The sequence below is a fragment of the Rattus norvegicus genome, chromosome 1 (genome assembly GCF_036323735.1).
Source record: "Rattus norvegicus strain BN/NHsdMcwi chromosome 1, GRCr8, whole genome shotgun sequence".
Classification (NCBI taxonomy): Eukaryota; Metazoa; Chordata; class Mammalia; order Rodentia; family Muridae; genus Rattus; species Rattus norvegicus.
The window spans coordinates 63,254,403-63,326,491 of record NC_086019.1 but is presented as its reverse complement, the minus strand read 5'-3'; the positions used below and the strand labels follow the sequence as shown (position 1 = coordinate 63,326,491).

At 43.6% G+C, this 72,089-nt stretch overlaps 2 protein-coding genes across 2 annotated transcripts; both read left to right on the top strand.

The window, feature by feature from the left end:
* Positions 1-23,187: 23,187 nt before the first annotated feature.
* On the top strand, positions 23,188-27,329 carry LOC134484877 (sperm motility kinase Y-like). Its single transcript, XM_063280757.1, has 3 exons — positions 23,188-23,763; positions 24,821-26,413; positions 27,125-27,329. The coding sequence occupies exon 2, from the start codon at positions 24,841-24,843 to the stop codon at positions 26,368-26,370; it is 1,530 nt and encodes a 509-aa protein (XP_063136827.1). The 5' UTR covers positions 23,188-23,763; positions 24,821-24,840; the 3' UTR covers positions 26,371-26,413; positions 27,125-27,329.
* Positions 27,330-37,073: 9,744 nt separating this feature from the next.
* LOC134485090 (sperm motility kinase Y-like) lies at positions 37,074-42,152 on the top strand. Its single transcript, XM_063280889.1, has 2 exons — positions 37,074-40,291; positions 41,024-42,152. The coding sequence occupies exon 1, from the start codon at positions 38,719-38,721 to the stop codon at positions 40,246-40,248; it is 1,530 nt and encodes a 509-aa protein (XP_063136959.1). The 5' UTR covers positions 37,074-38,718; the 3' UTR covers positions 40,249-40,291; positions 41,024-42,152.
* The last annotated feature ends 29,937 nt before the right edge of the window (positions 42,153-72,089 follow it).

Genomic DNA, 72,089 nt, shown 5'->3' with positions numbered 1-72,089 from the left:
CTAGCAGTGGCTCAGTCCCACAAGGCAGGTAGACAGGCAGGTGAAAAAGAGAGACTCTTCCTTCTTCCAATGTCCTCATGTAAATCCCCAGCAGAAGGTGTGTCCCAGGTTAAAGGTGCATACAACCACAGCTGGATCTGGGACTTGCTTTGTCCCAGGTGACCTTGAACTCAGAGACCTCCTTGCCTTAAGCTCCTGAGATTCCTAGCCACTTTGCCTCATGATCTCCATGCCAAGATGCAGTTCAGAAACTTGTATCTCCCAGCCTCAACATCAGGATCAAAGGTGAGCTTTACAATTCTGGGTTGTAGTTCATTCCACTTATAGTCAAGTTCACAACCAGGAATAGCCACTACGAGTATATACGATGTGTCATTATACATGCACAGTATATATACATACATATATATATATATATATATATATATATATATATATACATATAAATTTGAAAACACCACAACATTTTATTAGTATATATTAACCGAGTAAAGTGACAGATGTGGCATTTGTCTGCACATCATGCATGGGTGGGAGAAGTAATTATAAGCCCTTGCATCAAATGAGGAGCTGCAGTTAACAGCAGCTGATAGAAATTCATTCTTCCTTGGGGGAAGGCCATTGGTACGACTCCCAGTCAACAGCTGTACACACAGTTTGCAAGCCTGACCAGGTCTAACAGGGCTTAATGAGATACAAAAAAATGTGTTTATGTGTATTTCTGTACACACACACACACACACACACACACACACACACACACACACACACACACAGAGGGGTGGTTTAGTGGTGCTGACTTTTAACCCAGGATCTGATTCAGGCGGACCTCTGTGAGTTCTAGACTAATCTGATTTACACAGCCAGTCCCAGACTAACCAGGGCTATAGAGTCAAAAGGGGGATTCTGAGAGGAATCTTTTAGAATTTGGAGGAGAGAAGTTAGGGTTGATAAGACCATATTTTACTGTATAGATGTATGGAAATTTAAATAAGTGAGAAAATACATGAAGTAACTGAGAGGAAAAAAGTACACTCAATAATGGCAACTTTTTGAACTGACTTTTGTCCAGTTACTTGGCAAAGCAGAAATAAATATGCCTTTAACTGATTTCATCTATGGCAATGCCACTTTCCTTGAGTCAAAACACTTAACATAGATGATTGGAAATGACCTTGAAATCACAGTTACCCTCAGCATCCATGGGCTACATTGAAAATTTATAGTTCTGATTAAGAAGCTGGAAGATATTTCATAACTTTGTATTATCCACTGCGGATTATTTTATAGATCTATAGAATTCCACAACTCAGCTGTTAATTCATTCAATTCTCCCAGTAAACATCCATGATACAGTAATGATGCCCTAATCTCTTTGAACAGGTGCTCTGGTGCAGAGTTTGCCTGAGATAGCCCAACAGCTGCATCCTCTCTTGTCTCCTTCTAGAGAGCTTCATGACTCTGCTGAACAGAATATAAAGTTGGTTATTTGTTTGGATTTTACTTGAATTTTTGTTTTTAGCCTTTTCCCTGATATCTTTCCATGATATATATTCTATTTTTCTAACTTTGATTTTAGTTCATTTCAAGCACATTATGCTACATGCAATTTTAAAATAACCCAGCACTAAGTCTGGCTAAACACAGGCATCAGAGTTTCACGCAGCCTCCATGGCTACTTCTATGCACTTGTTACTCTGCATCCTAAGGCTCGATTGCTAAGCCGATTGTGAACCAGTTTAACATAAAATACCTTGACTACTCAAGATGAAATTGCTCTTTGTTTGAGCATGTGAAAAGATAGTCTTTTTATGAGCCAAATTTAATAATAACCAATCATAAGTCTTTGCTCATGCCTTGTGAAGGATGGCATAAGGAATCTTTACCTTTCTTGTTTGGTCTCTAGAATTTTCTAGTTCTTCAGGGTGGCTCCCTCTGCCATTTCTGATCCAGAGAACTCTGGAAGGAGTCCAGGGCCTAATTACTTTTCCTATAAGCAGAAACATAAGGTCTTTCTCCCAAACTAGCATGTCCTTTAGCCAGTAACCAGAAAGATTTTTAGCTTGACATCTTTCCCAGAAAAATAGTAAAATAACCAGAAAATTCAAAATCACACACATTTTGAAAATTAAATTCTCAACAAAGTAACTAAACCAAACAAGCACAGTAGAAACCTTTCTTTCCGGCCTTTTCTAATCTGCCAGGCCAGGATATTGAACCCACTTTTGAGAGAACAGGAGCATCCTGTGAGACACTGAGACTTTCCTAGAGGATTTTATCCTCATCCAATCTCTGTTGTCTGCTTTGCAGGTTGTAGTTTTTCTGTTAGCTCAGCTTCTCCCTGCACAGCAGGAGCTCCCAGATAATCTGGGCCCATTTTCCCTGAGTTAGCTCTGAACCTCAGGAGGAATTCCCCAGGTGACTGAGGCCAAAATTGTGTCCTCTTCTATCCTATTAAACCAAATTAGCAACAACTAAACCAAACTTTATTAAAAGCAGGCACCCTTTACTTTCCCTCTCTGCCTGGAGCCATTCATTATACTGATTCTTTTTACAGGAGGAGAACTCAGAGCCTGATTTGGGTCTGTCTATCCCTGTGTTTAGATTCCCATGTGCTGGAGTCCCTTGACTCATCTCTGCTCATTCAGGAATCTAATTCTCTCATCCCTAGGACAAGAATCCTAACTCCCTAGTGGATTGTTGACTACCACACTCGACGTCATCTATTGCATGTAGTTTTAAATTAAACCCATGCTAATTCATTCTATGCTCTGGTATCAGTGGTTAGGTTCACCCTACATGGCTAGTTCTATGCAGCCATCTTGTCTTGGTTCCTGCTGTTAGTCTGCTACTTTAACCAAACAAATTTTAACTGAAGTGCCTGGAGTGCTGTTGCATTTCTCATCCCACCCACACCCTCTGGCTGGCCTGCAGAAGGCTGGGTAAAGTTCCTCTCACAGGACTTGCCTTAGTCATTTGAAATGAAAATACCAGAGGTTTATACTAACCAGATTTACATGGGTAAATCTCCAAACCAAAAACGCCCATGCAAGGAACAGAAAACTCAATAATATAACGACAAAATGTGCGATTAGATTGGACAAATACACCTCTACACCACTCTATTGCCCATTATGAAATCTCTAGCTACTTGTGGCTCCTCCAGGCCACAGGGGTCTGCTCCTTTTTCAACCTCTTCCTCCTCCATCTACTTCTTGCCCACATCCTCCATCTCTATTTTTCTTTCTCTCCCTTTTCCAATGCATTCTGCTCTACCTTTTCCTTCCATTGTCCAATCAGAGGAAGTAACCTTTATTTGGCTAATTACTATTTCACCTGACATCATCTGAATATGTGATCTATTGCACTACAGGTCCACCCTGTTGGGAAAGCAAAAATACAAAGAGCAATCCACAAGACATTTTGCTCATTTTGAGTTAACACATATAGTAATTTCACTACATCTTTTTCATCATTTTTATTCTATTCTTATTAAGTTATTTCTAAGGAATATTTGTAGTTTTTAACTACAATGCTTACACATAGTAAGGAGGAGTTACAACACCCTAGACCTGAGCAGAATCTCTGAGGAGGTATACTTCCACTGTCAATACAAAGACTTAAGGACCATGGGACACAGGAGCAACACCAAGGTCCCAATACCACACCATCAGCTCCCTGGCAGCCCCATGACCATCAAACTGCTTCTAAAGATGCAATGGTGCCAGCCACTCATGACCAAGGCAGAGACAATGATGATGGTCGACCACCTGAACAGCATCTTATTTCCCCAAGTAAGAGCTCATTGAAGGACAACAGTTTTATGAAAACACCAGAAAATGGGGGTAAGGTAGAGGAGGATAAAGTCAGGCAAATATTTAGGCAAATTAGAGCAACTGTGAGCTAATGCCATGAGCATGGTATAGTACACAGGGAACTCAAACCATATAAGATTATGTTGGACATAAATGGATAAGTTAAAATCGTAGACTTTCTTTCGCATTAGAACACAAGTTGAACCAGGGCAATGCTGAACTGGCACTGTGGTGCTTTGTCTTTTGGAACTCCTCAACTCTTGCCCAGCAAACTTTATGATAGTCCACAAAATGACATTTGGACCTTAGTTTTACATGGTACTTATTAAGTTAAGATCTTTACTCTGTATTCATACTAGATTTGAAAAGACTTGTTGTGGCAATTGTATTCTGCCACCTGTTGGGTGTTAGAAGAGATGGATAACCTGCTTAGCCTCTTAATGATACTCAACATGAAATATAGGATGACAGTCACTGATGTGATGATGTACCGCTGGTTAAAGGAAGACCGGAAGGCTTTCTCAAATCCCTATGCGGACTGAGCTCCATCACACAGGACCCTGTAATTGTGGACGACATGGAACACATTGAGTCCAGAGCCTAAGATATTACAATGTATAATCAACCCATGGGATCATGTTGCTTACTGTCCTGGCAAGTTCTCCAGGTGCAAGGCTGAACAACAGAGGCTCACACATTGAGTTCAGTTATTCCCTACCCTTGATGATAATGATTCATTCCCTTTGGGCTCAAGGAAAAGTGGAAGCTACCCCACCCTAAGCACACTGGTCTCATCATCCTCCAATGGCTTTCTGTTTCCCTGCGGCCATAAACTGGTCCATGATTAGGCATAAGAGCCCCTGGTGCTGCCCTTCTCTCTTCAGGCCACTCCAGATGACACCCACACTGGAGAAACATGCATCCATGCCTCCAGTGTCGCCTGAATACACTAAATAATCAGCCTAACTGAGAAGAACAATGGCAATAAGAACACAGAAGCCAATCTACTCTCCTGGTATGCCTCAGTAGGGAGAAAGTCTGTCCTCAGCTAGTACCAGCCCAGAGGTTATAGGGACAGACCAAGCAAAAGTGGTGTTCCTGACACAATGAGGTCCATTGTCAATGGAGGTCCTGGGACAGTGGATGTGCTTCAACAGTTGAGGTCCTCAGAATATAGAGTAGAAGCTATGGAGGTCCCAGGACAGGGGAAGTGCCATATCAATGGTGCTTCGACAACTGTGGAGGTGCTGCAACAGTCGAGTTCCTTCAAATTGGAAGACTTGTGACAGTGGAGTGGCTGAGTTTTTGGAGGTACTGCAAGAGTGGAGGTACTGTGACAGTTGAGGTGCTTCATCAGTTGAGGTCCTGTAACAGTGGAGTTCTTAAGACATTTCAGGTCCTTTGACAGTGGAGTAGCAGCTGGGACAGTGGATATGCTGCTACAGTGGAGGTCTTGAAAAACTTCAATTGATGCACGAGTCAGGATCTTTGACCTAGGAGGTGATGGGACAGTACAGGTGTAGGAGAGCCAGTAGAGGTGTGGCGACAATAGAAATGCTATAATAGTGAAAGCCTTGCAGCACTAGAGGTCCTGTGATAGTGGAAGTGCTTCGACAGTAGACGTACTGTGACAGAGGAGGTCCTGCCAATTCTAGTTTCAGAGGAAATAGATGTCCTGAAAAGTGGAGGTCGTTCAATAGTGGGCTTCATGTGACAGTTGAGGTGTTACCACAGTGAAAGTCCAACATCAGTGGGTGGACACGCTGTGCCAGTTGAGGTAATGGAACTTGGATTTCCTGAGTTATTGGAGGTCCTGTGACTGTGGGTTCCTGGGAGAGTAGAGGTGCTGAGACACTGCTCTGTGACATTGGATGACCTTGTGACAGTTTAGGTGCTGTGACAATGAAAGTCCAGCAACAGTACACATACTGTGACGGTAGATGTCCTGAAAATTGAGGGTCTTCACAATGCAGCCGCTGTTAGTGAGAAGGTCCTATGACACTGGAGGTCCAGTGATAGTGGAGGTACTGGGACAGAAGCCACACTGGAACAGTGGATGTCCTGCTACAGTGCACATCAAAGTGCTTGTAACGATGATGATTTTTGACCACTCTAACTTCATTTCACTACGCAAGTAATTGAGTCTGAGACAAGATAATACCTTGTCATGGTGCTACTTGAATGCCATTTGTTTTACAGATAAGTCTGAAGGGCTAGGCTGTGAGAGGAGGTCCTTTGACAGTGATGGTCCTGCAACATTTGACGTCCTACAACACTGGAGATCCTGCAACAATGGAGGTCCTGAGACTCTAGATTTACATTGACATTGCAGGTCCTGCAGCAGTGGAATTTCTCTGCTAGCTGAGGTCCTGCAACATACTAGTTGCTGACAGAATCAATTTTCTGCAACAGTGAAGGTCCTACAATAGTTCAGGTCCTGAAAAGTTGAGACTCTGTGAGAGTAGAAGTACAGGGAAAGTGTATGTCCTGTGCCAGGAGAGGCCCTGCAATTTGGAGGCCCTGAGAATGTGGAGTTGATTTGACAACAGAGTTTCTACCACACTGGTGTTCCTACAGTGGGGTTCTTGTATTAGAGAAGAAATAATGCCAGCCAGCAATGACCATGGCAGTGATGATGATGGTTGATCACCCCAACATCATCTCGATTCTTCAAGTAATTTAGACCAAAACAATACATCTCTTCATTTAGCTCGTTGAAGGGCAATAGCTTTACAAATACACCCAAAAGTATGGCTATATAGAGCAAGGCAAGGCCAGGGAAATATTGTATAAATAATAGCTGTGATGAGCTACTGCTATGGGCACACAATATTTCACAGGGACCTGAAGCCAAAGAATATTGTATTGTATATCAATGGGAAAGTCAAAATTATCAACTTTGGCCTTAGTATCCCATTCCAACCAGGGTAAATGCTGAACCAGCACTGCAGTACTTATACTTTTGGTGTCCCTGAACTCTTCTTTGGCAAATTTTATGACCTTCCAAAGAACTAAATTTGAAGCTAGGTGGAGTTTTATATTTCATGGCAGTCAGAAAGTTTCTGTTTGGCTCTCTCTTGATTCTAGAACTAAGAAGACAGGTTGTAGCAGGAGTGTGTGGTACCTCTGGTGTGGTGTCAGAAGGACCTACTTAGCCTCCTAATGACAGTCAACCCTAGATACAGGCCAAACGTCACTGTGGTCATGATGCAACCCTAGTTCAACTAAGGCTAGAAGCGGTTCCCAAATCCCTATGAGCAACTGATCCCCCTCAGGCCAGACCCTGTAAGTATAAGAGCAATGGAATATATAGGATTCCAAGTGCTGGACACTAAGGACACTTCAACTGAACAAAATTATAACCAGACCATGGCATCCTACTTCCTTCTGCAAAGGCAGGAAGTTCACAGGCAAGACAGCACAAAATAGGCTTGGACAGTCAGTACAGTGGAGGTGTGGGGAAAAAGCAGGTGCTAAGACAGTGGATGTCCTGCTACAGTGGCCTCCAAGTCCTTGTGAGGAAGAAGCACTTATGCCATCCAATAATGACCATGGCAATGATGACAATTGTGGTTAACCAGTCCAAAATCATCTTCAATAACTGAGATGAAAACAAGTAGATACCTTGTCATGGAGCTGTGTGAGGTTCAATGTCTTCATAAATGTATCTGAAAGTATGGCTACATAGTGAAAGACAAGGCATGGGAAATACTCATGCAGATATTAGCAGCATGGATCTACTGTCAGGGGCACAGAGTAAATACTGGACTTCAAAACAAATAAAATGTTATATAAGAACAATAAAGTCAAAATCATCGATATTGGCCTTAGTACCCAAGACAAATCAGAGCAAATGCTGAACCAGTACTACGGTGCTAACACTTTTGATGCCCCTGAACTCTTCCTGGGTTATACTTATAATGTTCCAAAGAAGCACATATGAATGTTAGAGTCTTACATTTTATGGTAGCTAAAAAAGTTACCTCTGTTTTCATATAAGCGCTGAAAAGACAGGTTGTGGCACGTATGCATCTTGACCACTGTGGGGTGTCAAGAGAGCTAGATGACCTGCTTAGCATTTAATAACAGTCAAACCTAGAAATATCAGTCATAGACATGATAATGCACCCCTGCTTCAAAGAAGATTGGGAGCGTTTCCCAAATCCCTATGAAGAAATGATACCTCTCAGGCCACACCCTGGAATTTTGGAAGTAGTGCCACATGTTCCATTCAAAACACAAGACATAAAGATTCTTTACATCAAAGAAAGTCTAAGTGGGTCATGGCATCCAACTGCTTACTGGAAGGACAGGCTATTCTGATGCCTGGCTTCATACCCAGGCTCAGACAGTGAGTCTAGTAATGGCTCCATTCCCTACCCTTAATGATTATGCTGCTGCCCCTCTAGGACTGGACTGCAGAGGAGTGGAAACCACCCCACCATTGACACATTGGACTTGTCAACCCCATGGCCTCATTTATGCCTTTGTCCCTATTCTAGTCATAGAGCTTTCAGAAGAACCAGTGGGACTGGCTTTCTTCTCAGGCCACTACAGATGACCTGGACAAAACATACATGCCAGAGTGTCTTCTTCCTTCATTCAACAAGCAGCCTCAGGCCGAACAGAAGCATCAATGAGAACACAGAAGACAACCTATTATCTCTCTGTGCATGAGGAGAGGGCGAGTCTGTTTCCATCAGTTGCTGGCTAAGAGGATTCAAGGGATGGTCCAAGAAATTAGGAATATCCAAATGAAGCAGTGTTCCTGTGCTCTATAAAGCAAGAAAACTCTCCTGACAGTATCTCTCCTGAGAAATGAAGGCTGGAGACAGCATCCAAAGAATAAGCAGCAGGCAGGCATAGACAGGTACCTTTGTGCTTTGTTCTACCCAGTTTGCTCTGTGTTGGTTAGCTCTGTCTCTGGTATCCATTTCTGCAAAATCATTTCTGTCTTAATTTTTAAGTACTGTATGATTCTTCCTCCACCATAATTCTTCGCCATCTTCTAGATTTCTCCTCTTCCGAACAAGGACTCAATATGACTGATGTGTACCCCAGACTTCAGAGTTGTCCTGTTGACCCCATGCCTTTATCGGGACGATATCACCACCGAAAGGAAACGGTTCTCACAAGGTGAGGTCTACAGGGCTATGGATTCATGCAATCTTCTAGGGGCAACTGATCCTTGCACATATGGCAATTAATCACAAGAGGTTTGGAACAAATTCTTATTTTGTCAAAAGTAACATCATTCTCCATTAAGCTTCAAAATAAATAACCAGCAAAGCCTTGTAATAAGTGATAGTGGTGTTGATAAAACAGTACAGCACCCGTGACATTGTAGGTCCTGCAAGATTGGAGGCACTGAGAGACATTGTTGTTCGTGCAACAGTGGAGGCACTGAGATAGCAAACGTCCTTTTACATTCAAGATCATGCAACAGTGGAGGTCCTGAAGGAGTGGGCGTCCTGAGACATTGGAGATCGGATTGGTACAGTGGACGTCCTGAGACAATGCAGGTGCTGCAAGAATGGATGTCCTGCAACAGTGGAGTTCCTAGTACAGTAAAGGTCCTGCAATAGGGGTTGTCTTTGGACAGAGGAGGTCCTGCTACAGTGGAATTCCTGTGATAGTTTATGCACCATTGTAGGTCATGTGAGAGTGGAGGTGCTGGGACAGTAAAGGTGATGGGACAATGGAGGTCCTGTGACTGTTTTGGTGCTGCGATATTGGAGATCCTTCATCAGTTGAGGTCGTGGCACATTTGAGGTCCTGAAATATTGGATGTCCTGCATTATTGGAGGTCCTCAGTCAGTGGAGATGGGCCTGGGACAGCTGAGATCTGGTAAAAATGGGGGTGTTTCCACACTACAGGTCGTGCAACAGTAAATGTCCTGATACAATGCAGTTGTTCCAACACTGTAGGTTCTGCAATAGTTGGTTTGCTAGAACAGTGAAAGTGGAGATCCTGCATCAACAGAGGTCCTTTGACAGGGAATGCCCTGCAACAGTGAACATCCTTCAACATTGGAGGTCCTGCAACAGTGGATGTCATGAGTCAGTGCCATTGAACTGACGGTGGAGGTCCAACAACAGAGGAATTATTGTGCCAGTAGAGGTCCTGCAAAAGTCTGGCTGCTAAAAGAGGGCATGTTCTAAATTGGAGGTCCTGCAACAGTTAAGGTACTGCAACAGTCTAAGTATAGATACTGTGCATATACTGTGCTAGTAGAGGTCTTGCACATTGGTGTTGCTCACCGTGAAGTTGATGAGACACTGAAGGTCCTGCCACAGTGGAGGTCCTTATAACAGTTGAGGTCCTGCAACAGTGGAAAAGCAGTGTCAATGGATAACCTGTGCCAGTAGAGTTCCTGCAGCTTGGAGGTCCTGAGAAAGTGGAAGGGCTGAGACAATGGAGGTCTTTTGACAATGCAGGTCCTTATAACCGTGATATAGGAGGTCTTGCGACAATAGAGGTCCTTGAAACAGTTGAAGTGCTGTGACAGTGGATGTTCAGGGACAGTAGAATTCCTGTGCCAGTAGAGATCTTGCAGTTTGGAGGTACTGAGTCTGTGGAGTTTCCTGACAGCCGAGGTACTACCACAGTGGATGTCCTGTGACAAGGGAGTTCTTAGGGTAGTGCAGGTTCTGGGACAGTGGAAGTACTGCTACAATGGTTATCAAAATGCATGGAAAGAAGCAGCAAGGATGCCACCCAGACCAGACCATGGCAAATATAATGAAGATATTAATCCACCCCAAATTCATATTGCTTCACCAAGGAATTGAGTCTGAGACACGTCTACCTTCTCATGGAGTTCTTTGAAGTTCTACAGCTTTGCAAATTCATCTGAAAGTCTGTGATAGTGGAGGCCTTAGACAATGTAAGACCAGCCACAATGGAGATCCTGTTCCAGTAGAAGTTCTGCAAAAGTCTAGTTGGTGATAGAGTGGATGTCCTGAGACAGTGGAAGTCTGGTGACAGTGGAGGTCCTGCACCATTAGAGGTTCTGGATCATTCGAGGTCCTGAGACATGCAGGTGCTCAGACAATGGAGTTCCTGCAACAGTGTAGGTCCTGTGAGAGTGGAGGTGCTAGGAAAGTGAAGGTGATGGACAGTGTAGGTCCAGTGTAGGAATATTGTGTTCCTACAACATTGGAGGTCCTACAACAGTTGAGGCTCTCATACCGTGCAGTTCTTCCAACTTTGGAGGTCATGCAACTGAATAGGTCGTGGGAAAATTGAGGTTCTGGGACAGTAAGGGTGTTGGGACAATGGAGGTGCTATGTCACCTGAGGTCCTGGGACATTTGAGGTCTTGCAATATTGGAGGTCCTAAGACAGTGTAGATGACCTTGGAATAGTTGAAGTCTGGAATAAAGGGAGGCTCTGCACCAGTAAATGTCCTGAGACACTGGAGATCCTGCAGTTTGCCTGGACAGTGAAGGTCCTACAAAAGTGGAGGTCCTGTGACAATGGAGGTCATGAATCGATGCATTGGCACTGACCGTAGAGAGCCAGCAGCAGTGGACTGTCTTTGCCAGTAGAGGTCCTGCAAGATTCTAGCTGTTGTGAAAGTGGATATCCTACAACATTGGAGAGCTGGCATTAGTGAATGCCCTGAGACAATGGAGATCCTGCAGGAGTTGGTTTGCTTGGACAGTGAAGGTGCTACAAAAGTGGAAGTCTTGCATCAGTGGAGGGGCTTGGCAAAAATGGATGTGCTGCCACACTACTGGTCCAGCAACAGTGAATATCATGAGACAGTGCATTTGCAGTGACAGTGGAGCTCCAGCAACTGTGGAATTTTTGTGCCAGTAGAGGTCCTGCAAATTCTAGCTGCTGAGAGGGTCTATGTCCTGCAACCTTGTTGGTCCTGCAACAGTTGAGGTACTGCAACAGTGTAAGTCCAGCTACAGTGGATATCCTGTTATAGTAGAGGTCCTTTAAATTGGCCTTGGTGAGACAGTGGACGTCCTGTGATAGTGGAGGTCCTATGACACTGGAGGGGCTGGAACACTGGAGGTCATGCCAAAATTGCAGTTCTTGTAATGGTTGCAGTGTTGTGACAGTGGAAATCTAGCGACAGTGGACTTTCTGTAAAACAGTAGAGGTCCTACTATATAAAAGTCCTTGGACAGTGGAGGTACTGACGCACTGGAGGTCCTGTGAGAATGGAGGTTCTTATAACAGCTGTGACACTGGAAGTACAGAAAATGTAAATGTCCTCTGATAGGAGAGCTCCAACAAACTGAAGTTGCTGAGAGACAGGAGGTCCTCCAACAGCAGTGGTCCTAAGACAGTAGAGATCCTGTAACAGTGGAGAGGCTGAGACCCTGGAGGTCCTTTGACAGTGGACTACTTTGTAACAATAGACGTGCTATGACAAGGGGGTTGTACAATAGTAGAGGTCCTTGTTATAGTTGAGGTACTCCAACAGTGGAAGTTTATGGACAGTGACTTCCAGTGCCCGTAAAGGTCTTGCAATTTGGAGGGTCTGAGACAGAGGAGTTGCCTGACCACAGACGCCCTACCACAATATTGGTCCTTTGACTGTGGAGGTCTTGGGATAGTTCAGGTGCTGGGACAGTGGAAGTTCTGCTACAGGGGTTATCAAAGTGCATGCAAAGAAGAAGCAATGGTGCCAGCCAAACATGACCATGGCAAATATAATGAAGTTTTTCATCCACCCCAACATCATCTTGCTTCTCCAATTGAGTCTGAGACAATTCTAATAACTTATCGTGAAACTGGTTGAAATTTTACAGCTTTACAAATACATCTGAAAGTCTTTCCACCGAGAGGAGGAAGGAGCCAAGGAAATATTTAGGCAAATGTTAGCAGGCTTTATCTATGGCTATGGGCACTGTATAAGTTCACAGTGACCTTAAACCAGATTATATTTTGTTAGAGAAGAACGGAAAAGTCAAAAGCATCGACTTTGGCCTACAACTCAAGACAAACCTGGGCAAATGCTGAACTGGCAGCATGGTGCTTACCCTATTGGTGCACCTGATCTCTTCCTAGGACAACTTTATGGTGGTGCAAAAAAACAAAAAACAAAAAACAAAAAAACAACATATGGATCTTAGGAGTAGGCTTATATTTCACTGTTGTATTTGACTCTGTTGTCATACAACAGTTCAGAAGACAGGTTGTAGCAGCTGTGTACCCCGCTCACTGTGGGGTGTAAGTAGAGGCAGCTTAACCTCTTAATGTCAGCCCATAGTTCGGATTGACTTTTGAGTTTGAGGTAAAATATTATAGATTCATTGCATCAAAAAGTTATAGCCAGAACATGGCATCCTATTGCTTAATGTAACAGCAAGTTATACACAGGAATTGCTGCACAACACAGGCTCAGCAGCTTTGTCCAGTTACGGTCCCATTCTATACCCTTGCTGATTTCCCTCTAGGACTAAATAGGAATAGAAGTGAACACAACATAGACACATTGTTCTCCTCATCTTCCAATGGCCTAGTGTCTCCCTATGATCATAAGGCTAGTCAAAGAGGAAGCAAAGAGCCATTGGGCATGCCCTTCTTCTTTTCAGGACACTCCCGACAACACCCACAGCGAACAAAGCATACATACACACCAGAAGTGTCCTGTGTCTTCACTCAACAATCAGCCACACTTAGAAGAGCTGTAGCAACGAGAAAACAGAGGACAACCTAATTTCCTGCTGTCTCTCAGCAGAGAGCAGGACATTCCCCAGCTGGGGATTTCCCAGAGGCATTAAAGGATGAACCAATTCCAATGGGGAAATTCACTGATGAAGTTGTGTTGCTGCTTTCCTTCAAGAATGAAACATTACAAGGGGGTGGAGGAAGAGTTTTCTCCCAGAAATGAGGCCAAGGGAGATTGTCCAGAGAACACGCAGATGGCAAAACCCATGTGCCTTTGTACTTTGTCCTTCCCAGTTTGCTCTGTGCTCATTCTTCCTCTGGCTCTGTTTTCCAGTTCCCCATAATTCTTACCTTCTTATATCCTCTAAGTATTTTATGATTCTTCCCCCAACCCAACCATCTCCCTCTTCTGGATTTCTTCTCTTCCCAGCAAGGACTCAATATGACTGCTGTGTAGCCCACTCTAGAGCGTGGTGCAGCTGAATGCATCCATTCACCTGAAGTTTATCACACTCTAAAAACACCAGCTTCCACAAAGTGAGGTGGAGAGTGGTATGAGCTAATGAAGTCTTCCATAGGTTACTGGTCCTAGCACACATGGCATTTATCACAAGAGCTATAGAACAAATTCTTATGCGGTCAAAAGTAGCATCACATTTCATTCAGCCTTAAATCTAATAACCAGCAATGACTTTGAAAAATTGAAATTACAGTTGCTGCAACAGTGCAGATCCTGTGAAGAGGTAGGTCCTGCGACAGTGGAGGCACTGAAATAGCGCCGGTTCTGTGACAGTGAAGGTCCTTTGAAAGTGGAGGCACTGAGATCGTGGCGGTCAATCTACTTACAGGGGAGCTGCTGCACAATTGAAGGTTCTGCTACAGTGGAGGTCCTGCAAAATTGGAATTGCTGATACAGGGGTATTCCTGTCACTGTAGAGATCCTGTGGCAGTGAAGTTGAAGCATCATGGGAGATCTTGCTTCAGTTGATGTCCTGAAACACTTTCGTTGCTATGGGTGGTGCTACGACAGTGGAATTCCTGGGATAGTGGAGGTTACAGGACAGTGGGTGTCCTGAGACAGTTGTAGTGCTCCTACAGTGGAAGTCCTGCAATAGTAGTGTTGCTATTAGTCCAGTTCTTGGACAAAGGAGGTCCTGTGACACTTGAGATGCTGAGACTCTTGAGCTCCTGAACAGTAGAAGTGCTGTGATAGTTGAAGTGCTGAGACACTTGTGGTCCTGTAACAGTGGAGTTGACACACAGACAGTGGACTTCCTGAGGTAGTGGTGGTGCTTAAACAGTGGATGTCCTGTGACAGAGGAGGTCCTGCAATAGAGGAAGAACAATATATGCTGGCTGATGACCCAGAGCTTCCAGAAAATAGACCACCAACCAATATATATCAGAGGATGGCATTATTTGAAACCAATGGGATGGAAGGCCCTTGGTCCTGTGGAGATGTGATGCTCGAACATAGGAGGAGGCTGGAGTGGTGGGTTTTGAAAAATTGGGTGATTTGAGGAGCAGCATCATAGTGGCACAATGGAGGGAGGAGGGAGAAGATGTAGGAGTGGGCATTAGTGGATTGGCACCTAGAACGTGGGACATCATTTGAGATGTTAAAAACAGTGGAAATGATAACGTTTACATTGTCTGACCCAAACCTAAGGGATACTACATAAGGAACACAAAAACCCACAGGTGCTCACCAACAATCAGATAAAATTTGGCCTTTGGCGGTCTACTCCAAAGAAACTCTTCCAAGAACACTGTTTAGTTTTTTCAAACAAAGTTTAAAACTCTTAGGTGTACTCTCAAATCTGCCCTAATTTGCATAAATTGGTCAAAACTGTTGGCTTTGTAAATACTTCTATCTTGTCCCAATAGTCACATGCTGGTCATCCCAACAACAAGATACTTGTCAAGGTGGGAGTCAATCAACATGGGATCCTTTTTCCAACTCGGCATGCAGACCCTCAGCTCACCTTCACACACACACATACACACACACACACACACACACACACACACACAGACACACAGAGAGAGAGAGAGAGAGAGAGAGAGAAAGAGAGAGAGAGACAGACAGACAGACACACAGACACAGATTCACAAACACATGCACACACACACACACACACAGACACACACACCCATGAGAGAGTGATAGATCGAAAGTGAGGTAGAGAGAGAGAGAGAGAGAGAAAGAAAGAGAGTTCTTATCATCTACTTTCTAATGCATATTGTGTGCTCTTGGAGTTGAGCACAGAGACTTGCACATGTAAACCAGTCCTGTACACCTAGGAACATTTTCTGATCAGTATTTTCTCTTCTTTATGAAGTTCTTAAATTATCTTTAAGAGAGTGTAGGGCATTGACCTACCATGAAATCTTGGACCTAAAGGTACATTTTAATACAAAGCTTACATATCACTTACAGATGACTCTAGTAGGAAGTACATTAAGTTCAGAATCATTCAATCAGAAACCCTTAATGTATATACCCCATTCTAACTGCCTTCACTTAACCTCATGTTTGGAACACTGTTCCTAGCTGGAGATTCCTGTTTATCTCCCAGAATAAAAGGGAGGCTCCATGCTCAAGTGGAACAGCAGATTCAAGGTGGGACTGTTGGGTGACATTACCGTGAACACCAGGGACTGCCCCACAGAGGCAGGTAGTGGCCCTTTCTTTCCTCCTGGGGAATCATTAGCTACATTGTCCTGAGCAGAGAAGGATCCTCTCATTCTAGCAGATGTTCTGGATGACACAAGGAATGTGAATAGATTATGAAATCACTTTACCACATTTCTTTCTGAGGCAGAGACCCTTGAGACCCTTGGCTCAGGAGTAACAGTTCCAGATAGCAAGGTGAGGTCAGTGTGGGCCCTGTGTTGACCTATGAATAGTTATTTACGTTAATCACCAAATCTTTAAAACTTACAGCATGTGAGAGAGAAGACTCCCAGGAGTCTCAGCTAAAACTAATCAGTGAGTTTTTAAGAACAAGAACAAGTAGGAAATTTAAATTCATGTGATTGCTACAAATAAAGCAAGACACTGTCATTAGATCACCTTTGTGTAAGGGCCCTGACGACATACACAACTTAAGATGTGAAGTGCTCAGCTAGCATGCTTCGTGGCATGAACCCAAGACACAGCTTCTCTGTGTCTCATCACCTCTGAAGCATGGTCCACAAACAATGGCAACAAACCTTCTCTTCCTCAGAGTTCAAAGTTACCTTTACTGTTAGTGATAGTTTCACAGTTAACTAACCTCTACTGGATAGACAGGTTTGACTAACCTTCTCTGAGCTTCTCCCAACCTTGTACAGATGGTACATCCCTCTGCACATGAGGCCTGTTCCTCTCAGGCCTGCTGTTCTCCTTCCCAGATTAGAAACTGGATACCTTTCAAGCCTACATTCTTAAGTCATCTATCAACTTTGGGTACATGATAAGCACAACATGACATTGGGTGCCAAATAACACTTTCCTACCTGACAATGAATATGATCCAGGGGTACCAAACATGGAAACTGGTCAGGTAAGGTCAGGTAACCCCCATGCTATCTCCATGTGGAGATGAAGATTGACACACCTTCCCAAGCAGACTTTCTCAGTTTTCTCAGCCCACACAGCAGTCCTTTGCTGAGCTTCCTTACTCCCAGTGACTGATGAGAGTACATGAGAAGATGCCTGATTTCTGGAAAGCCCTGGGCCCCATGACCCACAGTAGCAGCAGCTTCTGATCACAGGTGATTTCAGGAACTGAAAATGCCTAATGTTCCTGTGTTGATTTGAATATGCTCAGCCCAGGGAGTGGGACTATTTGCAGATGAGCCCTCATTGGATAGGTGTAGCCTTGATTGAGGAAGTGTGTCACTGTTGATGTGACCCTTATGTTTCTTGTCCTAGCTGCATGAAAATCAGTTTTCTAGTAGCGGCCTTCAGATGATGATGTAGAACACCCAGCTCCTCCTGTACCATGTCTGCCTAGATGCTGCCATGCTCCCACCTTGATGATAATGAACCAAACTGCTGAACTTGTAAGCCAAACCCAAAGCAGTGTTCTTCTTATAAGATTTGCATTGGTCATGGTGTCTGTTAATAGCAGGAAAACCCTAAGTAAGTCACTTTCTACCACAGATTACGAGGTTAATTGAGTGATGTCATCACCTGAGGAGACATGGCCTCTTATTAAGGTTCTAATCTCCTAAGTAATTGCAGGCTCCCTTCTGGCCTAGGCATTGGCTATAATATTAATTTTCCCAGTGTCTTTTTCTCTGTAAACTATACATTTTGCATTTCTATTTGCACCATTTGCTCCTTTTCATTGAAGACCTATAACCTCATTATAACAGAGGCCATACTGGGCTCTCTTCAAATTTTCATCGAAGGCTGGAGTGGTGGGTTTCCAAAAGTTGGGTGAGTTAAGGAGCAGTATTATAGTGGGAAAATGGAGGGAGGAGGGAGAAGATGTAGGAGTGGGCATTTGTGGATTGGCACCTAGAACGTGGGACATCATGTGAGATGTTAAAATCAGTGGAAATGATAAGGTTTACATTGTCTGACCCAAAACTAAAGGATACTACATAAGGAAAAAAAAACCCACAGGTACTCACCAACAATCAGATAAAATTTGGCCTTTGGCGGTCTACTCCAAAGAAACTATTCCAAGAACACTGTTTAGTTTTTTCAAACAAAGTTTAAAGCTCTTATGTGTACTCTCAAATTTTCCCTAATTCACAGGAATCGGTCAAAACTGCTGGCTTTGTAAATACTTCTATCTTGTCCCAATAGTCACATGCTGGTCATACCAACAACAAGATACTTGTCAAGGTGGGAATCAATCAACATGGGATCCTTGTTCCAACTGGGCCATGCAGACCCTGAGCTCACCTTCACTTTCACACACACACACACACACACACATACACACACACACACACACACACACACACACACCACATACAGAGAGAGAGAGAGAGAGAGACAGAGACAGACAGACAAACAGACACAGAAACACACACATGCACACACACACACACACACACATGGACACACACACCCATGAGAGGGGGAGAGGTAGAAAGAGAGAGAGAGAGAGAGAGAGAGAGAGAGAGAGAGAGAGAGAGAGAGAGAGAGAAGGGAGTGCTTATCATCTACTTTCTAAGGCATATTGTGTGCTCTTCGCGTTGAGCACCGAGACTTGCACATGTAAACCAGTCTTGTACACCAAGGAACATTTTCTGTTCTGTATTTTCTCTTTTCTATCCAGTTTTTAGGATATCTTTAAAAGCAAGTAGGGCATTGTCCTACCATGAAATCTTGGACCAAAGGTACATTTTAATACAAAGCTTACATGTCACTTACAGATGACTCTAGTAGGAAGTACATTAAGTTCAGAATCATTCAATCAGCAACCCTTAGTGTGTATACATCATTCTCACTGCCTTCACTTAACCTCATGTTTGGACCACTGTTCCTAGCTGGAGATTCCTGTTTATCTCCCAGAATAAAAGGGAGGCTCCAGGCTCAAGTGGAACAGCAGATTCAAGGTGGGACTGTTGGGTGACATTACAGTGAACATCAGGGCCTGTCCCTCGGAGGGAGGACATGGCCCTTTCTTTCCTCCTGGGGAAGCAGTATCTACATTGTCCTGAGCAGGGAAGGATCCTCTCATTCTAGCAGATATTCTGGATGACACAAGGAATGTGAATAGATTATGAGATCACTTTTCCACATTTCATTCTGAGGCAGAGACCCTTGAGACCCTTGGCTCAGGAGTAACAGTTCCAGATAGCAAGGTGAGGTCAGTGTGGGCCCTGTGTTGACCTATGAATAGTTATTTATGTTAATCACCAAATCTTTAAAACTTACAGCATGTGAGAGAAAAGTCTCCCAGGAGTCTCAGCTAAAACTAATCAGTGAGTTTTTAAGAACAAGAACAAGTAGGAAATTTAAATTCATGTGATTGCCACAAATAAAGCAAGACACTGTCACTAGATCACCTTTGTGTAAGGGCCCTGAGAACATACACAACTTAAGATGTGAAGTGCTCAGATAGCATGGTTAGTGGCATGAACCCAAGACACAGCTTCTCTGTGTCTCATCACCTCTGGGCTCTCTTCAAATTTTCATCGAAGAAATTTGTTTATTACTTTTTAATTTAGCCTCAGGTAGGTTTGTACGATGTGGGCAGAAGGAAGCCACATTTTTGTAAAAGCATCATACAAATTATCGCAGGCCAGTTACAAATATTATTGCCTTCTGAATCCCCTTGTCCTGGGCTTCCACATTCTGAATACGTCTTGGCACTCCTGACTCCCAAGCTCCTGCCAGTATACCCCATTAAACTCTTCTTAGAGCACTGGGCCACTTCTAGTTCAAAGTTCTGAATTCTTGCATATTTTCCAAAACAAGTAACAGGCACAAACTGGCATGGTCAGGTATCACAGAGCAAGAGTCCGCTCTATTACATCCCCTTCTGCATTAGTTACCTTTGTATTTCTGTGACAGAAATGCCATGAGCACAGCAAACTATAAAACATGTAGGCGATTAGTGATCCTATTTCACAGACCACCTGTTACCATAGGTTTAGTTCCATGACTACAGGGCACAGTGGACGGAGCAGGAAGCAGAGGACTCACATCTGGAATCACAAGTACAAAGCAGAGTGTGCACAGGGAGTGGTGCAGAGCACTAAAACCTCAAAGCCCAGCCCCACTGGCATTCTTTCTACAGCAAGGGCACACCTCCTGAGTCTTCCCAAACAGAGTCACCAACTGGGAAAGGAGTACTCAAATGCCCGAGACAGTGGAGGATAGCTCATGCAAAATGTCATGATGATTCAGGAATTCGAATCAGTAACATAGAGAACCTTCACTCTGGGTCAATGTGTGTTGCTGCAAAGCCAGCAAGCTGCTCTCCCTCCTCCTGAACATAAGATGTGGATTAAGTAAAAATGTAAACAAGCATCTCCATGGAAAACCAACAGCCCTGTTAATCTGGTAATACTTATAGGATAAGTCCAGAGGTGCTGGATACTGAAATCACAGAAGAAGCCAACACAAACTCAAACCGTTTAGTCTATAGGAATAAAAATACCACAGAAGCCAAAATGGGTAACGATATGGAGCAAACACTCACTCACTCAGCAGATAAAATTACACCTAGCCCTTACTCACAGACCTACTTCATTAACAGTGTACATTCTGCTGGTACCTACTCAACACAATCCTAAATGCTGCAATCAAACCAAATGGTTTCTTACTTTGTTGAGTATGACTTAAAAACACTGAAGTACTCTGAAGGAGGTTAATGGAATCTTCTCAGGGCCTTGGGAAGATGGCTAAGGGAGTACAGATTAACAAAGCAACACAACCCAATTTCCCCACCAGCAAGCAGAAACCGGCCTGATGTCAGTTGCCAATTCCTGAGGGTTTAAGAGAAGCCTACAGACTGGAAGGACTGAGGTAGGTGAGATTAAAGTACAGTTACCCTGAATGCTCACTTGAGGAATGGGAAGGGTAGCAACTGGAAAGTGCGCTGTGTGTGTGTGTGTGTGTGTGTGTGTGTGTGTGTGTGTGTGTGTGTATGTGTGTTCCTTGAATGTGTTTCTGTGTGAGTGTGGTTGGGTTGTTGCTGTTGTGTGCTTAATTTGAGACAGAGTGTTACCACAAACTGAAGCTGTCCTAAAACTCACCCTGTACACAAGGGTGATTTGGACAGTAAAGAGACCTTCTCTCTCATGAAAGGTGGGAATAATGATGTGTAGCACAAGCTGTGTGTGAATGTAAATTTCAAAATCTGAAGATTTTATAAATCTCCTTTGGCTTCCTTTAACAATGCTGGTGATTACAGCAATACATGGTACACTGAGGACAGAACAGAATATATAGTGTGAGCTTTTGAGATGGTTCAGAGGTGAAAGGAATAGCTGATGATCTGAGTTTAGTTCCAGAGGCACTGTTAATAATCAAACACAAATGTAGCTGACTTTTATCCTGTGTAAAAATCAGTCAGGGCATCCAGTCATCTAAAGTCTGGAAGCTGGGGAAGGGAACATGGAAAATGAATATCCTAGTAAGAGCACCATTGGAAGGGGAAGCCCTGGGTCCTGCTAAGACTGAACCCCCAGTGAACTAGATTGTTGGGAGGAGGGCGACAAGGGGGGGAGGATGGGGAGGAGGGAAGGGGATGTTTGCACGGAAACTGGGAAAGGGAATACTGGAAATGTATATAAAAAATACTCAAGTTTATATATATATACTGAGGTCAACCCTAGATAGGGCATAGAGCAATCCACACATCATGGGATTCAACGGGGCGTTTTATGAAAGAGCTATTTCCCAGGAGCACACCTGTGTGTCAAGGCCTCCCTTCCAGCTAGGCCTTTGAAATCTCCAGTGCTAAACACTGTCTCTTCCTTGGCAGAAGTGAAACATAATAAAAATTCACACTTCACAGTACAGTGAATAGCAGTAATCGCGAAAGGTGTAAATAGAACCGATGAGTACCAGAGTATGTGGATTGATGTTATATGAAATGTGTTTGGATGCCGTGCAGTATCCTCTTCCATGTACCTACATACTGAGCAACGACCCTGTACAATTTCTCTCTAGACAGAACCATCCGGGTTTCACTCACTGAGGGACTTATGCCCTGGAGTGGCAGCTACAGGTAGGACTTGTGCAACCATGTCACAAAGCGAAGAGACAGAGATGCATGGATTAAATGGAGAGAAGCAGATTGGAATGGTGGAGAGGCTAACCTGCCAACAACTCCAAACCCCCAGCAGGATGACAATGGAGAACAGCGAGCAGTTTCCCAGCCAGCCTCACTCTCCATAGCCAGACTTCTTCCAGTCCTTCCATTTTCCCAAGGAAAGAAAAGTTCAAAAAGCAGGGACAGGGAAAGAAAAACTGCTCTACTCCCAGGAGCCAAGGGCAAACCCCCTGGCACCTCCCTGTCTGAGCCCATAAGCAGCCACAGCCCAGTCCTGGGATCAACTCTACAGGCTCAGGGACCCAGGCAGATGAGCCCTTGAATCACAAAGGGTTCCTCTACAGCATTCTATGGGTGTCAGTCCTGAGTCCCTGAGCCTGTGGTGCTCTGCACAGCTATTCAGAGAAGCCTTCTCCTGATTTCTGTACAAAGATCTCTGTGTTGGATGTCAAAGGAGAGTGACCACCCAGCATGGGTTGGGGCTCTGGCCCTCTAATCTGTTGGTCCATGTTAACTTCTCCACAGAGAAAGCTTATGAGCTTTGCTGATGCATCCATTAGGCGTTTGGGGGATTCAAACTCAAGTCTCTGCCTAGTCCTGCAGCTTTGTCTCAGGTGTTTGATGATAACCTAGAGCCTTTCTGAGGACTTATGAGAACAGTGTCCTCTTGATGCGTCAGTGTAGAAACAGCTTTGTCTTTAAAAAAAGAAAACTATACCATCAGTTTGAGGCTAATCCTTCAGTATTCAAAGATAACGTGACACCATGAGTGTAGACATGAGGACTTTAAAGCAGGATGCAGAGTAAACATTCAAAACAGAGAACTATGGACAGCTAAACATCTTACAGGGTTTTATTTCTAACAGCCTAAAGTCTTTCCATAGCCCATAGAAGCCACGGTCTCAGAGTCCTTCCCAATCATGTTGACAGGTCCTATTGTGACCTCATGAGGAGCGATTGTGAGGCGGCCCAGCAAACACATATTAAGCTGTTGCCAGGCCTGGAATTCTTTGAGTGCTTTGAGAGGAGGTGTGGAGTGGAGCCCTCTGCGACTTGGTTGTATCTAGTGAGCTGTGTGTGCTGTATCGAATTTTACTGTACTGTGTATATGTGTATGTATCAGTGTGTGTAAGAGAGTGTGTGTTGACAGATTGGCCTGTGTGTGAGTGCGTGTACACTTTTGCCTGTGTGTTTGTCAGTATATGTAGGAGTGTGTGAGTTTACAGGTTTGTATGTGTGTATGTGTTTGTATGTGTGTATGTCTTCTTGTGTGTATGTGTGTATTTGTCTGACGTGTGTTTTTCCAGCTTTGCTTGTGTGTAACTATGCGTGTTTTGTGTGAATCTGGGTGTTTGTAAGAGTTTGTGTGAGTATAAGTTCACTTCTGTGTATTTCTGTGTGTGTGCCTGTGTGTGTGCCTGTGCCTGTGTGAGTGCCTGTGTGTGTGTGTGTGTGTGTGTGTGTGTGTCTGTGTGTCTGTGTGTGCACGTGCCCATCCCCTTTTGCCCCTTGTATCTATATTACCTGCACCTCAGTGCAAGAGAGTGTAGAGGCCAGAAGTCACCCCGGCTGCTGTTCCTGAGGTAGGTTCTCAACCTTATTTTCAAGACAGGCTCTCTCACTGGCCTGCAGCTGCCCAAGTATCTGGGCTGGCTGACCAGTCGCTCCCAGGCATTTGGTATGACAAACCACATAATATCAGTTTAAAGGCCTATGTAGATGGCTGGCTGCCTATTTCTTGATTGATTGATTTTTGGATGACTTCAAGAGAAAGAATTAGGTCACATATTGCCACGCAACTGGCTATTTCCTTATTGGGGTTTTGTTTTTTGTTTTATTTATTTATTTATTTTTTATGGATTGCTGGTTTCATTTTTTAGTGGTTTTTATGTTCTCACATGCTATATTACTGCTTTGATTATTTACGGTTCTGCAGTCGGATGATTAACTCTATCTCCATTTTCAATGTCCTGCGGTTTCATCCTTTTACATTATTCCTGTTTCTCTATTTATTGAGTACAAGCAATCATTGGCTTAGACTTGATACAAATTTGCCCTTTGTGACACTTTGACTCTTCGGCCTTTGTTTAAGGTTTACTATTCACTGATATTTAACTGCCTCATTCCTTGTGGTTGGTTAATTTTAATTTTCAGTATTTTGCTCTGGAGAGTTGTGGATTTTTGTGGATCACTAGGTCCTGAAATTCAATGGAGTTTTCCCTTAAGTGTTGGCTTTTTATATTTGTTTGTTTTGTCTTATACTAATTCTTTCTCCTCTCGTTTCTTTCATCTGTTTTTTTTTCTTCAATGAACATCTATTCATAGTATTGACCATCTTTGGCCGCCCAATCCTATTGTAGTATGACGATTTTTATTTTCATCATTGCATTTAGTATGTGTGTGCTCTTGGCTTTCTCTTTTGGGGTTGGTTATTTGGGTGGCTTTTACTTATGACTCTTCATATTTTCCCCTTAACTTTTTCATAATTTTGCTCTATTTTTGTAGTCTAGTTTTTACTTTGTCTTTGTTTGTTTTTTTTCTTTTTCTTTTGTTTGTTTCTTTTAGGTACCACAAGTGTAATTTTAGCTCCTATATTGCTCCATCTTTTTCATTATTTGATTCCATTTTTGTTATTTTTAGGTAGCATTAGTACTGATAAAATGCCTACAGAGACTGAGGAGGAGTTACCAACCCCTACACCCGAGCCCAGTATCTCTGAGGAGGGCAACTTCCATTCCCAATACCAAGTATTGGGGACAATTGGGCAAGGGGGCAACGCCAAAGTCCTCCTGGCCCACCACCGGCTCACAGGAACCCCGGTGGCTGTCAAAGTTCTGCGAAAGGACAAGCAGTGGTTCCAGCCAGCCATGATGGAAGCAAACATAATGAGAAAGATCAACCACCCCAACATAGTGTCTCTCATACAAGTTATTGAAAAGGAAACGAGAATATACCTCATAATGGAGCTGGTGGAAGGCCAAGAACTCTACCAGTACATCAGAGAGTCAGGGCACATAGAGGAGGATGAGGCCCGGCAAATATTTGAACAGATATTGTCAGCAGTGAGCTACTGCCATGGAAAGGGGATTGTTCACCGAGACCTCAAACTGGACAATATAATGATTGATAAAAACAAAAAGGTCAAAGTCATCGACTTTGGGCTTAGCACCCAATTTCAACCTGGAAAAATGCTAAACCACCACTGCGGCACGTACTCTTTTGGTTCCCCTGAACTCCTCCTTGGCCATCGGTATGACGGGCCGAAGAATGATATGTGGATTATAGGAGTGGTCTTGTACTGTATGGTAGTGGGAAAGCTCCCATTTGATTCAGTGATCATCCAAGAACTGCAAAGACAAGTAGTGGCAGGGGTATATCCTGCTCCCTGTGGGGTTTCAAAAGAACTGGAGGACCTCCTTAGTAAATTACTGAGGGTAAATCCCAACTTTAGACCAACAGCAAGAAAGGCGATGAAACACCCTTGGTTCAAAGAACACTGGAACGGATTGATAGGTCCCTATGAAGAAATGCTTCCCCTCACACCAGACCCGGCCATTTTGGATGCCATGAAAAGCATTGGATTCCAAGCCTCTGTAGTAAAACACTCTTTAAAACAAAGAAAATATAATGAGGAAATGGCAACTTATTTCTTTCTACAAAAGCAGGCTCTCCAGGGGGATGGCTGCACAGCCCAGGCACAGCAAGTGAGTCCCGTTGCAGCACCATTCCCTAGCCTTGATCCTGCTGCTGCTTTTAGATTAGAACCAAAGAGGAGTGGAAGCCTGCCAGTCCTTGGCACCTTGCGGGTGTCATCCTCCCATGGTCACGTATCTCACTATGGCCAGAATGCTCATCCAAAAGGAGGCAAAAGATCCACTGTGGCTGGTTGTCTCAGGCCTCTACCGATGACACCTACACAGGACCACTATCACAAATGTGCCGTGAGTGTCCCATGCATTCAAACAACAAGCATCTTCACTGAGAAGAGTAGCAATAAGGAAATCAAAGAAGACAACCCACTCTCCCACAGAGCCCCATTAGAGGATAAGCCCATCCCCAGCAGGGTCCGGCACAGAGGTTTTAAGGGGTGGACCAGGAATATAGCAAATGCCCTGATAAAGCTGTGTTGCTGCATGCCAAGGAGAAAGAAACCTCGCCTGGGGCAGAACAGAATCTCCCCCCAGAAATGAGCCACAGGGAGAGTCCAGAGAACAAGCAGCAGGCATAGCCCAGGTACCTTTGTGCTTTGTCCTTTTCAGTTTGCTCTATGCTGGTCCTTCCTCTGTCTCTGGTTTCCATTTTCCCCACAATTCTTACCTTGTATCTGCTCTAAGTTCTTTATGAGGTTTCCCCAACACCAAGCCTTCTCCCTCTTCTTGATTTCTCCTCTTCCCAGCAGGGACCCAATAGGATTGATGAGTTCCACACTCTACAGAGTTTTCTAGTTGGCCCATCCCTTCAGATGGACTCCAGCTCCCCCTTAGGCCAATAGCTCCCACAGGGTGAGGACAAGAGGTTCATGGGCTCATGGACTCCTCCAGGGGCTACTGATCTTTTCACATGTGGTCATCAATCACAAGTGCTGCAGAACAGAGTCTTATGTTTTCAAATGTAACATCCCATTCCATTAAGCCTCAAAACTAATTAACAAGGTTTGTCATTGAATAAGTATCAACAACCTAGTTTGTGGGTTATAGTTGATGGTCAGAATCCTGCATGCATGCATATTGTTTTACATACTGTTTTTTTTTTGTTCCTAAGACCTAGTGATCTATTGAATTTTATAGGTAATAGGTCTAAATGGTTTCTTTCAAAGACCTCAACTGAGAAGTAGAAAAAAGAAGTTATAATATAGTAAGGCAAATCAAAGCCCCAAATGGTAAGCTAAGAATTCTACCTCACTGTCTTTTTTGCTTGGAATAAATTGTCTTGTCTATTTCACAGTGTCATCTGGAAATTCTTTCATGTCCTCAGTATAAACAGTAGGTGATTTCAGACACATGGCAATGGAAAAGACACCAGCAGAAACTACAGCAGCAACAGGAGTAGCAACAATAGCAGAAGCAGCATTAGGCACAGCAGCAGCAGGAGGAGGAGAAGGAGGAGTGTAGGAGGAGGAGGAGGAGGAGGAAGATGAAGAGAGGAGAAAGAGGAGGAGGAGGAGGAAGAGAAGGAAGAGGAGGAGAAAGAGGAGGATGAAGAGCAGGGGGAAGATTTTGATTCCCTGTCCCCGTGAGAATTGCTGATGACTACTTCTGGGCACAGATATCATGCTGAGAACTGTTTATCAAAATGATTTAACAGAATATTAATTTTCATAGAAGACATGTCAATGTTCCTGAGGGCATGCAGCCCTGGAAAAGAGAGCCAGATGGCAGAGGCAAGCAGTGTGGAATGTTCTTACTGAGGAAGACCTTCTCAAAGCTGATGATGTAATAGGTATGAAGGAGCATTTCATGGGAGTCACGGTCCCATGCCCCTGTGTCAGGGCACACAGAGCTCCTAGCCTTGCATCCTGCGTGAGAGGGGACCTGGAATATTACCTGATCCCAACAGGGTCCTGGATTGCATGGTTCCCCCTCAGTCATGGTCCTCCCTGTGCCTCATGGGGTACGCAGCTTCTACGGGCTGAATTTATATCAGTGATTAACTGGAGCTGGACCACAACCACACCACAGGCAAGCCCTGGGCACTGAGGACATTAAGAGCAGCAGACAACATCTCCTCCACTGCTTCTGACTCTGCTCCACAAGCCAAGGCAGCTCCCACACAGCAGGCATCCAACCTAACTCCCAGCAGGCAGAGTGTGAGATGTCTGTGGATGAGCCCACAGGGACTACAGGATTCTGTGGGAAGACATCTGGTAGCTTCTGGAGCAGCTGCAGCAGTCAGGACACATGAACTACAGTGGAGGTGAGCTATAGGACCAGGTAGCAAAGAGCCTGATCTGGCCAATGCTGATCTGAATCCCTGAGGGCAGGCTGGAATGGTCACTCAGGGCTATTAGAGTGAAGGCCAGCCAAGGGCATACAATGTGTCACTAACATTCTCAAAGTCTTGTCCAGGAAATAAACCACTGGCCTTGACCAGTAAAGTTGAGTCCAGACTCATGGGCTACAGGATAGCAGATTGAACTGAGTCTGAATTCCCATGAGTATGACCTCTGGCTGCTCCCTAGGCTCAGTATAGATGAGCATGAGAAGGCACCATTGCTGTGTTTGCAGGAGTAGCAGAGAGCTCGGAATACATGACCCACTCCTAACCCAGACTGGAGCCAATCTGGGGAGGAGATGGCATCATTTGAGAGATGGGCTTATGCGGGACACTGTGCTCTGGTCTGTGGCACATACAGGTCCTGTCTTTCTTGCTGACAGTTCAGATCCTCAGCTGCCCTCATCACGGACAGTCCCATGAGGAGGGGGTGTTTGGTTCCTGCTTCCCAGTTAGGGCAGGAACAAGCCCAGATGCAGTGAGTAAGGACAGTGCTTCTGTCTTGACCCAGCTTCCTTGTCCTCCCCCCTCCCCCAACTCATATCAGGAGCCACCCAGAGACCTTCATAGGAGTGTGGGTCATGTTAATCGGAATGCACAGCTGGAGATTAAATTCTGGGTAAGGTCTCCATACAGCCCTGGTGGCTCCCACACCCTGCCTACCTAAGGTTTCCCAATTGGGTCCTCAGGGTCGTGGAGAATCTTCTACAGGCTGCCATGAAGATACAGCCAGTTTCTTGGTAACATTGTGTTTAGCAGAGGTTCTCTGCTTCAGGCACAGGGCCTTCCAGTGAGAGGGTTTGCTGAGTAGCACACCAGGACCAGAAAAGTGTAGAGCCCTCCAGTGGTAGACATGAAGTACTGCAGGAGTTTATTTCCTGATTTCTTCACATCTACCTTGTTCTAAAGGCTTTTTGTCAGACACATAGGGACCTAAGAAACTTTAGTTTGCACCCCCATAGGGAACCCAGGACACTAAACCAGCAGCCCTGTTAAACGTCGGCAGAGGACAGTCTGGGCTCTGTTTTTATAGAACGGCTCTAGACTGGTATGAAGACTGATTGACCAGCCAGTCAAGGAGAGTTAGGGACAGTTAGAGACTTGGAGGAGAGCATGAGCGGCAGACACAGCAGAGTCCAGGCCAACAGTGGAACCAGTTCATTTAATAGAGAAGCATATGCCCTCCCAAAAGGCTGTCAGCTTAAGGCACTGCACTGAAGACCTGACCCAATAACATGCCCAATTTACACATCACCCACCTGTGGCTTGTGGAGGGTCCTCAGGCTACCCTCCATCATGGCTGAAAGGCAGAAGTTTGCACATCATTGCAATGTGGAGGCTACTCTCTGCTGATGGGACCCACACAGTCTGTGAAAAAGTTTGCTTAAGTGAAAGTTGGCCGTCCTTGAACTCTCTGGTCTTCCAGGGTAGTGTGTGTTGACCACATGCAGAGCCATTCCTGAAAAACGTAAGAGCCAAAATTCAACAATAGGGAGAGAATCCTGTGCCAGATGGAATCCCTCAGGCCAGTGCGGATTCAGAGACATCCTATGCCATGGCATGGAGGCTCCCAAGAACTTCTAGGATCAATGTGAGCCACACCGGAGGCCACAGTCTATCCTGGGAGAACATTAAAGTATCTGGAATTATCAGGGACCCTAGGGTAGGTTCGTCAGGATATGGAGCTGATGCATGGTGGGATGCTTGGAGGATACAGCCTAAGGCAACGTAGAGGAAAGTGTGTTATGAGAGCTAAGACAGAGCAACCACACAGTCTGAGAACAAGTTTGCTTAAGTGAAATTTGGCCGTCCTTGAACTCTCTGTTCTTCCAGGGTAGGATGGCCTATCGGGCCCAGGACAGAGCGACTATGCCAGAATTACAATGGTCTGTAATAGAGATGGAGAAGGTGTCAGGATGGGACTTGGGCAGTGGATGGAGCTCTATGACTGCAAAGCCTGCCTAGGCTCCCAGGACCCAGAGCTGGCTGCTGCAGGAAGTCCTAGATCACAACTCTGCCGTTCCTCTTCCCAGGTCTTGCTTTTAACTACTGGACCCAACACAAAGCCTCCCTTGCAGGCTTACCAGAGCATGAAAACGAAATGGCCACCTCCTGTAACAAGAAACACTTCTAGAAGAGGAAGGAGACATCAATACATTCACAAAACCTTCAACTCGAAGTCTGTCTTGCCAATAAGTGTGCAGGGATAAAGGTAAAGCAGATATTGAGGGACCAACCAGTCAATGACTGACACAAAGTGAGATCTGTCTCATGTGACAGACACAACCTCTGACACTATTTATGATATTCTTTCTGATTTACTTGCAGACAGAAAAGTAGCACACATGTCTCCAGAGGCTTCACTCAGCAGCTGAAAGCCACAGCCAATCCTCAGATAGAGCTCGGGAAGTCTTGTGGAAGAGTGGGGGGAGAGTGACAAGGAAACTGGTTGGGTTAAAACACTACAAGAAGTCCCCGACAGTCAGATACCTTGGACCATGGAGTATGCTAGAGCCTGTGCAACCAACCCCAGAGCCGGGTTAGCTATCTGCAGTTGGTCTCCATGTGGGTCATCTGACAAGTAGATCCAGGGCTGTCTCAGTCTGTGTTGCCTGCCATTGGATCTGTTCCCCATACCCGGACTGCCTGATTGTAAATCTGTGGGGCAGAATGTGCTCGGGCCACCTGGGACTAGATGTCCCAGGGTGGTGTGGTACCCAGGGACTCTCCCCTTGTCCAAAGAGAAGGGAGAGCATTATGGTAGAAAGGATTTGTAAGGTGGGACTGGGAAGGGAAGAGGGAGAGTGACTGGGATCAGGATGTAACCTGAATAAAGAAGACATTATTGGAAGTAAAAATTTAGCCTGGAAAATGGAAAGATTGGTAAGTGACTAAGAGCACTGAATGCTCTTCCAGAGGTCCTGAGTTCAAATCCCAGCAAACACATGGAGGCTCACAAATGTCTCTAATGACATCTGATGCCCTCTCTGGTCTTTCTAAATACAGCTACCCTGTACGTATGTTTAACAAATGAATGAATGAATGAATAAATAAATAAATTTTACCTAGTCTTAGTTATCAGGCAATGAATAAAATGTCGAGATTATGTTTAAACCCATGTCATGGATTGCCTATATCTTTTAGATCTGCAGGAAACATCTCAACGAAGAACAAGAGAGGCTGGAGAAGAATGGGGAAGGGTTTGATCCCTGAAGTTCCTCAGTGTCCACTAGCACAGCACTTGTCCTTGGGAGATGACATCTTTCACTCTTCCAGACTGTCTCACCAATCAGAATTACAAGCTCTGTGGATGAACCTGTAAAAGAGGACAGTTGCTCTTGGGCCAATATGGAGGTTCCTGACCTCTCAGCAAGCTCACTGCTGACTTTTGAGGTCTCTGGAGGGTGAGCAAAATGAAGACACACAGAGTAGCCTCAGGTTGAGTCAGCCAGGCCCAGGGGGCTCAGTGGTGTCTCTCAGATTCCCAGGCCCTCCCTGAGATTGAACACTCTACACAGTGTAAGTGGATTAGGGGATAACCAGGAAATGCAGTTGCTCAGGTGGCTGACTCTGTAGGAGGGAAATAAATCACAGTGGGAAGCTTCAGGACAGTCAGGTGACCTGAGCCCTCCACAGAGTCTAAGTCCAGACTCACAGACATTCATCTGTCCACAAGTCTCCTAAACACAGGCCTTGACTGACCTGCAGTCCAGAGTATGTTATTATACAGTGTCGCTTAGAGAGAGGACATACTTTCCAATTAGGCCTTTTCTGTGTCACACTGAGACTGGGTTTATGGTACAGCTGATGCAGATGGGGACTGGCCACAAGTGGCAGTCTATCGCAGATCATGAAATAAATAAATAAATAAATAAATAAATAAATAAATAAACAAACAAATAAATAAATAAATAAATACCCACTTATCTCACTGCCTGCAATCCTCATTGTCACCACAAGGGAGCGCTGCTTTGACCTTCTCAGAAAGAAAAGCTGACTTCCCTCAGGGAAATGGATGGATGGATGGATGGATGGATGGATGGATGGATGGATGGATGGATGGATGGGTGGGTGGGTGGGTGGATGGATGGATGGATGGATGGATGGATGGATGGATGGATGGATGGATAGACAGTGAAGTGATTTGACTTAATCAGTTTCTTCCAGTCCTACTTTTCTGGTCGAAAACACACTGACCATGTCTGCTGCAATTGCTTGTTCTTCATTTCTGCTTTCTTTGGCTGTTCATTCAAGGCAGCTCCCTTAGAATCTGCTCATCTCAATAAAGGTCCATCTGTGGAATGTATAGTTTCTCAGTTAGGAGCTAAGGGATTCTTGGAAGGAGTTCCCAAAATCCCCTCTGGGGCAGTTGCCAGTGTTCTCTACTTCAGACAGCAGCTGCATGAAGCAAACACACACCTGTCTGAACATTCCAGCTTGGGTGCACGTCACAGTGCACCTGCCCCAGGGTCCCTGCCAGTTGCACATGCCACAGGGCCACAACTACAAGATCCCTTCCCCAGGACTCATGCCCCCTTGCATCTCCCCCAGGATTCCTGCTCTGTTGTAACTGAACCAGGGTCCCTGCCCGGTTGTTCCTGGCTCACGTTTCCTACTCAGTTTTACCTGCCCCAACGACCCTGTCCCACTGCACCAGCCTCAGGGATCCTGTCCCATTGTGCCCACCATGCTGCACCTTCCTGAGAGTACCTACTAACTGTTCCTAGGTGGCATTTTTCAAAATCTAATTCAAAGATCTTGCCAGTCAGAACCCATTGTCTTTATTAACACCAAGTATATTTGCAGGGCTTCCTCACCTACACTTAATCAATCCCTTCTCTCAGTTGTCCATGTGGAAGCAAAGAAACTAGCAGCAGAACATGGATTATTCATCCAGGATATCAGCACCCCTAGAATTCTCATGAGATGGGCTGCTGTGACTGTGATACAGGGGTGGCAGGGAGGCTTTGACACTGAACAAGCCCAGAGTGCTGCCTCTGCTCACATTGTGCCAGCACCTTAGCCTACCTCTAGATGTCCTAAACTCTGAGAGGAGGAAGGAGATCTTCCTACATAGAAGATGTTCTCTGAATCTGTGCTGGCCAAGGTCAAGCCAGAGTGTTTGAACATGCCAGTTCCAGCCCCTGAGGGTTCTCTGCCTGCCTGGTGTTTCTTTGTGCTTTACGTCTGGCAAGGTGAATATGTGGCCCATACTAGGAATATTTTTGAAGACAACTGCCCTGGGTTCCCATGCTAAATTTCAATTAGGGACTGACAGGGACCTAAATAACAACAAGACAGTGCCAAGACCATGAGTTCCAAAATCAAGAGCAAATGGGGCCTTGATGGTATCCTGTGCTGATCTGACAGGAGTCAGCACACACAATTCTCCTGCACATCCAATGCCCCTTGGAAAAATCCTCTGTCAAGTGTAAGTGATGCCTCATGAGAATGAACTGTCAGCGTAGGACAAGACACTTGGGACTACTGTCCTGAACTCACCAGTCTCAGATGAATGGGCTTTGAAAAGTTTTCAGGACACAGAATAGGGGTGTGTAAGCAAGTGCAGGTAATCCTTGGGTAACACATAGTTCCTGAGGAGGTTCTGAGAGCTGTTGGATCCACTCCTGGAAAAGGCAGCATTGTGTTCAGGGGGGTAAGAAAGCATGAGTCTGCTGATGTTTTCACAGTATTGCATGGGAACAGTAACAATGCCCTTAGGAGCAGGATGTCCTAACACTCTCAGATCAAGCAGACAGCCTAGAGCCTATTAAGCCCATATCCCAAGAGAATGCCGCTCATGTGTGAAGCTTCTATAGCCAGGAAGCTGGAGCAGGGAACATTGACATTGTCTCAGTTAGGGGTTTACTGCTGAGAACAGACACACCATGACCAATGCAGCTCTTATGAGGACAACATTAATGGACACAGGATTGCAGGTTCAGAGACTCAGTCCAGTATCATCAAGCTGGGAGCATGGCAGCATCCAGGCAGTCATGGTGCCAGAGTAAGTGAGAGGTCTACATATTCATCTGAAGGCTTCTTGGGGAAGATTGGCTTGCATGTGGATAGGAAAAGGGTTTTAAAGCCCATGCCCACAGTGACACACCTACTTTAACAAGACCACGCCTCCTAATATTGCCACTCCCTGAGCTAAGCATATACAAACCATCATAGACATCTTGCAGGAGGGTGGTACTGTTCTATCAGAGAGAAGCCTCTGCTCCCGTTAATATACTGAGGTCAACCCTGGGTAGGGCACAGAGCCCTCCACACATCCTGGGACTCAGGGAGGCATCCTATGAAAGAGCTTTTTCCTAGAAGGACACATGGGTGTAGGCCTCCCTTCCAGCCAGGCTGTAGGGAGTCTCCAATGCTAAACTCTGTCTTTTTGCAGAAGTGAAACAATGAAAATCCACCCTTAACAGTACAGTGAATAGCAAAAATGGTGAAAGGTATAAAAAGAACCAATTAGTACCAGAGCATGAGGATTGGTTTTATATGAAATGTGGGTGGGTGCAGTGCAGTATCCTCCTCCATGTACCCACATGTTCAGTAACTACCCTGTTCGATGCAGCTTTACACAGAACCATCTGGAATCCATTCACTGAGGGACTCCATCCCTGGAATGGAAGCCACAGGTGGGACTTTTGTATCCAGGTCTCCCAGCCCTGGGACAGGGATGCATGGATAAAGTGGAGAGAAGCAGACTGGAATGGTGCAGAGGTTATCCTGCCAACAACCCCAAGCCCCCAGCTGCATGACAATGTAGAACAGCGAGCAGTTTCCCAGCCAGCCTCACTCCCCATAGACAGACTTCTTCCAGTCCCTCCTTATGCCAAGGAAAGAAAAGCAAAAAAAGTAGGGGCAGGGAAAGAAAAATTGCTCTACTCCCAGGAGCCAAGGACAAGCCCCCTCCAATCCTCTGATCTGACCCCATAACCAGCCACAGCCAAGTCCTGGGCTCATCTCTAGAGGCACATGGACCCAGGCAGATGAGCCCTTGAATCACAATCGGCTCCTCAAAAGCATCCTATGGGTGTCAGTCCTAAGTCCATGAATCGGAGGTGCTCTGCACAGCTATTCAGAGAAGCCTTCTCTTGATCTCTGTGAAGATCTCTCTGTTGGATGTCAGAGGAGGGTGTCCATCCAGCATCAATCCAGGGACTGTGGCCCTCTAATGTGTTAGCCCATGTGAACCTCCCCACAGAGCCCCACCTGTCCTTGTGCAACTCCTCCTTGATCGCCTTTTATAGGAAGATATTTAGGGTCCCTTGCAGGAGGCAGGGAAAATGGCACACAGCTGAGGGTGGTAGACAAAACTGGGAACACATCAAATATTGAGTTGGTGTGAGGCTCCCTAAGCCATGCTTGGGCAGGTCTGTGCCAGCGATCCCATAAGACCCTTTGATTCTCCCCATGTACACAGCAGGAACCAATTGCCAGGCCTACCCTCTGCCCAGAGCAAAGGGAGATTGGAACTTGGATTCCAACCCTGGCCATTCCTATAATACCTGACCTTGTAACCCTTGCTCCCTTTGGGGCTCAACAGTCCCCCTCAAATGTAGACAACAATGTCTAGATGGTGTTCACAGCTTTTCTTGCCTGAAACTGTGCTTTGTTTGATACTACAAACCAGGGTGTAGGGACTTAAACTTGAGATCACTGACTCAGGCTAGGGAGGACTCCAGGGCACCTGAGCTCAGCTGCAAAGGCAGAAGCTGAACCACAGTGAGCAGAGGTGGCACATTTTGCTGTTTCTTTCCTTTTCTGCTCTCAGGCCTTTCAGTGAACTCTACAGATGAGGATCTTTCCTCCCAGGCTTAGTGTCTGCAGCCATGAGAGTCCTCTACAGGGGACTCCAAACCCCAGAAGAGTCTTCAGAAGGAAAGCGCTACACACTGCACTGCCCCCAGCAATCTGAGAAACAGAGACCCTTTCTGGGCTTGGGCCAGTCAGTGCTCAATAGTTAGCTTCTGGCTGCACTGGCTGCTCACAAATAACACAGCAGACTGGGTCCTGTGACCTGGCTCTCACAGACTGTGATTGAGAATTCATTTCAACTGTGTCAGCATAGCCACTCTGTTCCTTCTGGCCCCAGGTTGCACAGGGCTCCTTGTCCTCATACATGCCTCTTCCATCACTGGACCTTAATATTTAAAGTGAGCCCTACACTCAGGATGGACTTGGTTTTCTATACATCATGCCAACCTCTGTGTGATAGGAAGTGTCTGCCTGTGTATGCATACCCCCTTATGTGCCTAGGTGTCCATGCATACCACTACTCCATGTCCTGTCAGAGGCCATCCTCTGGACAGGTCCTCACGCCTGCATGTCAGACCACCTGTCTTCAAGCCCCAACCCCTCCCCACTCCACAGATGCTGAGCTTGTGGGCTTTGCTGATGCATCCAACATTGATGGGGGTTTTGGGGATTGAAACTCAATTCCTCACCTTTGGGAGGCAAGTGCTCTGCCTATCCCTGCAGCTTTGTCTCAGGTGTTTGATGATAACCTAGAGCCTTTCTGAGGATTTATGAGAACATTGTCATCTTGATGGGTCAGTTTAGAAACACAGCTTTGTTTTTTTTTATTTTTTTTAACAGTGTACCATCATTTTGAGGCTAATCATTCAGAATTCAATGAAAAAGTGACACCCTGAGTGTAGACATGACGACTTTGAAGCAGGAGGCATAGAAAACATTCAAAACAGAGAACCGAGGAGAGGTAAACATCTTACAGGCTTTGATTTCTAAAAGCCTTAAATCTCTCCATAGCCCACAGAAGCCAGAGCCTTGAAGCCCTTCCCAACCATGTCATGACAGGTCCTATTGTGACCTCATGAGGAGCGACTGTGAGGCGTCCCAGCCAACAGATGTTAAGCTGTTGCCAGGCCTGGATTTCTTTGAGTGCTTTGAGAGGAGGTGTGGAGTGGAGCCCTCTGCGACTTGGTTGTATCTTGTGAGCTGTGTGTGGTTGTATTGGATTTTACTGTACTGTGTATATGTGTATGTATCAGTGTGTGTAAGAGAGTGTGTGCTGACAGATTTGCCTGTGTGTGAGTGTGTGTACACTTTCGCTTGTGTGTTTGTCAGTATATGTAGGAGTGTGTGAGTTTACAGGTTTGTTTGTGTGTATGTTTGTATGTGTGTACCACTTCTTTTGTGTGTGTGTGTGTCCCTGTGTGTGTGTGTGTGTGTGTGTGTGTGTCTGTGATGTGCATTTTTCCAGGTTTACTTGTGTGTAAGTATGTGTGTGCCTGTTCCTACGTGAGTGTGTTTTGTATGAATCTGGGTGTTTGTCTGTGTGTGTGCCTGTGTGTGTGTGTGTGTGTGTGTGTGTGTGTTTGTGTGTGCACGCACGTGCCCATCCCCTTTTGCCCCTTGTATCTATATTACCTGCACCTCAGTGCAAAAGAGTGTAGAGGCTAGAAGTCACCCTGGCTCCTGTTCCTGAGGCAGGTCCTCAACCTCATTTTCAAGACAGGCTCTCTCACTGGCCTGCAGCTGCCCAAGTACCTGTCTTGGCTCTCCAGTGACTCCCAGGAATTTGATATGCCAACCCCATAATATCAGATTAAAGGCCTACGTAGACTGCTGGCTGCTTATTTATGGATTGATTTTTTTTCTATGTGTTTAAGAGATAGAATTAGGCCATATATTCTCAAGACCACTGGCTATTTCCTTATTGTGGTTTTATTTTATTTATTTATTTATTTATTTATTTATTTATTTATTTATTTATTTATTTATTATGGATTGCTGGATTCATTTTGGTGGTGGTTTTTATGTTCTCACATGCTATATTACTGCTTTGATTATTTACGGTTCTGCAGTCGGATGATTAACTCTATCTCCATTTTCAATTCCCTGCGGTTTCATCCTTTTACATTATTCCTGTTTCTCCATTTATTGAGTACAAGCAATCATTGGCTTAGACTTGATACAAATTTGCCCTTTGTGACACTTTGACTCTTCGGCCTTTGTTTAAGGTTTACTATTCACTGATATTTAACTGCCTCATTCCTTGTGGTTGGTTAATTTTAATTTTCAGTATTTTGCTCTGGAGAGTTGTGGATTTTTGTGGATCACTAGGTCCTGAAATTCAATGGAGTTTTCCCTTAAGTGTTGGCTTTTTACATTTGTTTGTTTTGTCTTATACTAATTCTTTCTCCTCTCGTTTCTTTCATCTGACCTTTTTCTTCAAACTACATCCATTCACAGTATTGATCAGCTTTGGCCGCCCAATCCTATTGTAGTATAACGATTTTTATTTTCATCATTACATTTAGTATTTGTGTGCTCTTGGCTTTCTCTTTTGGGGATGGTTATTTGGGTGGCTTTTACTTATGATTCTTCATATTTCCCCCTGTTCATAATTTTACTCTATTTTTCTAGTCTAGTCTTTTCTTTGTTATTATTTTTTTCTTTTTGTTTCATTTGTTTCTTTTAGGTTCCACATGTGTAATTTTAGTTCCTGAATTGCTCCATCTTTTTCATTATTTGATTCCATTTGTTTGTTGTTTTTAGGTAGCATTAGTACTGATAAAATGCCTACAGAGACTGAGGAAGAGTTACCACCTTCTAGTCCCGATCCCAGTATCTCTCAGGAGGGAACCTTTCATTCCCAATATAAAGTACTGAAGACTATTGGAAAAGGAAGCCATGCCAAGGTCCTCCTGGCCCACCGCCGGCTCACAGGAACCCCAGTGGCGGTCAAAGTTCTCCGAAAGAACAAGCAGTGGTTCCGGCCAGCCATGACAGAAGCAAACATAATGAGAAAGATCAACCACCCCAACATTGTTTCTCTCTTACAAGTCATTGAAAACAAAACTAGAATATACCTCATAATGGAGCTGGTGGAAGGCCAACAACTCTACCAGTACATCAGAGAGTCAGGGCACATAGAGGAGGATGAGGCCCGGCAAATATTTGAACAGATATTATCAGCAGTGAGCTACTGCCATGGAAAGGGGATTGTTCACCGAGACCTGAAAGTGGACAATATAATGATTGATAAAAACAAAAAGGTCAAAGTCATCGACTTTGGGCTTAGCACCGAAACACAACCTGGACAAATGCTAAACCAGCACTGCGGTGCGTATTCTTTTGGTTCCCCGGAACGCTTCCTTGGACTTCTGTATGACGGGATGAAGAATGATATGTGGACAATAGGAGTGGTCTTGTATTATATGGTAGTGGGAAAGCTCCCATTTGATTCTGTGATCATCCAAGAATTACAAAAACAAGTTGTTGCAGGGGTGTATCCTGCCCCCTGTTGGGTTTCAGAAGAACTGGAGAACCTCCTTAGTCAATTACTAACAGTAAATCCAATGTATAGACCAACAGCCAGCGAGGTGATGAAACACGCCTGGTTCAAAGAACACGGGAAGAGGTTCACAGTTCGCTGTGAAGAACTGCTTCCCCTCAGGCCAGACCCTGAAATTTTGGGTGCGATGAAATGCATGGGATTTCAAGCCTCTGTAATAAAATACTCCCTAATAAAAAGAAAATATAATGAGGAAATGGCAACTTATTGCTTCCTACAACAGCAGGCTCTCCCGGGGTATGGCTGCACAGCCCAGGCACAGCAAGTGAGTCCCATTGCAGCCCCATTTCCTAGCCTTGATCCTGCTGCTGCTTTTAGATTACAAAGAAAGAGGAGTGGAAGCCTGCCAGTCCTTGACACCTTGCAGGTGTCATTCTCCCAAGGTCACGTATCTCATTATGGCCAGAAGGTTCATACAAAAGGAGGAAGAAGGTCCACTGTGGCTGGTCGTCTCAGGCCACTACCGATGACACCTACACAGGACCACTATCACAAATGTGCCATGAGTGTCCCATACATTCAAACAACAAGCATCTTCAGTGAGAAGAGTAGCAACAAGGAAATAAAAGAAGATAATCTACTCTCCCACAGAGCCCCATTAGAGGATAAGCCCATCTCCAGCAGGGTCCGGCACAGAGGTTTTAAGGGGTGGACCAGGAATATAGCAAATGCCCTGATAAAGCTTTGTTGCTGCTTGCCAAGGAGAAAGAAACCTCGCCTGGGGCAGAACAGAATCTCACCCCAGAAATGAGCCACAGGGAGAGTCCAGATAACAAGCAGCAGGCACAGCCCAGGTACCTTCGTGCTTTGTCCTTTCTAGTTTGTTCTATGCTGGTCCTTCCTCTGTCTCTGGTTTCCATTTTCCCCACAATTCTTACCTTGTATCTTCTCTAAGTTCTTTTATGAGGTTTCCCCAACACCAAGCCTTTTCCCTCTTCTTGATTTCTCCTCTTCCCAGCAGGGACTCAATATGAATTCCCCACTCTACAGAGTTTTCTTGTTGACCCATCCCTTCAGATGGACTCCAGCTCCCCCTTAGGCCAATAGCTCCCACAGGGTGAGGACTAGAGATTCATGGGCTCATGGACTCATCCATGGGCTACTGGTTCTAGCACATGTGGTCATCAATCACAAGTGCTGCAGAACAGAGTCTTATGTTTTCAAATGTAACATCCCACTCCTTTAAGCCTTAAAATTAATAACAAGGTTTGTCACTGAATAAGTATCAACAACCTAGTTTGTTGGTTATTGTTGATGGTCAGAATCCTGCATGCATGCATATTGTTTTGCATACTGATTTTTTCATTCCTAAGACCTAGCAATTGATATATATATATATATATATATATATATATATATATATATATATGTAACATTTCTAAATGATTTCTTTCAAAAATCTTAACTGAGAAGTAGAAGAGAAGATTTGATAAAATAATAAGGCAATCAAAGCTCCAAATGGTAATCTAAGTATTCTACCGCATAAGATTTTTGCTTAGAATAAATTGACTTTTTTTCTCTCACAGTGCCATCTTGAAATTCTGTCATGTCCTGAGTATAAACAGGAGGTGATTTCAGACACATGGCCAAGGAAAAGACACCAGCAGAAGCTACAGCACCAACAGGAGAAACAGCAATAGCACCAGCAGCATTAGCAGCAGAAGGAGGAGGAGGAGGAGAAAGATGAGGAAGAGGAGGATTCCCCAACACCAATCTCCTCCCTCCTCTTGATTTCTCCTCTTCCCAGCAGGGACCCAATATGAATGATGAGTTCCCCACTCTACAGAGTTGTCTTGTTGACCCATCCCTTCAGATGGACTCCATCTCCCCCTTAGGCCAATAGCTCCACAGGGTGAGAACTAGAGGGTCATGGGATCATGGACTCTTCCATGGGCTACTAATCCATAGATAAACGGGCCTGTAATACCAGACACTCAAGACACACAGTAGGTAGGGGGATCAGAACTTCAAGGCTAGCCTGGTCTACATCATGAGTTTAAGATCAGCTTGGACAACTTAGTGACACCCTTTTTCTAGAGGTGAGGAGGGCTAAGGCTACTAACTCAGTGGTAGAGTACTCGTGGGGAAACAGACTGCTGTCCATTGATACCTCTCCTTCCTTGCTCGGAAATACACAATGGTATTAGAAGCATCATAGGTTCCTGGCCTAGCATCCACTATTCTATTTGCTACATCATTAAGGGTGCAGTTTTTGGTATTTTGGTCAGGGATCAAATCTATGAAATAAAACTTAAGCAATACTCTCATTGCTGTCATAGTGGGAGGTGGATGATAAATGCTTGCCCACCTGCATCAGTACAAAGCTGGTTCCTTGGACTCCCTGCAAACACATCACTGCTAACTGTGTGCCTTGTATAGGCTTTTCCAGCACTGTCATAGCTTGAAAACCTTCCCTGCTATGGACCCTTGAGTGGGCATCCTGCCTTTCTCAGTCTCAGAATGGAGCAAAGATCCCCTGCTCACCTCTAGGCTCACAGGTCAGGGACCTCTTCCATCCCATAGTGAACAAGACTGGCACAGCTGCACACACCTTGGAAAAAGAATGTATTGGCAACCCTTAACAAAAAAGATGGTTCTTACTTTCGATTATGGCATTCTATAAAATACGGGTATTTCCTGGTATAATTACACATGTCATTGATTGTGTGTGTGCGTATGTTTTTTGAGGTTGGAGGGGGATAATTCATTTCTCTAAGCCCCTTCCTCAATGCTGGGTGATAAACATTGACTCTCATATAGATTTTAATAATTATACATTTATTTATATATTTTTAAGATTCGTTTATTTTTCCAACTTTTGTAGCTCTTTCTGTGTGTGTGTGTGTGTGTGTGTGTGTATGTGTGTGTGTGTGTATGTGTGTGTGTGTGTTTAATTAGATATAATACTCAGGGTCAGTAATCCTACCCTTGAGCTACCTTATAACTTTTTATGTTTTAAACAGCTTTATTATGATATCTTTGATATATAAAGCTGATATGTGCTAGAGGTGAGCATCTTGATGTTCTTAAAGACATGTTCTTCCTCAGATACAGAACGCGAGCCGGGTAAAATCCTTGCTACTCCTGCAGATTAACCTTGTCATGCACTGAAGCAATGGGACACATACTAAGCACACTCCCTGAGATGCCTCCTAAGTTGGTAGCACTGGCTCCATCCCAGGCACAGCTGGAGTGGGCAGCTGTAAGGTTGAGGACCTGCACTCAGGACACTGGGCTCCAGGAGCACCTCACCTGCAGGTCATCCTTTGTACCTCTGAATGTCACTCCTGGGTTCTCACTGCCTGGCACTTAACCATAGACACCACTGTAGAACTGTCTAAGGCCAGAAGGGCAAAAACATTGTTGTTATAAATTTCTACTATGGAAACATCAAATGTTGAGCTTCTTGAACAGTTTTATGAAATGAACCTGGGAGAAACGCAAGAAATATGGCCTGAAGTCTCTTCTGGAACTGCCACTCCAGCATAAGCGTCCACAGGCAGTCACTCTCCTCTGCATTACCGTCCCCCTTGTTTTGCAACTCATGGATCTCCTTGCTTAGCATATGCACAAGGTGCATTTGCTGTTGCTTCTCCAGCTTCTTCCTGACATCTTATTTTTATGGGTCTGGAGACAGACTCCCCAGAGGACAGCACCTCTTTTCTGATAGTTATGAACTGCAGATCCCTGTGCTCAATAGTGGGGGGCTGCTGCAGGGACTACAACACCAGAATGACTGTTTCTTGGGGCCTCTGCAGTGTGGAAGGTTTTCCTGGTTTGGTCGGTGTGGTCAAAGATGAGAAGGAAGCAAGTTCAGGGAATGAGAGTGCATCTGTCGCCCTTTCCTCTCCTGCCCCCTGTGCTTCCTCTCTGCTTCCTTGTCCAGACAGGCCTTCTATATCTCAGACCACCACTGCTGCTCCTCACTCTTTTTTCCCAGCCACCTGTGCAGACTGGGATGCTGCCTTGTTTGCAGAAGGAGGGGGGAGTGGCAAATCCACTGAAATGCCACCAATATCTGGTGTAGTGGACTTGTGGTAGAGGAGGTGGTGGAGGGAGGTCTGTTCATATGGGCTGGGAGACAGTCACAGGGGTGGGCAGCACCTCTGCTGGGGTTTCCCAATGGCCAGGACCACTCTTGGTCAGAGTGGAAGCAGGGGTAACTGACTTGGAGGAAGGGTTCAGGTGCTCCTGGCTGCATGTCCTAGATTCCACTGAGGACCTCTGGATCCACATATCACTGTCACACTAGAGACCCTTGCCAGCCTCTACTCAGTGGAGCTCAAGTAGGTAAAACTTCCTGAAGCCCTCCTTGGAAGGGGTAAGAGGCTGAGAAAAGAAAAGAGGAAGCTATACTACTTCAGGGACTCACCAGAGATATTAGCAAAATTTCATGCATGTTTCTTCCTCACAGAAGAGGTAACAAAAACTGGGGAATGGTTATATAACCAGACCTGACACTGCTTTATGGCTCACTGGCCAAGTAGCCAGCTGTTCCTGTGTCTACAAAGGAATAAAAAGATTGTTTCTATACACTGATGCATGCTGTTTGTGGCATTGTCACTCCTGAAATTTAGCTCCTAACTTCAGGTCTAGGTAGAGGGGTCTGTTCTTGTGAAATGTAAAGAAGTAAACAATCAGATGCTTAAAACTGCATAAAAGGCATACTTTTTCCTCAGGTATCTGTTTTACAATCTTTTAAAAAGCATTCATGGGAATTGACACCCTGAAACAAGCTTTGCCATTTTAGGAAAAGTGTGATGGAGGGAAGATTTGTACAGTGGGTTACTGGGAAGACAGGATTGTAAAGGAAATAAATAAATGGTTTTCTAAAAAGCATGTATTTTAAATGCCGTGCTAAAAACTATAATTTTGACACTATGCTTTCAATAAAAAACATTTCACATTTTCTTATTTACTCATTTAAACTAATTCTCATTTTTCCAGATTCATTAATTTAGTATTAATTTACTTGAGTAGCATAATAAAAATAAAACTGAAAAAATAAAAAGTAAAAATAAAAGCTGAGTCAGGGTCAGAAGTGGATTCACAATACTGCACCTAACAGACTGTGAATATATCTAATAATCCGTACCATCAGATCTGATCTGTATCAGGATCCAGAAGTATTTCTCAGCATCATGAACTCAGTCTCAACTAACTTCTTCCTTGAAAAGCTGAGCAAGAGCTGTGGTAGCAGCTACTACACGGGACTTTTAGGGTCTCACTTTATAAAAATAATTTATGTGTATGAGTGTTTGCCCAGCATGTGTGCACATGAATGCTTGACTGGTGTCCAAAGAACTTAGAAGAAGGTTTCAAATCCCCTGAAATTAGAGTTTTAGGCAGTTGTGAGCTAACACTGGTGTTGTAAAATACTGAACCATCTTTCCAGCCCCAGATTTTGATAACTTTTAGGAGGAGCCATATCTCAATACAGGATTACTATATGTTGGCTAACCTGGCTTGAGTCACTAGCTCTTACCTCTCTGCACCATGGAGGACAATGGCTGGGTAAGACAGGTGGACAGGCAGTGAGAGAGGATGCCTTGATTTGCAACTTCCAGTGTAACCATGGAACTGGTTGTAGTCATGAGTTCTGCTGCCCTAGGAAGAAAATATAAAGAAACAGCCCTCACTGTCATAGAGGAGTCTCTGTTCAGAATACTTGTGCTTAGGTTCCTCAGCCTGGTTGCTGTTTGGGGAAATAAACCAGACTTTCAGAAGATTATGTCCTGTCCACATAACTTATGATAATTAATTATAAAACAGGTAAATATATTCTATTCTAGAACATAAACATTAAGATATTTAAAGATTTTACAAGCTCTAAGTATATGTGTACATATTTATATAATTATTTAATGAAATGTTCTATCCTAATATACATTCTTATGAGTGAACCCAAAATGAGATTCATGTTCTCTAAGAACTAGGGTTATAGTGAAGGTGAGTAAACACAAAGAGCTTTTACATCACTTCTTTTTGAATTCAAATTTCAAAATTAAATGCAAACTATCACTTCAGTACACTAAAACTAACCAATTAGTTGACGCGTTTAAGTGACCAATTAGTCATAACTTTCCTGAGAAAGTCCAACCAGACTAAATTCATCCACAATGAGGAGTTGGTCATGGGCACCTAGTTGTCCAACCTGAGCCACCAGAAGGGTGTAGGGAGAAAAGAAAAAAGGCAGCGTCACTGGTTGCTGCCGCTGCGGAGAGCTCATAGGTAGCACCCCACGAGAAACTTGAGCCTCGGGACCACAGGTAAGACCAACTTTTCTGCTGCAAGAGACCTGCCTGGTGAACTCAGGACACAGAGAGGCAAAAATCCTCTAGGACCAGGCACTTCCGGGGTTTACCGAGAGTCCCAAACCCGCGGATCCCGAAACGCAGCAGCTCTCTGCTCCCAAACCCCGTGGGAGAGAGACCTCACTGCCTGGTCAGGTGGGCACTCCTGAGGCTGCAGAGCAGAAGAGACCACCAACACTGCTCAACCCTGCCCACATCCCTGGCCCAATGGGAAACTGTTTAAGGCCTCTGGGTTCCTGCAGAGGAGGGCCCAGGTTCAGCAGGACCGCTGCGTCTGAGACACCACCAGAACCTGAAGGGACAGACCGGATAAACAGTTCTCTGCACCCAAATCCCGTGGGAGGGAGAGCTAAACCTTCACAGAGGCAGACATGCCTGGGAAACCAGAAGAGACTGCACTCTGCACACATCTCTGACGCCAGAGGAAAACACCAAACACCATCTGTAACCCTGGAGCACGGAAGCTCCCGGAAAGGGCGGTGCAGATCTTCCAGGTTGCTGCCACCGTGGAGAGCTCATAGGCAGCACCACACGAGCAAACTTGAGCCTCGGGACCACAGGTAAGACCAACTTTTCTGCTGCAAGAGACCTGCCTGGTGAACTCAGGACACAGAGAGGCAAAAATTCCTCTAGGACTGGGCACTTACGGGGTTTACCGGGAGTCCCAAACCCGCGGATCCCGGCCCGCAGCAGCTCTCTGCTCCCAAACCCCGTGGGAGAGAGACCTCACTGCCTGGTCAGGTGGGCACTCCTGAGGCTGCAGAGCAGAAGAGACCACCAACACTGCTCACCCCTGCCCACATCCCTGGCCCAATAGGAAACTGTTTAAGGCCTCTGGGTTCCCGCAGAGGAGGGCCCAGGTGCAGCAGGACCGCTGCGTCTGAGACACCACCAGAACCTGAAGGGACAGACGGGATAAACAGTTCTCTGCACCCAAATCCCGTGGGAGGGAGAGCTAAACCTTCAGAGAGGCAGACATGCCTGGGAAACCAGAAGAGACTGCACTCTGCACATATATCTGACGCCAGAGGAAAACACCAAACTCCATCTGGAACCCTGGTGCACTGAAGCTCCCGGAAAGGGCAGCGCAGATCTTCCTGGTTGCTGCCGCCGCAGAGAGCTCATAAGCAACACCCCACGAGCAAACTTGAGCCCCAGGACCACAGGTAAGACCAACTTTTCTGCTGCAAGTGACCTGCCTGGTGAACTCCAGACACAGGCCCACAGGAACAGCTGAAGACCTATAGATAGGAAAAGCTACACGCCCGAAGGCAGAACACTCTGTCCCCATAACTGGCTGAAAGAAAACAGGAAACCAGGTCTACAGCACTCCTGACACACAGGCTTATAGGACAGTCTAGCCACTGTCAGAAATAGCAGAACAAAGTAACACTAGAGATAAACTGATGGCGAGAGGCAAGCGCAGGAACCCAAGCAACAGAAACCAAGACTACATGGCACCATCTGAGCCCAATTCTCCCATCAAAACAAACATGGAATATCCAAACACACCAGAAAAGCAAGATCTAGTTTCAAAATCATATTTGATCATGATGCTGGAGGACTTCAAGAAAGACGTGAAGAACTCCCTTAGAGAAACACAGGAAAACATTAATAAACAAGTAGAAGCCTACAGAGAGGAATCGCAAAAATCCCTGAAAGAATTCCAGGAAAACATAAATAAACAAGTAGAAGCCCATAGAGAGGAGACACAAAAATCCCTGAAAGAATTCCAGGAAAACACAATCAAACAGTTGAAGGAATTAAAAATGGAAATAGAAGCAATCAAGAAACAACACATGGAAACAACCCTGGATATAGAAAACCAAAAGAAGAGACAAGGAGCTGTAGATACGAGCTTCACCAACAGAATACAAGAGATGGAAGAGAGAATCTCAGGAGCAGAAGATTCCATAGAAATCATTGACTCAACTGTCAAAGATAATGTAAAGCGGAAAAAGCTACTGGTCCAAAACATTGGTCCAGGACTCAATGAGAAGATCAAACCTAAGGACAATAGGTATAGAAGAGAGTGAAGACTCCCAGCACAAAGGACCAGTAAATATCTTCAACAAAATCATAGAAGAAAACTTCCCTAACCTAAACAAAGAGATACCTACATAGGCATACAAGAAGCCTACAGAACTCCAAATGGATTGGACCAGAAAAGAAACACCTCCTGTCACATAATAGTCAAAACACCAAACGCACAAAATAAAGAAAGAATATTAAAAGCAGTAAGGGAAAAAGGTCAAGTAACATATAAAGGCAGACCTATCAGAATCACACCAGACTTTTCACCAGAAACTATGAAAGCCAGAAGATCCTGGACAGATGTCATACAGACCCTAAGAGAACACAAATGTCAGCCTAGGTTACTGTATCCTGCAAAACTCCCACTTAACATAGATGGAGAAACCAAGATATTCCAGGACAAAAACAAATTTACACAATATCTTTCTACAAATCCAGCACTACAAAGGATAAGAAATGGTAAAGCCCAACATAAGGAGGCAAGCTATACCCTAGAAGAAGCAAGAAACTAATTGTCTTGGCAATAAAACAAAGAGAAGAAAAGCACAAAAACATAACCTCATATCCAAATATAAATATAACAGGAAGCAATAATCACTATTCATTAATATCTCTCAACATCAGTGGCCTCAACTCCCCAATAAAAAGGCATAGATTAACAAACTGGATACGCAACGAGGACCTTGCATTCTGCTGCCTACAGGAAACACACCTCAGAGACAAAGACAGACACTACCTCAGAGTGAAAGGCTGGAAAACAACTTTTCAAGCAAATGGTCGGAAGAAGCAAGCTGGCATAGCCATTCTAATATCACATACAATCAATTTTCAACTAAAAGTCATCAAAAAAGATAAGGAAGGACACTTCATATTCATCAAAGGAAAAAACCACCAAGATGAACTCTCAATCCTAAATATCTGGGCCCCAAATACAAGGGAACCTACATACGTAAAAGAAACCTTACTAAAGCTCAAAACACACATTGCACCTCACACAATAATAGGAGATTTCAACACCCCCACTCTCATCAATGGACAGATCATGGAAACAGAAATTAAACAGAGACGTAGACAGACTAAGAGAAGTCATGAGCCAAATGGACTTAACAGATATTTATAGAACATTCTATCCTAAGGCAAAAGGATATACCTTCTTCTCAGCTCCTCATGGTACTTTCTCCAATACTGACCATATAATTGGTCAAAAAACGGACCTCAACAGGTACAGAAAGATAGAAATAATCCCATGCGTGCTATCGGACCACCACGGTCTAAAACTGGTCTTCAATATCAATAAGTGAAGAATGCCCACATATACGTGGAAATTGACCAATGCTCTACTCAATGATAACCTGGTCAAGGAAGAAATAAAGAAAGAAATTAAAGACTTTTTAGAATTTAATGAAAATGAAGGTACAACATACCCAAACGTATGGGACACAATGAAACCTGTGCTATAGAGGAAAACTCATAGTGCTGAGTGCCTGCAGAAAGAAACAGGAAAGAGCATATGTCAGCAGCTTGACAGCACACCTAAAAGCTCTAGAACAAAAAGATGCAAATACACCCAGGAGGAGTAGAAGGCAAGAAATAATCAAGCTCAGAGCTGAAATCAACCAAATAGAAACAAAAAGGACCATAGAAAGAATCAACAGAACCAAAAGTTTGTTCTTTGAGAAAATCAGCAAAATAGATAAACCCTTAGCCAGACTAACGAGAGGACACAGAGAGTGTGTCCAAATTAACAAAATCAGAAATGAAAGGGGAGACATAACTACAGATTCAGAGGAAATTCTAAAAATCATCAGATGTTATTATAAAAGCCTATATTCAACAAAACTTGAAAATCTGCAGGAAATGGACAATTTCCTAGACAGATACCAGGTACCGAAATTAAATCAGGAACAGATAAACCAGTTAAACTACCCCAAAACGCCTAAGGAAATAGAAGCAGTCATTAAAGGTCTCCCAACCAAAAAGAGCCCAGGTCCAGACGGGTTTAGTGCAGAATTCTATCAGACCTTCATAGAAGACCTCATACCAATATTATCCAAACTATTCCACAAAATTGAAACAGATGGATCACTACCGAATTCCTTCTATGAAGCCACAATTACTCTTATACCTAAACCACACAAAGTCCCAAGAAAGAAAGAGAACTTCAGACCAATTTCCCTTATGAATATCGATGCAAAAATACTCAATAAAATTCTGGCAAACCGAATCCAAGAGCACATCAAAACAATCATCCACCATGATCAAGTAGGCTTCATCCCAGGCATGCAGGGATGGTTTAATATACGGAAAACCATCAACGTGATCCATTATATAAACAAACTGAAAGAACAAAACCACATGATCATTTCATTAGATGCTGAGAAAGCATTTGACAAAATTCAACACCCCTTCATGATAAAAGTCCTGGAAAGAATAGGAATTCAAGGCCCATACCTAAGCATAGTAAAAGCCATATACAGCAAACCAGTTGCTAACATTAAACTAAATGGAGAGAAACTTGAAGCAATCCCACTAAAATCAGGGACTAGACAAGGCTGCCCACTCTCTCCCTATTTATTCAATATAGTTCTTGAAGTTCTAGCCAGAGCAATCAGACAACAAAAGGAGGTCAAGGGGATACAGGTCGGAAAAGAAGAAGTCAAAATATCAGTATTTGCAGATGATATGATAGTATACTTAAGTGATACCAAAAGTTCCACCAGAGAACTCCTAAAGCTGATAAACAACTTCAGCAAAGTGGCTGGGTATAAAATAAACTCAAATAAATCAATAGCCTTCATCTACACAAAAGAGAAACAAGCTGAGAAAGATATTAAGGAAACACCACCCTTCTTAATAGACCCAAATACCAAAGTACCTCGGTGTGACTTTAACAAAGCAAGTAAAAGATTTGTACAATAAGAACTTCAAGACTCTGAAGAAAGAAATTGAAGAAGACCACAGAAGATGGAAAGATCTCCCATGCTCACGGATTGGCAGGATTAATATAGTAAAAATTGCCATTTTACCAAAAGCAACCTACAGATTCAATGCAATCCCCATCAAAATACCAATACAATTCTTCAAAGAGTTAGACAGAACAATTTGCAAATTCATCTGGAATAACAAAAAACCCAGGATAGCTAAAACTATCCTCAACAATAAAAGGACTTCAGGGGGAATCACTATCCCTGAACTCAAGCAGTATTACAGAGCAATAGTGATAAAAACTGCATGGTATTGGTACAGAGACAGACATATACACCAATGGAACAGATTTGAAGTCCCAGAAAAAAACCCGCACACCTATGGGCACTTGATTTTTGACAAGGGAGCCAAAACCATCCAATGGAAAAAAGATAGCATTTCCAGCAAATGGTGCTGGTTCAACTGGAGGTCAACATGTAGAAGAATGCAGATCGATCCATGCTTATCACCCTGTACAAAGCTTAAGTCCAAGTGGATCAAGGACCTCCATATCAAACCAGATACACTCAAACTAATAGAAGAAAAACTAGCGAAGCATCTGGAACACATGGGCACTGGAAAAAATTTCCTGAACAAAACACCAATGGCTTATGCTCTAAGATCAAGAATCGACAAATGGGATCTCATAAAACTGCAAAGCTTCTGTAAGGCAAAGGACACTGTGGTTAGGACAAAATGGCAACCAACAGATTGGGAAAAGATCTTTACCAATCCTACAACAGATAGAGGCCTTATATCCAAAATATACAAAGAACTCAAGAAATTAGACCGCAGGGAGACAAATAACCCTATTAAAAATGGGGTTCAGAGCTAAACAAAGAATTCACAGTTGAGGAATGCCGAATGGCTGAGAAACACCTAAAGAAATGTTCAACATTTTAGTCATAAGGGAAATGCAAATCAAAACAAACCTGAGATTTCACCTCACACCAGTGAGAATGGCTAAGATCAAAAACTCAGGTGACAGCAGATGCTGAAGAGGATGCGGAGAAAGAGGAACACTCCTCCATTGTTGGTGGGATTGCAGACTGGTAAAACCATTCTGGAAATCAGTCTGGAGGTTCCTCAGAAAATTGGACATTGAACTGCCTGAGGATCCAGCTATACCTCTCTTGGGCATATACCCCAAAAATGCCCCAACATATAAAAAAGACACGTGCTCCACTATGTTCATCACAGCCTTTATTTATAATAGCCAGAAGCTGGAAAGAACCCAGAAGCCCTTCAACAGAGGAATGGATACAGAAAATGTGGTACATCTACACAATGGAATATCACTCAGCTATCAAAAACAATGACTTTATGAAATTCGTAGGCAAATTGGTGGAACTGGAAAATATCATCCTGAGTGAGCTAACCCAATCACAGAAAAACACACATGGTATGCACTCACTGATAAGTGGCTATTAGCCCAAATGCTTGAATTACCCTAGATGCCTAGAACAAATGAAACTCAAGACGGATGATCAAAATGTGAATGCTTCACTCCTTCTTTAAAAGGGGAACAAGAATACCCTTGGCAGGGAAGAGAGAGGCAAAGATTAAAACAGACACAGAAGGAACACCCATTCAGAGCCTGCCCCACATGTGGCCCATACATATACAGCCATCCAATTAGAGAAGATGGATGAAGCAAAGAAGTGCAGGCTGACAGTCGGATGTAGATCGCTCCTGAGAGACACAGCCAGAATACAGCAAACACAGAGGCGAATGCCAGCAGCAAACCACTGAACTGAGTATAGGACCCCCGTTGAAGGAATCAGAGAAAGAATTGGAAGAGCTTAAAGTGGCTCGAGACCCCATATGAACAACAATCCCAAGCAAACAGAGCTTCCAGGGACTAAGCCACTACCTAAAGACTATACATGGACTGACCCTGGACTCTGACCTCATAGGTAGCAATGAATATCCTAGTAAGAGCACCAGTGGAAGGGGAAGCCCTGGGTCCTGCTAAGACTGAACCCCCAGTGAACTAGATTGTTGGGGGGAGGGTGGCAATGTGGGGAGGATGGGGAGGGGAACACCAATAAAGAAGGGGAGGAGGGAGGGGGATGTTTGCCCGGAAACCGGGAAAGGGAATAACACTCGAAATGTAAATAAGAAATACTCAAGTTAATAAAAAAAAAAGCAGTGGGGAAAAAAGGCAGCATCAATGCACAGCAGCATTCCTCACACCACACAGTCAGTGCACAGCAGCATCCCTCACACCACACAGTCAGTGCACAGCCGCATTCCTCACACCACACAGTCAGTGCACAGCAGCATTCCTCACACCACACAGTCAGTGCTCAGCAGTATACCTCACACCACACAGTCAGTGCACAGCAGCATTCCTCACACCATATTCAATGAACTGCAGTGTTCTTCACACCACACAGCATCCACAGCCATGAGCATCTGCACACTTTTTCACAAAGCTCGAGTGCAGAATGCCCTTCACTGATTCCTTTAAAACAAATACTGGCCACATCTGCAACACTGCCTTGGACAACAACTTAACATACATTTCCAGTTTATACCGGCCAGCACCCTATGCAAAAACAAGGTCAGAACAGCACAATGAAATCACACAGCAGGAAATGAGCAAAATCCTACCCACATATACCCTGGAATCTTGACTAGTTAGGAAAATTTCTATTTTATGGTTCCAAACTTCTAAGAAAAATACTCCTGTAAAATGGACAATTGGGTCAGAAAATGCCTATGGACTTGGAATACTCAAAATGATTATTTATAAAGTCTAAAACAGCTACAAATCTAAAGGAATGAGAAACATAACAAGTGACCAGCCCTTACCCACATCAGGACAGAAAACCAGCTTGGTACTAAATAATCCAGCATCTGCCTTCTCTATCTTCCATTTAAACATAATTTATAAATTTTAAAACAAGAAATTAACTTCTTGGAGGAAGCAGTTAACAGCATTTTGTAAGGAACTATTATCCAGAAAGTACTCTACTGGAATTCATACCCTGGAACTGAACAGTCAAATGCACTTACAATAGCATTCTATGGAAAGCTAATGAAATGTTTGAGAAAAATCTTAGGTATGGTATATAATTTCAGGATCATCAATATTCTGCTTAGAGATCATAATATAACAACAAAAGAGTTTTGGATCACATAGGGAAATATTATACAATGCAGTCATGTGCATGAAGCCTTACCCGGACATTACTGGAATTAGCACAACATTATGTGTATACTTTTGTACTAACAATAAAAATAACTTACCATAATAACTGTGAGATAGTATATCATATAATAATGTATCATAAAAAGTGACTTCAAGAAATGAAGAAAAATTTCTAAAGAAGGAATCAAGAAGATGTTATTTTATATGCACACCATCTGTATTTCCACCCAGTAGTTAACATTTTAGTTTACCTTTTTCATTGGTGAGACTGGTCCATTTTCTCCCCTGCAGTAGGGAGTAGGGACAAGGCAGCAGTCATCAAGTATGCAGTGTGTTACTGTTTCATAGGCATACAACCTGTGTTTTATTTACATATAAATATATGGATGTATGTAATAAAATTATGAATAAAATAATAAATTACATTGTACATTAATATATAAATAGAAATTATATATTATAAAAGAGAATTGTCTTATATAGGGTTCTTTAGAGTCACAGAACTTATGGGTAATCTCTGTACAGAGAGACAATTTGTTGATGACTTGCAGTCTGTAGTCCAACTCCCCAACCATGATCAGCAGCAGGTATGAATGGGAGTCCAAGGATCTAGCAGTGGCTCAGTCCCACAAGGCAGGCAGACAGGCAGGTGAAAAAGAGAGACTCTTCCTTCTTCCAATGTCCTCATGTAAATCCCCAGCAGAAGGTGTGTCCCAGGTTAAAGGTGCATACAACCACAGCTGGATCTGGGACTTGCTTTGTCCCAGGTGACCTTGAACTCAGAGACCTCCTTGCCTTAAGCTCCTGAGATTCCTAGCCACTTTGCCTCATGATCTCCATGCCAAGATGCAGTTCAGAAACTTGTATCTCCCAGCCTCAACATCAGGATCAAAGGTGAGCTTTACAATTCTGGGTTGTAGTTCATTCCACTTATAGTCAAGTTCACAACCAGGAATAGCCACTACGAGTATATACGATGTGTCATTATACATGCACAATATATATACATACATATATATATATATACATATAAATTTGAAAACACCACAACATTTTATTAGTATATATTAACCGAGTAAAGTGACAGATGTGGCATTTGTCTGCACATCATGCATGGGTGGGAGAAGTAATTATAAGCCCTTGCATCAAATGAGGAGCTGCAGTTAACAGCAGCTGATAGAAATTCATTCTTCCTTGGGGGAAGGCCATTGGTACGACTCCCAGTGAACAGCTGTGCACACAGTATGCAAGCCTGACCAGGTCTAACAGGGCTTAATGAGATACAAAAAAATGTGTTTATGTGTATTTCTGTACACACACACACACACACACACACACACACACACACACACACACAGAGGGGTGGTTTAGTGGTGCTGACTTTTAACCCAGGATCTGATTCAGGCGGACCTCTGTGAGTTCTAGACTAATCTGATTTACACAGCCAGTCCCAGACTAACCAGGGCTATAGAGTCAAAAGGGGGATTCTGAGAGGAATCTTTTAGAATTTGGAGGAGAGAAGTTAGGGTTGATAAGACCATATTTTACTGTATAGATGTATGGAAATTTAAATAAGTGAGAAAATACATGAAGTAACTGAGAGGAAAAAAGTACACTCAATAATGGCAACTTTTTGAACTGACTTTTGTCCAGTTACTTGGCAAAGCAGAAATAAATATGCCTTTAACTGATTTCACCTATGGCAATGCCACTTTCCTTGAATCAAAACACTTAACATAGATGATTGGAAATGACCTTGAAATCACAGTTACCCTCAGCATCCATGGGCTACATTGAAAATTTATAGTTATGATTAAGAAGCTGGAAGATATTTCATAACTTTGTATTATCCACTGCGGATTATTTTATAGATCTATAGAATTCCACAACTCAGCTGTTAATTCATTCAATTCTCCCAGTAAACATCCATGATACAGTAATGATGCCCTAATCTCTTTGAACAGGTGCTCTGGTGCAGAGTTTGCCTGAGATAGCCCAACAGCTGCATCCTCTCTTGTCTCCTTCTAGAGAGCTTCATGACTCTGCTGAACAGATTATAAAGTTGGTTATTTGTTTGGATTTTACTTGGGATTTTGGTTTTTAGCCTTTTCCCTGATATCTTTCCATGATATATATTCTATTTTTCTAACTTTGATTTTAGTTCATTTCAAACACATTATGCTACATGCAATTTTAAAATAACCCAGCACTAAGTCTGGCTAAACACAGGCATCAGAGTTTCACGCAGCCTCCATGGCTACTTCTATGCACTTGTTACTCTGCATCCTAAGGCTCGATTGCTAAGCCGATTGTGAACCAGTTTAACATAAAATACCTTGACTACTCAAGATGAAATTGCTCTTTGTTTGAGCATGTGAAAAGATAGTCTTTTTATGAGCCAAATTTAATAATAACCAATCATAAGTCTTTGCTCATGCCTTGTGAAGGATGGCATAAGGAATCTTTACCTTTCTTGTTTGGTTCTCTAGAATTTTCTAGTTCTTCAGGGTGGCTCCCTCTGCCCTTTCTGATCCAGAGAACTCTGGAAGGAGTCCAGGGCCTAATTACTTTTCCTATAAGCAGAAACATAAGGTCTTTCTCCCAAACTAGCATGTCCTTTAGCCAGTAACCAGAAAGATTTTTAGCTTGACATCTTTCCCAGAAAAATAGTACAATAACCAGAAAATTCAAAATCACACACATTTTGAAAATTAACTTCTCAACAAAGTAACTAAACCAAACAAGCACAGTAGAAACCTTACTTTCCGGCCTTTTCTAATCTGCCAGGCCAGGATATTGAACCCACTTTTGAGAGAACAGGAGGATCCTGTGAGACACTGAGACTTTCCTAGAGGATTTTATCCTCATCCAATCTCTGTTGTCTGCTTTGCAGGTTGTAGTTTTTCTGTTAGCTCAGCTTCTCCCTGCACAGCAGGAGCTCCCAGATAATCTGGGCCCATTTTCCTTGAGTTAGCTCTGAACCTCAGGAGGAATTCCCCAGGTGACTGAGGCCAAAATTGTGTCCTCTTCTATCCAATTAAACCAAATTAGCAACAACTAAACCAAACTTTATTAAAAGCAGGCACCCTTTACTTTCCCTCTCTGCCTGGAGCCATTCATTATACTGATTCTTTTTACAGGAGGAGAACTCAGAGCCTGATATGGGTCTGTCTATCCCTGTGTTTAAGATTCCCATGTGCTGGAGTCCCTTGACTCATCTCTGCTCATTCAGGAATCTAATTCTCTCATCCCTAGGACAAGAATCCTAACTCCCTAGTGGATTGTTGACTACCACACTCGACGTCATCTATTGCATGTAGTTTTAAATTGAACCCATGCTAATTCATTCTATGCTCTGGTATCAGTGGTTAGGTTCACCCTACATGGCTAGTTCTATGCAGCCATCTTGTCTTGGTTCCTGCTGTTAGTTTGCTACTTTAACCAAACAAATTTTAACTGAAGTGCCTGGAGTGCTGTTGCATTTCTCATCCCACCCACACCCTCTGGCTGGCCTGCAGAAGGCTGGGTAAAGTTCCTCTCACAGGACTTGCCTTAGTCATTTGAAATGAAAATACCAGAGGTTTATACTAACCAGATTTACATGGGTAAATCTCCAAGTCAAAAACGCCCATGCAAGGAACAGAAAACTCAATAATATAACGACAAAGTGTGCGATTAGATTGGACAAATACACCTCTACACTACTCTATTGCCCATTTATGAAATCTCTAGCTACTTGTGGCTCCTCCAGGCCACAGGGGTCTGCTCCATTTTTAACCTCTTCCTCCTCCATCTACTTCTTGCCCACATCCTCCATCTCTATTTTTCTTTCTCTCCCTTTTCCAATGCATTCTGCTCTACCTTTTCCTTCCATTGTCCAATCAGAGGAAGTAACCTTTATTTGGCTAATTACTATTTCACCTGACATCATCTGAATATGTGATCTATTGCACTACAGGTCCACCCTGTTGGGAAAGCAAAAATACAAAGAGCAATCCACAAGACATTTTGCTCATTTTGAGTTAACACATATAGTAATTTTACTACATCTTTTTCATCATTTTTATTCTATTCTTATTAAGTTATTTCTAGGGAATATTTGTAGTTTTTAACTACAATGCTTACACATAGTAAGGAGGAGTTACAACACCCTAGACCTTAGCAGAATCTCTGAGGAGGTATACTTCCACTGTCAATACAAAGACTTAAGGACCATGGGACACAGGAGCAACACCAAGGTCCCAATACCACACCATCAGCTCCCTGGCAGCCCCATGACCATCAAACTGCTTCTAAAGAAGCAATGGTGCCAGCCACTCATGACCAAGGCAGAGACAATGATGATGGTCGACCACCTGAACAGCATCTTATTTCCCCAAGTAAGAGCTCATTGAAGGACAACAGTTTTATGAAAACACCAGAAAATGGGGGTAAGGTAGAGGAGGATAAAGTCAGGCAAATATTTAGGCAAATTAGAGCAACTGTGAGCTAATGCCATGAGCACGGTATAGTACACAGGGAACTCAAACCATATAAGATTATTTTGGACATAAATGGATAAGTTAAAATCATAGACTTTCTTTCGCATTAGAACACAAGTTGAACCAGGGCAATGCTGAACTGGCACTGTGGTGCTTTGTCTTTTGGAACTCCTGAACTCTTGCCCAGAAAACTTTATGATAGTCCACAAAATGACATTTGGACCTTAGTTTTACATGGTACTTAAAAAGTTAAGATCTTTACTCTGTATTCATACTAGATTTGAAAAGACTTGTTGTGGCAATTGTATTCTGCCACCTGTTGGGTGTTAGAAGAGATGGATAACCTGCTTAGCCTCTTAATGATACTCAACATGAAATATAGGATGACAGTCACTGATGTGATGATGTACCGCTGGTTAAAGGAAGACCGGAAGGCTTTCTCAAATCCCTATGAGGACTGAGCTCCATCACACAAGACCCTGTAATTGTGGACGACATGGAACATATTGAGTCCAGAGCCTAAGATATTACAATGTATAATCAACCCATGGGATCATGTTGCTTACTGTCCTGGCAAGTTCTCCAGGTGCAAGGCTGAACAACAGAGGCTCACACATTGAGTTCAGTTATTCCCTACCCTTGATGATAATGATTCATTCCCTTTGGGCTCAAGAGGAGTGGAAGCTACCCCACCCTAAGCACACTGGTCTCATCATCCTCCAATGGCTTTCTGTTTCCCTGCGGCCATAAACTGGTCCATGATTAGGCATAAGAGCACCTGGTGCTGCCCTTCTCTCTTCAGGCCACTCCAGATGACACCCACACTGGAGAAACATGCATCCATGCCTCCAGTGTCGCCTGAATACACTAAATAATCAGCCTCACTGAGAAGAACAATGGCAATAAGAACATAGAAGCCAATCTACTGTCCTGGTATGCCTCAGTAGGGAGAAAGTCTGTCCTCAGCTAGTGCCAGCCCAGAGGCTTTAGGGACAGACCAAGCAAAAGTGGTGTTCCTCCTGTAGAGAGGAAAAACTACACGCCCGAAAGCAGAACACTCTGTCCCCATAACTGACTGAGAGAGGAAAACAGGTCTACAGCACTCCTGACACACAGGCTTATAGGACAGTCTAGCCACTGTCAGAAATAGCAGAACAAAGTAACACTAGAGATAATCTGATGGCGAGAGGCAAGCGCAGGATCCCAAGCAACAGAAACCAAGACTACATGGCACCATCGGAGCCCAATTCTCCCATCAAAACAAACATGGAATATCCAAACACACCAGAAAAGCAAGATCTAGTTTCAAAATCATTTTTGATCATGATGCTGGAGGACTTCAAGAAAGACATGAAGAACTCCCTTAGAGAACAAGTAGAAGCCTAAAGAGAGGAATCGCAAAAATGCCTGAAAGAATCGCAAAAATCCCTGAAAGAATTCCAGGAAAACATAAATAAACAAGTAGAAGCCCATAGAGAGGAGTCACAAAAATCCCTGAAAGAATTCCAGGAAAACATAAATAAACAAGTAGAAGCCCATAGAGAGGAGACACAAAAATCCCTGAAAGAATTCCAGGAAAACACAATCAAACAGTTGAAAGAATTAAAAATGGAAATAAAAGCAATCAAGAAAGAACACATGGAAACAACCCTGGATATAGAAAACCAAAAGAAGAGACAAGGAGCTGTAGATACGAGCTTCACCAACAGAATACAAGAGATGGAAGAGAGAATCTCAGGAGCAGAAGATTCCATAGAAATCATTGACTCAACTGTCAAAGATAATGTAAAGCGGAAAAAGCTACTGGTCCAAAACATACAGGAAATCCAGGACTCAACGAGAAGATCAAACCTAAGGATAATAGGCATAGAAGAGAGTGAAGACTCCCAGCTCAAAGGACCAGTAAATATCTTCAACAAAATCATAGAAGAAAACTTCCCTAACCTAAAAAAAGAGATACCCATAGACATACAAGAAGCCTACAGAACTCCAAATAGATTGGACCAGAAAAGAAACACCTCCCGTCACATAATTGTCAAAACACCAAATGCACAAAATAAAGAAAGAATATTAAAAGCAGTAAGGGAAAAAGGTCAAGTAACATTTAAAGGGAGACCTATCAAAATCACACCAGACTTCTCGCCAGAAACTATGAAGGCCAGAAGATCCTGGACTGATGTCATACAGACCCTAAGAGAACACAAATGCCAGCCCAGGTTACTGTATCCAGCAAAACTTTCAATTAACATTGATGGAGAAACCAAGATATTCCATGACAAAACCAAATTTACAAATATCTTTCTACAAATCCAGCACTACAAAGGATAATAAATGGTAAAGCCCAACATAAGGAGGCAAGCTATACCCTAGAAGAAGCAAGAAACTAATCGTCTTGGCAACAAAACAAAGAGAATGAAAGCACACAAACATAACCTCACATCCAAATATGAATATAAAGGGAAACAATAATCACTATTCCTTAATATCTCTCAATATCAATGGCCTCAACTCCCCAATAAAAAGACATAGATTAACAAACTGGATACGCAACGAGGACCCTGCATTCTGCTGCCTACAGGAAACACACCTCAGAGACAAAGACAGACACTACCTCAGAGTGAAAGGCTGGAAATAAACTTTCCAAGCAAATGGTCAGAAGAAGCAAGCTGGAGTAGCCATTCTAATATCAAATAAAATCAATTTCCAACTAAAAGTCATCAAAAAAGATAAGGAAGGACACTTCATATTCATCAAAGGAAAAATCCACCAAGATGAACTCTCAATCCTAAATATCTATGCCCCAAATACAAGGGCACCTACATACGTAAAAGAAACCTTACTAAAGCTCAAAACACACATTGCACCTCACACAATAATAGTGGGAGATTTCAACACACCACTCTCATCAATGGACAGATCATGGAAACAGAAATTAAACAGTGATGTCGACAGACTAAGAGAAGTCATGAGCCAAATGGACTTAACGGATATTTATAGAACATTCTATCCTAAAGCAAAAGGATATACCTTCTTCTCAGCTCCTCATGGTACTTTCTCCAAAATTGACCATATAATTGGTCAAAAAACGGGCCTCAACAGGTACAGAAAGATAGAAATAATCCCATGCGTGCTATCGGACCACCACGGCCTAAAACTGGTCTTCAATAACAGTAAGGGAAGAATGCCCACATATACGTGGAAATTGAACAATGCTCTACTCAATGATAACCTGGTCAAGGAAGAAATAAAGAAAGAAATTAAAAACTTTTTAGAATTTAATGAAAATGAAGATACAACATATCCAAACTTATGGGACACAATGAAAGCTGTGCTAAGAGGAAAACTCATAGCGCTGAGTGCCTGCAGAAAGAAACAGGAAAGAGCATATGTCAGCAGCTTGACAGCACACCTAAAAGCTCTAGAACAAAAAGAAGCAAATACAACCAGGAGGAGTAGAAGGCAGGAAATAATCAAACTCAGAGCTGAAATCAACCAAGTAGAAACAAAAAGGACCATAGAAAGAATCAACAGAACCAAAAGTTTGTTCTTTGAGAAAATCAACAAGATAGATAAACCCTTAGCCAGACTAACGAGAGGACACAGAGAGTGCGTCCAAATTAACAAAATCAGAAATGAAAAGGGAGACATAACTACAGATTAAGAGGAAATTCAAAAAATCATCAGATGTTATTATAAAAGCCTATATTCAACAAAACTTGAAAATCTGCAGGAAATGGACAATTTCCTAGACAGATACCAGGTACCGAAGTTAAATCAGGAACAGATAAACCAGTTAAACAACCCCATAACTCCTAAGGAAATAGAAGCAGTCATTAAAGGTCTCCCAACCAAAAAGAGCCCAGGTCCAGACGGGTTTAGTGCAGAATTCTATCAAACCTTCATAGAAGACCTCATACCAATATTATCCAAACTATTCCACAAAATTGAAACAGATGGAGCCCTACCAAATTCCTTCTACGAAGCCACAATTACTCTTATACCTAAACCACACAAAGACACAACAAAGAAAGAGAACTTCAGACCAATTTCCCTTATGAATATCGACGCAAAAATACTCAATAAAATTCTGGCAAACCGAATCCAAGAGCACATCAAAACAATCATCCACCATGATCAAGTAGGCTTCATCCCAGGCATGCAGGGATGGTTTAATATACGGAAAACCATCAACGTGATCCATTATATAAACAAACTGAAAGAACAAAACCACATGATCATTTCATTAGATGCTGAGAAAGCATTTGACAAAATTCAACACCCCTTCATGATAAAAGTCCTGGAAAGAATAGGAATTCAAGGCCCATACCTAAACATAGTAAAAGCCATATACAGCAAACCAGTTGCTAACATTAAACTAAATGGAGAGAAACTTGAAGCAATCCCACTAAATTCAGGGACTAGACAAGGCTGCCCACTCTCCCCCTACTTATTCAATATAGTTCTTGAAGTTCTAGCCAGAGCAATCAGACAACAAAAGGATATCAAGGGGATACAGATCGGAAAAGAAGAGGTCAAAATATCACTATTTGCAGATGACATGATAGTATATTTAAGTGATCCCAAAAGTTCCACCAGAGAACTACTAAAGCTGATAAACAACTTCAGCAAAGTGGCTGGGTATAAAATTAACTCAAATAAATCAGTAGCCTTCCTCTATACAAAAGAGAAACAAGCCGAGAAAGAAATTAGGGAAATGACACCCTTCATAATAGACCCAAATAATATAAAGTACTCGGTGTGACACTAAACAAGCAAGTAAAAGATCTGTACAATAAGAACTTCAAGACACTGAGGAAAGAAATTGAAGAAGACCTCAGAAGATGGAAAGATCTCCCATGCTCATGGATTGGCAGGATTAATATAGTAAAAATGGCCATTTTATCAAAAGCAATCTACAGATTCAATGCAATTCCCATCAAAATACCAATCCAATTCTTCAAAGAGTTAGACAGAACAATTTGCAAATTCATCTGGAATAACAAAAAACCCAGGATAGCTAAAGCTATCCTCAACAATAAAAGGACTTAAGGGGGAATCACTATCCCTGAACTCAAGCAGTATTACAGAGCAATAGTGATAAAAACTGTATGGTATTGGTACAGAGACAGACAGATACACCAATGGAATAGAATTGAAGACCCAGAAATGAACCCACACACCTATGGTCACTTGATTTTTGACAAAGGAGCCAAAACCATCCAATGGAAAAAAGATAGCATTTCCAGCAAATGGTGCTGGTTCAACTGGAGGGCAACATGTAGAAGAATGCAGATCGATCCATCCTTATCACCCTGTACAAAGCTTAAGTCCAAGTGGATCAAGAACCTCCACATCAAACCAGACACACTCAAACTAATAGAAGAAAAACTAGGGAAGCATCTGGAACACATGGGCACTGGAAAAAATTTCCTGAACAAAACACCAATGGCTTATGCTCTAAGATCAAGAATCGACAAATGGGATCTCATAAAACTGCAAAGCTTCTGTAAGGCAAAGGACACTGTGGTTAGGACAAAACGGCAACCAACAGATTGGGAAAAGATCTTTACCAATCCTACAACAGATAGAGGCCTTATATCCAATATACAAAGAACTCAAGAAGTTAGACCACAGGGAAACAAATAACCCTATTAAAAAATGGGGTTCAGAGCTAAACAAAGAATTCACAGCTGAGGAATGCCGAATGGCTGAGAAACACCTAAAGAAATGTTCAACATCTTTAGTCATAAGGGAAATGCAAATCAAAACAATCCTGAGATTTCACCTCACACCAGTGAGAATGGCTAAGATCAAAAACTCAGGTGACAGCAGTTGCTGGCGAGGATGTGGAGAAAGAGGAACACTCCTCCATTGTTGGTGGGATTGCAGACTGGTAAAACCATTCTGGAAATCAGTCTGGAGGTTCCTCAGAAAATTGGACATTGAACTGCCTGAGGATCCAGCTATACCTCTCTTGGGCATATACCCAAAAGATGCCTCAACATATAAAAGAGACACGTGCTCCACTATGTTCATCGCAGCCTTATTTATAATAGCCAGAAAATGGAAAGAACCCAGATGCCCTTCAACAGAGGAATGGATACAGAAAATGTGGCACATCTACAGAATGGAATATTATTCAGCTATCAAAAACAACGAGTTTATGAAATTCGTAGGCAAATGGGTGGAACTGGAAAATATCATCCTGAGTGAGCTAACCCAATCACAGAAAGACATACATGGTATGCACTCATTGATAAGTGGCTATTAGCCCAAATGCTTGAATTACCCTAGATCCCTAGAACAAACGAAACTCAAGACGGATGATCAAAATTTGAATGCTTCACTCCTTCTTTAAATGAGGAAAAAGAATACCCTTGGCAGGGAAGGGAGAGGCAAAGATTAAAACAGAGACTGAAGGAACACCCATTCAGAGCCTGCCCCACATGTGGCCCATACATATACAGCCACCTAATTAGACAAGATGGGTGAAGCAAAGAAGTGCAGACTGACAGGAGCCGGATGTAGATCGCTCCTGAGAGACACAGCCAGAATACAGCAAATACAGAGGTGAATGCCAGCAGCAAACCACTGAACTGAGAATAGGACCCCCGTTGAAGGAATCAGAGAAAGAACTGGAAGAGCTTGAAGCGGCTCGAGTCCCCATATGTACAACAATGCCAAGCAACCAGAGCTTCCAGGGACTAAGCCACTACCTAAAGACTATACATGGACTGACCCTGGACTCTGACCTCATAGGTAGCAATGAATATCCTAGTAAGAGCACCAGTGGAAGGGGAAGCCCTGGGTCCTGCTAAGACTGAACCCCCAGTGAACTAGTCTATGGGGGGAGGGCGGCAATGGGGGGAGGGTTGGGAGGGGAACACCCATAAGGAAGGGGAGGGGGGGAGGGGGATGTTTGCCCGGAAACCGGGAAAGGGAATAACACTTGAAATGTATATAAGAAATACTCAAGTTAATAAAAAATATATATATAAAAAATACTCAAGTTAATATATATATATATATACATATATATATATATATATACACACACACACACTGAGGTCAACCCTAGATAGGGCATAGAGTAATCCACACATCATGGGATTCAATGGGGCGTTTTATGAAAGAGCTATTTCCCAGGAGCACACCTGTGTGTCAAGGCCTCCCTTCCAGCTAGGCCTTTGGAATCTCCAGTGCTAAACACTGTCTCTTCCTTTGCAGAAGTGAAACATAATAAAAATTCACACTTCACAGTACAGTGAATAGCAGTAATCGCGAAAGTTGTAAATAGAACCGTTTAGTACCAGAGTATGTGGATTGATGTTATATGAAATGTGTGTGGATGCCGTGCAGTATCCTCTTCCATGTACCTACATACTGAGCAACGACCCTGTACAATTTCTCTCTAGACAGAACCATCCGGGATTCACTCACTGAGGGACTTATGCCCTGGAGTGGCAGCTACAGGTAGGACTTGTGCAACCATGTCACGAAGCGAAGAGACAGAGATGCATGGATTAAATGGAGAGAAGCAGATTGGAATGGTGGAGAGGCTAACCTGCCAACAACTCCAAACCCCCAGCAGGATGACAATGGAGAACAGCGAGCAGTTTCCCAGCCAGCCTCACTCTCCATAGACAGACTTCTTCCAGTCCTTCCATTTTCCCAAGGAAAGAAAAGTTCAAAAAGCAGGGACAGGGAAAGAAAAACTGCTCTACTCCCAGGAGCCAAGGACAAGCCCCCTGGCACCTCCCTGTCTGAGCCCATAAGCAGAGACAGCCCAGTCCTGGGATCATCTCTAGAGGCTCAGGGACCCAGGCAGATGAGCCCTTGAATCACAAAGGGTTCCTCTACAGCATTCTATGGGTGTCAGTCCTGAGTCCCTGAGCCTGAGGTGCTCTGCACAGCTATTCAGAGAAGCCTTCTCCTGATCTCTGTACAAAGATCTCTGTGTTGGATGTCAAAGAAGAGTGTCCACCCAGCATGGGTTGGGGCTCTGGCCCTCTAATCTGTTGGTCCATGTTAACTTCTCCACAGAGAAAGCTTATGAGCTTTGCTGATGCATCCATTAGGCGTTTGGGGGATTCAAACTCAAGTCTCTGCCTAGTCCTGCAGCGTTGTCTCTGGTGTTTGATGATAACCTAGAGCCTTTCTGAGGACTTATGAGAACAGTGTCCTCTTGATGGGTCAGTTTAGAAACAGCTTTGTCTTTAAAAAAAGAAAACTATACCATCAGTTTGAGGCTAATCCTTCAGAATTCAAAGATAACGTGACACCCTGAGTGTAGACATGAGGACTTCGAAGCAGGATGCAGAGTAAACATTCAAAACAGAGAACTATGGACAGCTAAACATCTTACAGGGTTTTATTTCTAACAGCCTAAAGTCTTTCCATAGCCCATAGAAGCCACGGTCTCAGAGTCCTTCCCAACCATGTTGACAGGTCCTATTGTGACCTCATGAGGAGCGACTGTGAGGCGTCCCAGCCAACAGATGTTAAGCTGTTGCCAGGCCTGGATTTCTTTGAGTGCTTTGAGAGGAGGTGTGGAGTGGAGCCCTCTGCGACTTGTTTGTATCTTGTGAGCTGTGTGTGGTTGTATTGGATTTTACTGTACTGTGTATATGTGTATCTATCAGTGTGTGTAAGAGAGTGTGTGCTGACAGATTTGCCTGTGTGTGAGTGTGTGTACACTTTCGCTTGTGTGTTTGTCAGTATATGTAGGAGTGTGTGAGTTTACAGGTTTGTATGTGTGTATGTGTTTGTATGTGTGTATGTCTTCTTGTGCGTATGTGTATCCCTGTGTGTATGTGTGTATGTGTCTGACGTGTGTTTTTCCAGGTTTGCTTGTGTGTAAGTATGCGTGTTTTGTGTGAATCTGGGTGTTTGTAAGAGTTTGTGTGAGTATAAGTTCACTTCTTTGTATTTCTGTGTGTGTGCCTGTGTGTGTGCCTGTGCCTGTGTGGGTGCCTGTGTGTGTGTGTGTGTGTGTGTGTGTGTCTGTGTGTCTGTGTGTGCACGTGCCCATCCCCTTTTGCCCCTTGTATCTATATTACCTGCACCTCAGTGCAAGAGAGTGTAGAGGCCAGAAGTCACCCCGGCTGCTGTTCCTGAGGTAGGTTCTCAACCTTATTTTCAAGACAGGCTCTCTCACTGGCCTGCAGCTGCCCAAGTATCTGGGCTGGCTGACCAGTCGCTCCCAGGCATTTGGTATGCCAACCCCATAATATCAGTTTAAAGGCCTATGGAGATGGCTGGCTGCCTATTTCTTGATTGATTGATTTTTGGATGACTTCAAGAGAAAGAATTAGGTCACATATTGCCACGCCACTGGCTATTTCCTTATTGGGGTTTTGTTCTTTGTTTTATTTATTTATTTATTTATTTATTTATTTATTTATTTATTTATTATGGATTGCTGGTTTCATTTTTTAGTGGTATGTTCTCACATGCTATATTACTGCTTTGATTATTTATGGTTCTGCAGTCGGATGATTAACTCTATCTCCATTTTCAATGTCCTGCGGTTTCATCCATTTACATTATTCCTGTTTCTCTATTTATTGAGTACAAGCAATCATTGGCTTAGACTTGATACAAATTTGCCCATTGTGACACTTAGACTCTTCGGCCTTTGTTTAAGGTTTACTGTTCACTGATATTTAACTGCCTTATTCCTTGTGGTTGGTTAATTTTAATTTTCAGTATTTTGCTCTGGAGAGTTGTGGATTTTTGTGGATCACTAGGTCCTGAAATTCAATGGAGTTTTCCCTTAAGTGTTGGCTTTTTATATTTGTTTGTTTTGTCTTATACTAATTCTTTCTCCTCTCGTTTCTTTCATCTGTTTTTTTTTCTTCAATGAACATCTATTCATAGTATTGACCATCTTTGGCCGCCCAATCCTATTGTAGTATGACGATTTTTATTTTCATCATTGCATTTAGTATGTGTGTGCTCTTGGCTTTCTCTTTTGGGGTTGGTTATTTGGGTGGCTTTTACTTATGACTCTTCATATTTTCCCCTTAACTTTTTCATAATTTTGCTCTATTTTTCTAGTCTAGTTTTTACTTTGTCTTTGTTTGTTTTTTTTCTTTTTCTTTTGTTTGTTTCTTTTAGGTACCACAAGTGTAATTTTAGCTCCTATATTGCTCCATCTTTTTCATTATTTGATTCCATTTTTGTTATTTTTAGGTAGCATTAGTACTGATAAAATGCCTACAGAGACTGAGGAGGAGTTACCAACCCCTACACCCGAGCCCAGTATCTCTGAGGAGGGCAACTTCCATTCCCAATACCAAGTATTGGGGACAATTGGGCAAGGGGGCAACGCCAAAGTCCTCCTGGCCCACCACCGGCTCACAGGAACCCCGGTGGCTGTCAAAGTTCTGCGAAAGGACAAGCAGTGGTTCCAGCCAGCCGTGATGGAAGCAAACATAATGAGAAAGATCAACCACCCCAACATAGTGTCTCTCATACAAGTTATTGAAAAGGAAACGAGAATATACCTCATAATGGAGCTGGTGGAAGGCCAAGAACTCTACCAGTACATCAGAGAGTCAGGGCACATAGAGGAGGATGAGGCCCGGCAAATATTTGAACAGATATTGTCAGCAGTGAGCTACTGCCATGGAAAGGGGATTGTTCACCGAGACCTCAAACTGGACAATATAATGATTGATAAAAACAAAAAGGTCAAAGTCATCGACTTTGGGCTTAGCACCCAATTTCAACCTGGAAAAATGCTAAACCACCACTGCGGCACGTACTCTTTTGGTTCCCCTGAACTCCTCCTTGGCCATCGGTATGACGGGCCGAAGAATGATATGTGGATTATAGGAGTGGTCTTGTACTGTATGGTAGTGGGAAAGCTCCCATTTGATTCAGTGATCATCCAAGAACTGCAAAGACAAGTAGTGGCAGGGGTATATCCTGCTCCCTGTGGGGTTTCAAAAGAACTGGAAGACCTCCTTAGTAAATTACTGAGGGTAAATCCCAACTTTAGACCAACAGCAAGAAAGGCGATGAAACACCCTTGGTTCAAAAACACTGGAACGGATTGATAGGTCCCTATGAAGAAATGCTTCCCCTCACACCAGACCCGGCCATTTTGGATGCCATGAAAAGCATTGGATTCCAAGCCTCTGTAGTAAAACACTCTTTAAAACAAAGAAAATATAATGAGGAAATGGCAACTTATTTCTTTCTACAAAAGCAGGCTCTCCAGGGGGATGGCTGCACAGCCCAGGCACAGCAAGTGAGTCCCGTTGTAGCCCCATTTCCTAGCCTTGATCCTGCTGCTGCTTTTAGATTAGAACCAAAGAGGAGTGGAAGCCTGCCAGTCCTTGGCACCTTGCGGGTGTCATCCTCCCATGGTCACGTATCTCACTATGGCCAGAATGCTCATCCAAAAGGAGGCAAAAGATCCACTGTGGCTGGTCGTCTCAGGCCTCTACCGATGACACCTACACAGGACCACTATCACAAATGTGCCGTGAGTGTCCCATGCATTCAAACAACAAGCATCTTCACTGAGAAGAGTAGCAATAAGGAAATCAAAGAAGACAACCCACTCTCCCACAGAGCCCCATTAGAGGATAAGCCCATCCCCAGCAGGGTCCGGCACAGAGGTTTTAAGGGGTGGACCAGGAATATAGCAAATGCCCTGATAAAGCTGTGTTGCTGCATGCCAAGGAGAAAGAAACCTCGCCTGGGGCAGAACAGAATCTCCCCCCAGAAATGAGCCACAGGGAGAGTCCAGAGAACAAGCAGCAGGCATAGCCCAGGTACCTTTGTGCTTTGTCCTTTTCAATTTGCTCTATGCTGGTCCTTCCTCTGTCTCTGGTTTCCATTTTCCCCACAATTCTTACCTTGTATCTCCTCTAAGTTCTTTATGAGGTTTCCCCAACACCAAGCCTTCTCCCTCTCCTTGATTTCTCCTCTTCCCAGCAGGGACCCAATAGGATTGATGAGTTCCACACTCTACAGAGTTTTCTAGTTGGCCCATCCCTTCAGATGGACTCCAGCTCCCCCTTAGGCCAATAGCTCCCACCGGGTGAGGACTAGAGGGTCATGGGCTCATGGACTCCTCCAGGGGCTACTGATCTTTTCACATGTGGTCATCAATCACAAGTGCTGCAGAGCAGAGTCTTATGTTTTCAAATGTAACATCCCATTCCATTATGCCTCAAAACTAATTAACAAGGTTTGTCATTGAATAAGTATCAACAACCTAGTTTGTGGGTTATAGTTGATGGTCAGAATCCTGCATGCATGCATATTGTTTTGCATACTGGTTTTTTTTTTGTTCCTAAGACCTAGTGATCTATTGAATTTTATAGGTAGTAGTTCTAAATGTTTTCTTTCAAAGACCTCAACTGAGAAGTAGAAAAAAGAAGTTATAATATAGTAAGGCAAATCAAAGCCCCAAATGGTAAGCTAAGAATTCTACCTCACTGTCTTTTTTGCTTGGAATAAATTGTCTTGTCTATTTCACAGTGTCATCTGGAAATTCTTTCATGTCCTCAGTATAAACAGTAGGTGATTTCAGACACATGGCAATGGAAAAGACACCAGCAGAAACTACAGCAGCAACAGGAGTAGCAACAATAGCAGAAGCAGCATTAGGCACAGCAGCAGCAGGAGGAGGAGAGCGAGGAGGGTAGGAGGAGGAGGAGGAAGAGGAAGATGAAGAGAGGAGGAGAAAGAAGAGGAGGAGGAGGAAGAGAAGGAAGAGGAGGAGAAAGAGGAGGATGAAGAGCAGGGGGAAGATTTTGATTCCCTGTCCCCGTGAGAATTGCTGATGACTACTTCTGGACACAGATATCATGCTGAGAACTGTTTATCAAAATGATTTAACAGAATATTAATGTTCATAGAAGACATGTCAATGTTCCTGAGGGCATGCAGCCCTGGAAAAGAGAGCCAGATGGCAGAGGCAAGCAGTGTGGAATGTTCTTACTGAGGAAGACCTTCTCAAAGCTGATGATGTAATAGGTATGAAGGAGCATTTCATGGGAGTCACAGTCCCATGCCCCTGTGTCAGGGCACACAGAGCTCCTAGGCTTGCATCCTGCGTGAGAGGGGACCTGGAATATTCCCTGATCCCCACAGGGTCCTGGATTGCATGGTTCCCCCTCAGTTATGGTCCTCACTGTGCCTCATGGGGTACGCAGCTTCTACGGGCTGAATTTATATCAGTGATTAACTGGAGCTGGACCACAACCACACCACAGGCAAGCCCTGGGCACTGAGGACATTAAGAGCAACAGACAACATCTCCTCCACTGCTTCTGACTCTGCTCCACAAGGCAAGGTAGCTCCCACACAGCAGTCATCCAGCCTAACTCCCAGCAGGGAGAGTGTGAGATGTCTGTGGATGAGCCCACAGGGACTACAGGATTCTGAGGGAAGACATCTGGTAGCTTCTGGAGCAGCTGCAGCAGCCAGGACACATGAACTACAGTGGAGGTGAGCTATAGGACCAGGTAGCAAAGAGCCTGCTCTGGCCAATGCTGATCTGAATCCCTGGGTGCAGGCTGGAATAGTCACTCAGGGCTATTAGAGTGAAGGCCAGCCAAGGGCATACAATGTGTCACTAACATTCTTAAAGTCTTGTCCAGGAAATAAACCACTGGCCTTG

What these genes read in the sequence shown, in the direction of transcription:
- LOC134484877 (XM_063280757.1), top strand. Translation starts at nt 24,841, where the DNA reads ATGCCTACAGAGACTGAGGAGGAGTTACCAACCCCTACACCCGAGCCC.
- LOC134485090 (XM_063280889.1), top strand. Translation starts at nt 38,719, where the DNA reads ATGCCTACAGAGACTGAGGAAGAGTTACCACCTTCTAGTCCCGATCCC.